This window comes from Vigna unguiculata, chromosome 9 (genome assembly GCF_037176805.1).
Source record: "Vigna unguiculata cultivar grain cowpea cultivar isolate G323 ecotype 2 chromosome 9, ASM3717680v1, whole genome shotgun sequence".
Taxonomy (NCBI): domain Eukaryota; kingdom Viridiplantae; phylum Streptophyta; class Magnoliopsida; order Fabales; family Fabaceae; genus Vigna; species Vigna unguiculata.
The window spans coordinates 19,969,314-20,041,402 of NC_140800.1; the positions used below are offsets into that span (position 1 = coordinate 19,969,314).

The 72,089-nt window shown below is 35.1% G+C and overlaps 1 protein-coding gene, 1 long non-coding RNA gene and 1 other non-coding gene across 6 annotated transcripts; all 3 read right to left on the minus strand.

The window, feature by feature from the left end:
- Window positions 1-11,453: 11,453 nt before the first annotated feature.
- Window positions 11,454-22,549, minus strand: LOC146883671 (uncharacterized). Its single transcript, XR_014984364.1, has 2 exons — window positions 20,682-22,549; window positions 11,454-11,699 (listed from the first exon to the last, which is right to left on the minus strand). It is a non-coding gene; the product is annotated as an uncharacterized LOC146883671 (long non-coding RNA).
- Window positions 22,550-26,061: 3,512 nt separating this feature from the next.
- Window positions 26,062-29,448, minus strand: LOC114164037 (coiled coil protein). 4 transcript variants are annotated; one of them, XM_028048499.2, is made up of 8 exons: window positions 29,160-29,448; window positions 28,942-29,068; window positions 28,535-28,835; window positions 28,340-28,413; window positions 27,961-28,006; window positions 27,319-27,716; window positions 26,873-26,976; window positions 26,062-26,561 (listed from the first exon to the last, which is right to left on the minus strand). In XM_028048499.2, exons 1-8 carry the CDS (start codon window positions 29,444-29,446, stop codon window positions 26,492-26,494), a joined length of 1,407 nt encoding a protein of 468 aa, XP_027904300.1. In that variant the 5' UTR covers window positions 29,447-29,448; the 3' UTR covers window positions 26,062-26,491. The 4 variants fall into 4 exon arrangements, with proteins under 4 accessions (XP_027904300.1, XP_027904301.1, XP_027904299.1 ...); XM_028048498.2 differs by lacking the exon at window positions 26,062-26,561 and adding an exon at window positions 26,568-26,757; XM_028048501.2 differs by lacking the exon at window positions 26,062-26,561 and adding an exon at window positions 26,568-26,757 and having other exon boundaries at window positions 28,942-29,072.
- Window positions 29,449-53,312: 23,864 nt separating this feature from the next.
- Window positions 53,313-53,393, minus strand: TRNAL-AAG (transfer RNA leucine (anticodon AAG)). Its single transcript has one exon. It is a non-coding gene; the product is annotated as a tRNA-Leu (tRNA).
- Window positions 53,394-72,089: the final 18,696 nt, after the last annotated feature.

The following is a 72,089-nucleotide window of genomic DNA, read 5'->3' on the forward strand; positions in this document are numbered from 1 at the left end:
CTCATCATGCTTCTAGTGATTGGGCCTTGATATGGGCTTGGGCTTGTTGATGCACTTGAGCTTGGGCTTGTTGGGGTTACATCATAAGTGAAATCAACACGTTGAAAAACAGAATCAGTCGACTAAAACAACATCAGAGCATCATAGATTAAAAACAGAATTTGGTTAAGTGAAATCAGCTGACTGATTTTGAAAATCAATCGATTGAACATCATGAAATTGAACTTCATTTTTCTAGATTTAGTTTTAATGAAATCAACATACTGAATTATGAAAACAGTAGATTAAAAATCATAACAGATCAATTTTTCATCATCTAGTGGCAGTTTAAGTGAAATAAACATGTTCAAATACAGAAACAACAGGTTGACAGATCATGAATTGTGCAAATAGAGGCAGATTTAAGTGAAATCAACACGTTGAAATGCAAAATCAACAGGTTGACTATGACAGTTTTTAACTCTTGCATACAATAACAGATTTTTATGAAACCAATGCATGAGTACATAAGATTAACATGCTACAAACACATCAGACCACATTCTTGATGTCTAAAATGCCTAGTTCAGTTCTTAGCTTGTTAAACCTATCTCTAGCTAATGGTTTTGTAAACAAATCCGCCAATTGATTTTCAGTTTTAACAAATTTGATTTCACAATCTCCCTTTTGAACATGATCACGAATGAAATGATGCCTAATCTCTATATGCTTGGTTTTAGAATGTTGTATTGGATTCTTGGTTAAGTTTATTGCACTAGTGTTATCACAATACAAAGGTACCTTGCTTAGCCTTACACTATAGTCTAAAAGTTGATGTTTCAACCATATGATTTGTGCACAGCCATGTCCAGCAGCAATATATTCAGCTTCAGCTGTGGAAAGTGCCACACAAGCTTGCTTTGTGCTATTCCATGAGATTAGACTTTATCCAAGCAAATGATAATTACCACTTGTGCTTTTCCTATCCAATTTGCACCCTGCATAGTCTGAATCTTAAAAGCCACTAAGAGATATGTTAGAATCACATGGATACCATAAACCAACATTGGTTGTTCCTTTGAGGTACTTTAGAATCCTTTTTGTAGCCTTAAAGTGTGATTCCTTTGGATTTGCTTGAAATCTAGCACATAAGCATACTCCAAACTGAATATCTGGCCTACTTGCTGTAAGATAGAGCAAAGACCCAATCAACCCTCTATATTTGGTTGAATCCACTAGTTGGCCAGCCTCATCTGCATCCATAAGACAATTTGTTGCAATTGGAGTGGCAGCTTCCTTGCAATCCTCCATTTTGAACTTTTTCAACAAGTCAAAAAAGTATTTTGATTGATTTAAAAATGTTCCATGCTTGAGTTGCTTGACTTGCAGCCCTAGAAAGTAGGCAAGCTCACCTATCATGGACATCTCAAATTCTTCCTGCGTAGCTGTAACAAACTCTTCACACAATGTGTTATTATTTGAACCAAAGATGATATCATCAACATACACTTGAACAAGTATAACATCATTATTATGTTTTCTAATGAAGAGTGTTTTGTCCACTACACCTCTAGCATAACCTTTTGATAAGAGAAAATTGCTTAGCCTTTCATACCATTGCCTTGGTGCTTGTTTCAAACCATATAAGGCCTTTTTCAATTTGAAAACATGGTTAGGATAGAGATGATCCTCAAATCCAGGAGGTTGTGATACATACACTTCTTCATTTAGGAAACCATTCAAGAATGCACTTTTCACATCCATTTGATGCAATTTAAAGTTACACATGCAAGCATATGCTAAGAGTAATCTCACAGCTTCTAGCCTAGCTACAGGTGCATAAGTTTCATCAAAATCAATGCCTTCCTCTTGATTATAACCTTTAGCAACTAGTCTAGCTTTGTTTCTTACTATATTACCATCTTCATCCATTTTGTTTCTAAAAACCCATTTGGTTCCAATTATATTCATATCATTAGTTTTAGGCACTAGAAACCAAACATCATTTCTTGTGAATTGATTAAGTTCATCTTGTATAGCCATAATCCAATTACTATCATTCAAAGCATCATTCACATTCTTAGGTTCAATTTGAGATATAAATGCAACATGTTCACAAAATACAATCCTACGTCTAGTAGATACTCCCTGTTTGATGAAGGCGTGACCAGCTCATTAGAAGCTCCCTCAAGAAGGATCACTATAAGCATGTCTAGAGGGGAGTCTTCTATTCCATCACCTTTATCTTTGTTTTGCATTACTTTAGTTTGAATTCCCTAAGTTGGTTTCTAGTTGACTTATTTTGGTTGACTTGTTGACTTTGATCCCAAGTTGACCTTTGACCAACATTAGATTAACTTAAACCAACATGCTAATCCTTGTTTGTCTTGTTTTGTAGGTAATTAGGAGAAAGTAGAGCATGGCTAGGTGGCACTTGGTGATTGGAGCACTTGGATGAAGTGGAAGAAAGAGGAAAGCAAAAAGCATAAAGCAAAAGCAAAAGTAGACATGTACCTTGTCTCCTTTTGCCTTTGTGGTTTATTGATGAAGGATTATCTTGTTCCTTTTTAAGATTATTGAATATGGTGTGAGTTGATTAAGAAAGCTAAGTGAAATCCCTACTGGACATTAAGATAGCAAGCTATCTAGATGTGAAGGTTCCTTTCACAAAGCTCAAGAGAAGAAGATGATGGATGTATTCAAAACAAAAAGGAAATGGAAAGCACATAAACCATAGAAAACCAAGAACAATTAAAGGAAGAAGAAAACATAAAATGGAAAGGAAAGAAATGGTAAAAATGTGAGAAGCACGCCACTACAAGGCTAGGCTAGAAGCCATGGCAACCTTGAAGATGAGTGGATGTGTGCCGCCACTTGCTATGCAAGATAAGGCTTAAAAGTATTCACTCCCAAGGGAGTAAACTCTCACAAATGGTTGAGACATAAGAGTGTTTTTACTTCAAAATTTTCAACCCTTTTACATGTCTAGGAGCACCCCTTATATAGAAGAGTTTAGGGGCCTCTAAGCAAATAAAAGATACCTAAGGATGTCTCTACAAAAACCTAACCCTAGCTTCTAGAAACTAGGTCAAATAAGGTTACAAAAATGAGAGACAAAAGAGCTAACTATGGTGTGTACAAGGCTAATTTCGTTCTAGCACAAAAGGAGACAAAGAATGTGTCTCATATGTCTCCAAAAAGTGGTCAAAGTGTGCTAAAAACAAAGGAGACCAAAGGTACATAGGTACACTTGCTTCATGCCTTTTACTTTATGCTTTATGCCTTTACTTTACTCTCTCATCCACATCATTTATGCTCCCCAATCACCATGCGCCACCTATCATTGCTTTCTTACTCCTAATTAACTTACAAAGCAAATAAACATAGATTAGCATGTTGGCTTAAGTCAAGTCAACTATAGTGAACAAGTCAAACCTAGTCAAAGGTCAACAAGTCAACTAAAGTTGATTCAACTAAGTCAACTTAGGGAATCAAAAATAACAAACACAAATGAAAGGGATGAAGGATTAGTGAACTTCCTTTTTAAACATGCTTAGTCTTCTTAAGCATGTGCCTTCATCCTTGGTTGGGGTCAATCCTCCATCATTTATGCCTTAGAAGGTCACTTGGTCTCCTTCCTCTCGTGGCCTAGAATCCTCATGTGAATGCCTCCACCAATCATCTCCCTTCATTTGGCCAAGACTCACTCTCACATTAGGTTTAGGGTTTGCTAGTTAATCCTTTTTCATGTTTTTGTATTTGCTAAAGGACCCCTATGAACTCCTATTTAAAGGGTGCTCCTTGTCTTGTAAAAGGGTTGATCATTTTGTTCTAAACTTTGTGCATTCAACCACCAATTTTCGTGAGCTCTCCTTCCTAGAAGTGAACTCACCTTTGCCTTATCTTGCTTACAAGTGGCGACACCATCACTCATCTCTAGGGCTTGGTTGGCTTAGATCCCCCCTATGAACGGCGTGCTTCTTCCATTCTTCATCTTCTATGCTTTCCATTTTTATTGTTTCTTCTTTCATTTTGCTCTTTAAGTGTTGATATTGCCGTGTGTGTTTAAGCTTGAATCCAACTCTCTTCTTCCTTTCATGAGCTTCAGAAATGAACCTTCACATCTAGATAACATGTTATCTTAATCTCTAGTAGGAATTTTCAAAAAGCTTTCTTAAACATCTTCACCATATTCATAACTCTAAAAGGAAACAAGATAATCCTTCATCACTGTTTGATATCACCTATGATGTTGTCCTTTGATAACCTCTAAGCTAGATCCAATCCTTGGGCAATTTTTTGTCTGCAGCTTTTTCAGTCGACTGTTTTTCCTTTTCAGCCGACTGATTTCCTGCAGCAGTGGACTTTTCTGTAGCAAAAATCTGCTCCTGCAGTAGATCTTCTTCATCTGCATTCTTTGGCACTTGATCTTGCAATTTTAGGTTAGTTTCATCAAATACAACATGCATAGACTCTTCAACAGTCATCAATCTCTTATTATAGACTCTATATGCATGACTTTGTGTAGCATAGCCTAGAAAAACACCTTCATCCGCTTTTGCATCAAATTTGCCAAGACTTTCTTTGCCATTATTTAAGATGAAGCACTTACATCCAAATACTTTTAGGTGACTTAAAACAGGCCTTCTCCCTTTGAAAAGCTCATAAGGGGTTTTCTTCAAAATTGGCCTAATCAACACTCTATTTAAGACATAGCAAGTAGTGTTGACTGCATCAGCCCAAAAGTACTTAGGTAGTGAGTTTTCATTTAACATAGTTCTAGCTAGTTCCTCAAGTGATCTATTTTTCCTCTCAACAACACCATTTTGTTGTGATGTTCTTGGTGCAGAAAAATTATGGTTGATACCATGCTTTTTACAAAAGTGTTCAAACTTTTCATTTTGAAATTCCCTACCATGATCACTTCGAATAGACACTATCTTGGAACTCTTTTCATTTTCAAGCATCTTGGCAAGTCTTTTGAAAGCATGAAAATTGTAATTTTTGGCAGCTAAGAACAAAGTCCATGTGTACCTAGAGAAATCATCAACAATGACTAATGCATAAAGATTGCCACCAAGGCTCATGGTTTGAGATGGACCAAATAGATCCATGTGAAGCATCTCTAAAGGTCTTTCAGTTGAAACAACATTTTTGGATTTAAAAGAGACCTTAGTTTGTTTTCCTTTTTTACATGCTTCACACACTATATCCTTCTCAAACTTGAGTTTTGGTAGTCCTTCAACCAACTGTTTTCTATTCAGCCGATTGAAATGCTGCATGTGTATGTGACAAAGTCTTCTATGCCATAACCAAGTATCATCCTCTTTTGTAACCAAACAATGAATGCTAAATGATGCATGATGCAATTCAAGTAGATATATATTATTGACTCTCTTGCCTATAAAAACAATACTACCATGTGCATCATATATCAAACAACTATTTGGTTTAAACATGACTTTAAAGCCTTTATCACATAGTTGACTTATACTTATCAAATTGTGTTTGAGTCCTTCAACCAGCAGCACATTCTTGATATTGAAAGAGGATCCATTGCCTATGACTCCATTTCCAAGGATTCTTCCTTTGTTGTTCTCTCCATAGGTTACAAACCCTTCCTCCTTCAACTCCAACTTTGCAAATTAGGTTTTATCTCCTGTCATATGTCTTGAACATCCACTATCAAGGTACCACAAATCTTTCTTATCACCTTTCATGACCTGCAAAACAGATTTGGATTATTTGGTACCCTTTGATAGGTTGGGTCCATCATGGTTATGCCTTTCTAGATCCTTTTGGGATCCATTTCATAATCCCTTTAGGAACATCATATTTTCTAGCATGACAGTTCTTAATAACATGACCTTTTTGCATACAATAGTTGCATGAAATGAATGGCATGTCACTTGGCATGCTTTTAGAAAAGAAACTAGAGAACTTCTTGGTTTTCTTTTGAAAAGAAGGATTGAAACCAAGTCCAGCTTTGCCAAATACACAATTTTGTGAACCAAGAACAGCCTCTAAGTTTGCTTCTCCTCTTGTGAACCTTGCACAGGTCTTTATAAGGTATTTCACTTGATTTTTCAAAACTGTGCAGTTTTCACAGGATTTTTCAGCTGACTGATTTCTAAAACAGTCGGTTGAATTACTGTAAATCATTTTCAAATGTTCAAAATCAGTTTTTAAATCAGCTGTTTCTTTTTCCAGTTGACTAACTTTGTTTTCCAGCCAATTGTTTAAGCCTTTCAACCGATTGTTTAATGCAGAAATCTCGTTTGTTTCATTATGCAACTCTTCAAAATCATGCGACAATTGATTATAGTCATTTAAGTCTAGAGAACTTACTTGGCTTGAGGAAGATGACTCACAGCCATCCATGAGACACAAGTTGGCTTCTTCACTCTCATCTTGTGAGGAGCTACTTGTTGTTGAATCATCATTGTCCTCCCATGCAATGTATGCACGTTTCTACTTTGGCTTCTTTTCCTTTTTCCTATCAACACTCTTCTCCTTTTCTTTGTTAGCATTTGGACATTCAATTTTGATATGTCCTTGTTTTCCACAGTTATAACATGTAAAATTAGAAGAGTTTGATTCATTGTGTTTGGAAGTATACCTCTTGGGATTACCTTTGATACCTTTCCTTTTGAGATACTTACCAAACCTCTTGACAAGGAGATTCAAGTTCTCACTTTCACTTGATTCAGCCACCTCATCCTCAAGTTCCTCATTTTTCTTGGTGTTAGTCTTCAAGGTTATGTTCTTCACCTTTTTCTCACTTGACTCAAGCTCATTAAGCCTTTGCATCTCAATCTCATGCTCCCTAAGCTTACCAAACAATGCAGTTGTAGCAAAGTGGATAGATCTCTTGTTTCTGAGATAGCTGTGACCTTTGGTTGCCAAGATCTATCAAGACACTTTAGCACCTTGATGTTTAACTCTTCCTTGTCAAATTCCTTACCCAAGCCTATGAGATGGTTGACTATGTGAGTGAATCTCTTTTGCACATCCGCTATGGATTCTCCTTGTTTCATCTTGAATAGCTCATATTCTTGAATCAAGACATGCTTTCTTGCTCTCTTAACATCATTGGTTCCTTCATGAGTCACTTCAAGAACCTCCCACATTTCCTTGGCACTCTTGCATTGTGAAACAGGAAAAAACTCATCCATGTTGAGAGATGAAGTGAGGATATTCTTTGTACTGCAATCATATTGGGCTCTCCTCCTTTCTTCCTCATTCCATTGAGTCCATGGCTTATTAACCTGCACATCACCAACAATATGCTTAGGAGTATATGGTCCATTTATGATTGCATCCCATATCCCTTGATCTATTGACTCAATAAAGATTTTCATCCTAATTTTCCAAAATTGGTAATTAATGCCACTAAACATAGGGGGTCTATGAATTGAGGCACCTTCACCAAAGGGTAACTTGTTTTCACCCATTTCAAGTAGTTCAAAAGAGATTTAGGACCTTACTTGATCAAATTTCGAGTACCTTGCTCTAGATACCAATTGTTAGTTTTGAAATGGTTGAAAAGCCAAGAAGGGGGGGTTGAATTGGCTAGTTAAAACTTTAGGCTATTTTTGCAAGCTAAAAACCTCCTTTAATTGAATCAAATAGATCACCAAGTTAGGATGCAAACAGTACTGAACTGTACACTTTCAGTCGATCAAAAATAGAGTTAACAGATTGATTTTACTAAACAGATTCTGTTCTGGTATAATCAATCGATTGAAACTGAAAAACAGTCGACTGAAATACTGGGAAAAATGCAGAAATGTGAATTTGAATTTTAAACCAGAAACAATGCTCAAGAATGATCAAGATCAGTTCCAAATGATTATACAAACATGCTCACTACTTCAGATGCTATGAAAACATGCAAGAACAGGAAAAAGATGATTAAAGCACAAGTTCTTGAAACTTTAAAATGAAAATGCAAGAGAGAAAGGTTAGAGAAGGAGGACACCACGAATTTTTATACTGGTTCACTCAAACTTGAGCTACATCCAGTTTGTCAAGGCAACTTGAGCTTGACTTTGCACTATTTGAAAAGTTTTACAAAGAATCCACCCTTACACTTCCAAAATATGTAAAAACACCACAAAAGACTCTTGAATCACACAAGAATCACACCAACACAGCAAGAACCCTCTTGCAGACCTGGAAAACCACCAGGCACACACACAAAGCTTGAGAAAGATCAAACCTTAGTGGTAGCACAGCCTTGCCTACCACAAACCACTTTCTCCAAGCTTCAAACCAAGCCAAAAGCTTCAAGAATTGATTCAAGATCAATCTTCAACAGCTGCAACGCCTGTGATCACGAAGGAGAGAGTTTCCACAAGTTTCCAAAACCAAATCGTGCTCTAAAATGATCAACAGACCTCTCTTTCGAAAATCACAGCTTTTATAGTTAAACTGTTACGAAATTCAACAGGTTGATTTTCAAATCAATCGGTTGATTTCACTTAACTTAAGTGGAATCAGTCGATTAAAAACTAAATCAACTGATTGAATTTGTTGCAGTTTAAGACTACTACAACCAACCTTTTAACCTGTTAAAAAGTCATTCAACAGATTAAAAGAGACATTTTAACCTGTTGAAAAACCATTCAACAGATTAAAAAACACACCAAAGACCAAACTACATCTAATTAATGCTTTAAGGTCTACAACATGAATTACAAACTACAAGCACATTTTCTTAATGATGTAAGTACATGGAGAGCACACATTCCAGCCTTGATCACCATGGATATCATCAAATCTCCTTTCCTTCATCAATGTAGACTTCATTCCAATGTTTATGGCTTCAAGATAGTTCAAAAGAGCTTCATTCAATCTTCATCAAATCTTCAAGAAGCAAACCACCTTGGCTTCTCATGTCAACAATCTTTGCTAGCTAAAAACCACCTTTAATTGAATCAAATAGATCACCAAGTTAGGATGCAAACAGTACTGAACTATACACTTTCAATCGATCAAAAACAAAGTTAACAGATTAATTTTACTAAACAGATTCTGTTATGGTATAATCAATCGATTGAAACTGAAAAACAATCAACTGAAATACTGGGAAAAATGCAGAAATGCAAATTTGAATTTTAAACTAGAAACAATGCTAAAGAATGATCAAGACCAATTCCAAATGATTATACAAACATGCCCAATGCTTCAGATGCTATGAAAACATGCAAGAACATGAAAAAAGATGATTAAAGCACAAGCTCTTGAAACTTTAAAATGAAAATGCAAGGGAGAAAGGTTAGAGAAGAGAGTACACCATAAATTTTTATACTGGTTCACTCAAACCTGAGCTACATCCAGTTTGTCAAGGCAACCTGAGCTTGACTTTGCACTATTTCAAAAGTTTTACAAAGAATCCACCCTTACACTTCCAAAATATACAAAAACACCACAAAAGACTCTTGAATCACACAAGAATCACACCAGCACAGCAAGAACCCTCTTGCATACTTGGAAAACCACCAGGCACACACACAAAGCTTGAGAAAGATCAAACCTTAGTGGTAGCACAACCTAGCCTACCACAAACCACTTTCTCCAAGCTTCAAACCAAACCAAAAGCTCCAAGAATTGATCCAAGATCAATCTTCAATAGCTGCAACACCTATGATCACGAAGGAGAGAGTTTCCACAAGTTTCTATAACCAAATTGTGCTCTAAAATGATCAACAGACCTCTCTTTCGAAAATCACAACTTTTATAGTCAAACTATTACGAAATTCAATAGGTTTATTTTCAAATCAATCGGTTGATTTCACTTGACTTAAGTGAAATCAGTCGATTAAAAACTAAATTAACTGATTGAATTTGTTGCAGTTTAAGACTACTGCAGCCAACCTTTTAACCTGTTGAAAAACCATTCAACAGACTAAAAGAGACATTTTAACCTGTTGAAAAACAATTCAACAAATTAAAAACACAACAAAGACCAAACTACATCTAATTAATGCTTTAAGGTCTACAACATGAATTACAAACTAAAAGTACACTTTCTTAATGATGTAACTACATGGAGAGCACACATTCCAGTCTTGATCACCATGGATATCATCAAATCTCCTTTCCTTCATCAATGTAGGCTTCATTCCAATGGTTATGGCTTCAAGATAGTTCAAAAGAGCTTCATTCAATCTTCATCAAATCTTCAAGAAACAAACCACCTTGGCTTCTCATGTCAACAATCTATCAGTGGTAAAACTTCATCCCAAGCACCCAAATGATCTAACACACACGTCCTCAAAAGATCCTCAAGTGACTGGATCATTCTCTCAGATTGGCCATCGGTCTGGGGATGATAAGTCGAACTCATAGTTAGTTTGCTACCCAAAGCACTCTGCAAAGTCTGCCAAAACCGGGAAGTGAATCGTGGATCCCTGTTTGATACAATGCTCGAGGGTACTCCATGCAGCCTCATAATTTCCTTAATGTACAACTAGGTCAACTTGGTCATAGACATCCTCAAATTCATCGTCAAGAAATGAGCACTATTGGTCAATCGGTCCACTATAACCCAGATCGTATCATGTCCTCTAAAATTTTGTGGCAAATGGGTCACAAAATCCATAAAGATGCTATCCCATTTTGATGAAGGATTATCTTGTTTCCTTTTAAGATTATTGAATATGGTGTGAGTTGATTAAGAAAGCTAAGTGAAATCCCCACTAGACATTAAGATAGCAAGTTATCTAGATGTGATGGTTCCTTTCACAAAGCTCAAGAGAAGAAGATGATGGATTGATTCAAAACAAAAAGGAAATGGAAAGCACATAAACAATAGAAAACCAAGAACAATTAAAGGAAGAAGAAAACATAAAATGGAAAGGAAAGGAATGGTAAAAATGTGAGAAGTACGCCACTACAAGGCTAGGCTAGAAGCCATGGCAACCTTGAAGATGAGTGGATGTGTGCCGCCACTTGCTATGCAAGATAAGGCTTAAAAGTATTCAATCCCTAGGGAGGAAACTCTTACAAATGGTTGAGCAACAATAGTGTTTTTACTTCCAAATGTCCAACCCTTTTACATGTCTAAGAGCACCCCTTATCACTACAACAAAAATCACTTTAGGCTACGGCATAAAACCGTAATCTAAAGCATGAAAACTGTGGTCTAATCTTTAGGCTACGATTTTTCAGGTGTGGACTAGGTTGGCGTGGCCGCAGGTAATGAGCCACAGTTTTTTATATGACCACATTTTCAAAACCTTGGATTAAAATCTTAGGAATGACCACAATTATGACTTTGTTGTTTTATTCTTTAGACCACACTAATATATGTATTGTCTTTGAGTTTAGGCCATATTTGTTAAACTGTTGTTTGATGTAAAATAATTTTTTTTATAAATTGCTTATGCAAGACAAAGATGGATATTTGTAATTCATATAATTTTATTATTTCTTTATATCCTCAAATCACAACATTAGACAACAATAACTTAAATGATCGTAGGCAAAATATATATAATTGAAACATAAACTTAAGAATTATAAGAATTCAAAGTACATGACTAAAATAATTGTTATGAAGTCATTACTAATTAAGGATCAAGTTATCAAGGTTAAAACTAAAAAGTCAAAAAACTACATATATAGAAGTATTTCCTTACTACATGATTATAACTTCATTAATCTAAAAGATTGTCTTCATTGTCTTCATCTCCATCATCTTCATGCTCTTGAAGCTACAAAAAATATTAAAATATGGTGTCAAATTCTCTCAACATGTTATATAGTTATATATAAGAATAATAAAGACGCCTCAATGCCAGGTTACTAAAACAACTAAAAATCACAATATCCTAATAAACCATGTTCTCCTATCATTGAATATCTTTTTAATATCTAAACACAAATAAACACCACTTTTTAGCTACATATATTTGGAAATCCACTAGACAATATTCAATAATATATATTTGCTCATTGAAAGGATCATGGGTTGATGCAAAAGAATATGGCCCTATTGCACTACTTTCTTTACCTAAAATGCGTGCCATCATATTATTTAGGTCTTCATCATCTAAATCTGGATTTTGTTGCTTTACTACAAATGTTACCATTGCCTTTAGACCTTGAATTTCTTGTGTCATGTGAGTCATTTTATTTTCATATTCTTTCTTGACAACATCAATTTCTTCATTTTTCTTAAATGTTGATGGTGTCATAGTCTTTCCATAACAAAGTACTCTCCCATACTTTTCTTTTCCAAACAATGATTCAAATGCTTGTTCTGCAGATTCACTTGAGTTTTGAATAGGCACAAATCAAGGTGAAATATTTTTCCTTTATTATATTACAAGACACAAGAAAGGTGGCCATGCTTTGTGATTATGGTGTTGAATAATGGAGTAAGCAACTTCAAATTTATCAAAAGAATATTAAATAGCTATTAAAACATGATAACTCATACCAGGGATTAAGAAATTTAACATCTAATCACAAAATTGGACTTACGAGTCAAGTGCATCTATTACCTTGCATAATAACATCTTTCTTTGAGTCTTTAGCTTTCATATATAAATAAATAAATAAATAATAATTATCGAATTAAGTTAGACACTCACTTAACAACTTAATGTAAAATTTAATTATTATATTTAAATACTTAATACTTAACAACTATATATAATATTCATTTATTAAAAAAGGAATGAATGACTTGAATTCAAACTAAACTTTGAACTCAATGGAATCTTAATTTCTCCATTTTAAAATGGGTATAAATAAAAAGTAAATAAATAATCAATTTCAAATTGATTATTTAATAGTTAGTAATGTCACTAATCTGAATCTCATGATTGATTCATCTTTAAACAATTAATTTAATACTAAGAGAATAAATATCTTTTTAAAAGAAGAAAATAGGTTCCTTCTTTATTCCATCTATATGCCAATCCTTTTGTTTACTCAGACCTCTCTTTTCTAACATGCACCTTAAAATTTTTTAAAGTTAGCTAACATTTCAAGGTTTCGAGAAGATCGCTTAATTTTGTGGTTGATTTTGAACTTCAGTTTTATATTGCTTCGACATATTCAAACACAAATAAATTTTAGAAGTTCAAAAGTTCAACACCAATGAAAAAATAGACATGATTTGGTAGCCTTTTAATTAAAAGGCAAATGCAAATTTCCAACTGTAAATGGAAATAAATAGTCAAATACAAAAGGTCACATCAAGATGGTATTGATGAGAATATAAATGAACACTCTGTACATACAACTCTGTAAAAGGTAGGTGATGTGCAGAAGTTTTGAATAAAATAGATAGAAAGACAAATTTTATTGATATCAATACAATATAATTTCCTAGTTGATATCATTACAATAAAATTGTATCAAAGCAAAGTAAGAAAAACTATAGTCTTATGATTGGAAAATGAACATGTTTGAGGTTATGTGAAACAAAAGCTCTAAATAAAATGATTTTCAGGATCAATGGCAGTTGTGTATGAAATGTCAAATGATATCAGTATTAAGAGTAAACCCAAGTAAAGGTTTCCAGAAAAACAAAAAGGCAGAGATAAATTTTGGAGAGTAGCGTTTAAAGAACCTTCACAATTGTGGTTGCTTCATATTTTCAATGCCTTTCATATTCAATAGCAATTGTTTTAAATAGCAAAATTTTGAACGTTTGATTGGATCATTAAAGGAGTAAACCTTTTGAGAATGAAGGTATAATCAAATTTAAAGAAAGATTTGTGGTCTCTTTCACTTCCTATTTGACATTCTCAGGGCCATCAATGTCACCCCATCTCACATTAGAAGAGAAGAACCCATTCCTACTGCACTTGGGGATGAATCAAAAGATTCTAATTGTAGAAAAAATCTACACTTTCTCTACCACATGTTCAATATCAAGCAGTAGGCAAAAAAGTAAAATAAAAACCCTAATTTCAAACTAATAATAAAAGAAGAAACAATTACAAACCCTGAATCACAACTAAAAGGATTGAACAATGACAAAGATTGAAGTGAAACAATGTTGAGAGGAAGAATCGGCAGTGAGAGGGAAAGACAAAGACGGAGAAAGATGAAGACGGAGGTGGAACCGACAGTGATCAAAGGAAGGAAGAGGAAGACGAATCAACGGTGCGAGGCCACACTGGTGACGGTGATGGTGGAAAGGAGTTGGGATTTCTTAGTGACTATAGAGGTGTGAGATGTCTCTATCGAAGGAGGGAAGAGTTTTCGTTTACTCTGCCAAAAGGGGGGAAGTTTTTTTATTAGGTCTCACACGGGAGGAGAAAAAATTTGGATACCTTTTTATTTCAAAGTTTAGATGAGGTATTTTGTTTTATTTTTAAAATAACTTGATAGATTTTAGATTTTTTAAAATTTAATTTAGGCCACGTTTTAATGTCTTAGGCCACATTTAAATAAAAATGGCATAAAATATCTACGGTTTTAAAATTGTGGTCTTTAATAGTTTTTAAACCACACTTATATAACTGCGGGGTTTTCTATGCTTAGACCACAATTTTCTACATGTGAAAAAGTTTAGTGTGGCCTAAAGCCAAAAATGTTGACTTAGTTGAACCAAGGATGGAGGCACATGCTTAAGAAGACTAAGCATATTTAGAAAGGAAGTTCACTAATCCTTCATCCCTTTCATTTGTGTTTGTTATTTTTGATTCCCAAAGTTGACTTAGTTGAATCAACTTTAGTTGAGTTGTTGACCTTTGACTAGGTTTGACTTGTTGACTAAAGTTGACTTGACTTAAGCCAACATGCTAATCTATGTTTATTTGCTTTGTAGGTTAATTAGGAGTAAGAAAGCAATGCTAGGTGGTGCATGGTGATTGGGGAGCATAAATGATGTGGAAGAGAGTAAAGCAAAGGCATAAAGCATAAAGTAAAAGGCATGATGCAAGTGTACCTATGTACCTTTGGTCTCCTTTGTTTTTAGCACACTTTGGCCACTTTTTGGAGACATATGAGACACATTCTTTGTCTCCTTTTGTGCTAGAACGAAATTAGCCTTGCACACACCATAGTTAGCTCTTTTTTCTCTCATTTTTTGTAACCTTATTTGACCTAGTCTAGAAGCTAGGGTTAGGTTTTTGTAGAGACATCCTTAGGTATCTTTTATTTTATTAGAGGCCCCTAAACTCTTCTATATAAGGGGTGCTCCTAGACATGTAAAAGGGTTGAAGATTTTGAAGTAAAAACACTATTGTGTCTCAACCATTTGTGAGAGTTTTCTCCCTAGGGAGTGAATACTTTTAAGCCTTATCTTGCATCGCAAGTAGCGGCACACATCCACTCATCTTCAAGGTTGCCATGGCTTCTAGCCTAGCCTTGTAGTGGTTTGCTTCTCACATTTTTTACCATTTCTTTCCTTTCCATTTTATGTTTCTTCTTCCTTTAATTGTTCTTGGTTTTTTATGGTTTATGTGCTTTCCATTTCCTTTTTGTTTTTGAATCAATCCATCATCTTCTTCTCTAGAGCTTTGTGAAAGGAACCTTCACATCTAAATAGCATGCTATCTTAATGTCCAGTGAGGATTTCACTTAGCTTTCTTAATCAACTCGCACCATATTCAATAATCTTAAAAAGGAACAAGATAATCCTTCATCATTTGGTATCTAGAGCTTTGGTTGTCCTTGAATATCGTGTTTTCATGTTCTAACATTGTCTTGTTTAGCTATCTTTGAATGGTCCACATAAAAACAATGCTGGCAGAAACTGTTCACGATTTTAAAAGATTAAACTGCACCTGCTCAGTGATCCAAAAATTACGTTCTTGATGTCCAAAGAAAGCTCTGTTAGTCTAGTTCTTAAAAAAAAGAACCAATGCATTTGGAGTTCTGTGGAAAGAGTTATGATTGAAATAGTGAGCAAAGGTCAGAGTTGCCGAGATCACCGCGAATCAACGTTTTGCAGGTTATGTTGGGCAGTTTTGGCTACTGTTTTTGTTACTCTTCTTACACCTAAATGTTGTTGGATAACATGTCTTTGTGTGCTTAATCATTGACCTTCATTTCCAAAATTTTAAATGCATGATAGCTACATGTTTGAGTCTTTAAATGTGCCTAACTTTTGCTTAAGTCATATGTCATATGTTAACTTGAAGTTTTCTTATTCTTGTTTTTCCAAGTATTTGAATCTTGCTTTCACTTTATGTCTTGCTTGATGTATGCTCCATGAAATTGATTTTGGCCTAAAACTTGAGGAACTAAGTGTTCAAGCCACCTAAAACTCTTTCTCACCATTTTATGAAACTAGTTGTGAAAAGAAGAAAATTTTTGCACCAAATATTGTCTAAAAAACCTAGAGCAATCTTGCTCATTGGTGAACTAAAAGTGTGTTTTTCACTAAGTGTTATGCTACTAGTTTTCATGCTTGAGAAGAGGGTGATAATGGCAAATTAGTTCCATGCTTTAATTTGGTTATGATCTTTCTTGGTGTATGCATGATTTAAGACTTGAAGATGCTTGTCAAGTACTTTCCATAGAGTCTTTAAAATGTGCTTTTCTTGTTTTAGTCTTGTTAAAAGTTTTGTCTCAAACTTTTCTTCTATAGAGTTTAGCTTTCCTTGTTTTTGTGCTTTTCTTGCTTGTCACTAGGTGTTCTTTGTTTTGTCTTACTAGTTTTCTTTTCTTGAAACTCTTGGGGTGTTGTGGCCAAATCACTTGTCTTGCATTTGAAAGGTTTTGCACAAGTTTTTAAAAGTGTTTTCTTCAATCCTTTGAGGAGCTTTAAGTGTAGCCTTGCCTTGTTACTTTGGGAGAGTGATCTAAACACTTGGGTTACATTTTGGGTTGGAATTGGTCTTGGTTTTCATGTTGTCTAACCCTTAATTCATTTATTTTGTTTTGGCTTTGAGTGTTTTTGTTGTAGGAATCATGGCAAGTTCATCAAATGCACCTACACCAAACAAAAACAATACATTGATGAGATTGCTTCGGGATTTGGAGTTGTCTAGGAAGGAGGCCTTTGAATAATTGAGAAAGGACAAGGAGCAAAGTGACCTAAGAATCCAAGAGCACATTCAAAGGCTTGAAGCTAAGGAGCAAGAAAGAGAGGCTAGGAAAAGAGGGCAATCTAGGCGCAACCCATCACAAGAGAAGCAAACTCCAAAGATTCCTAAGTTCAAAGGAGAAAATGATCCAAACATCTACATTGAGTGGGAACAAAAAGTGAACCAAATTTTTACCATTCATGTAGTTAGTGATCAAAGGCAAGTAGATTTGGTAGTCTTAGAGTTTGAGGATTATGCCATGACTTGGTGGCATCAATTATATATGGACAATATTAACCAAGAGTCACTCGCGACTTCTTGGAGGGACCTTAAAAATTTGATGCGCGCTAGATTTGTTCCTTCCTACTATAGGAGGGAGACTCTTTTGAAGCTCCAAAGGCTTCAACAAGGGTCCATGTATGTAGATGAATATTACAAGTTAATGGAGTCCATGCTTCTAAAATTAGGACTCCAATTTGAAAGTGAAGAGGAAAAGGTAGCTAGATTTGTGAGTGGGTTAAGGAGGGACATACAAGATTTAGTAGAGTTATATGAGTACTCCTCTCTTAACAAAGTTTTACATTTGGCCGTCAAAGTTGAAACTCAATTGCAAAAGAAAAAAGAGGCCAAGAGGAGTGGTTCATACAATGACTACTATTCTAGTACTTGGAAAGGTAAAGAAAGAAAACATGATAAATCACCACCCAAGAGTTCCCAAGACCCACTTCCTAGGACTAATTCTTCTAGGCCTTCTAATGAAACTCCTAATTCTTCTCAAGGTACAAGGACAAGTTCTATAAAATGTTTTAAGTGTTTGGGATATGGGCACATAGCTTCAAATTGTCCTACCAAAAGAACCATGGCCTTAAACCTTAAAAGAGAAATAGAGAGTGAACATTCTTCTCCCCCTTCCCCCAAAAGTACTTCTTCCCACACTTCTTTTTCAAGTGAAAGGATTAAACCCCTTGAAGGTGGATTGTTAATGATAAGGCACCAACAAAGACAAGTTTCCAAGGAACTTGACCCTTCTCAAAGACAAAACCTTTTTCATTCAAGGTGTCATATCAATGACAAACTATGTCCCCTCCTCATAGATAATGGAAGTTGTGTAAATGTGACTAGCACAAGGGTTGTGGACAAGCTTGGCTTGAAAACTATCCCTCATGCCAAGCCCTACAAGCTATCATGGCTTAAGGAAGAAGACATTAAAGTAACTCAACAAGTCCTCATTAACTTTTCAATTGGAAATTTTAAAGATGAGGTGTTATGTGATGTTGTGCCTATGGAAGCAACTCATATTTTGCTAGGTAGGCCATCACAATTTGATAGAAAAGTCGTTTATGATGGCCATGCTAACACCTATGCTTTCTCCTTCCAAGGCAACAAGTTCACACTCCTACCTCTCTCACCCAATCAAGCAAATAAGGACCAAAATAAAGTGAAAGATAAGAGAAAAGATAAAAAAGAAAAAGAGCAAGTTACCTTCAAAGTGTTACTTGCCTCCAAAAAAATATTTCCAAAGCAAGATGGACATCACCATTCTTCCTTCTCTTCCAAGGCTCAAAAGGAAGACCCAATGCGCAAGCATGAGAGGAAGAATGGTCTAGAAAAGAGGGATGGCCTAACCAAAGCTAGGGGTAATACCTTTAGAAAGGATGGAACAAGAGCTCATAAAAGGGAGGTGCAAATCCTCCCCCACATCAAGTCAAGCTCCATCTACAAAGGCTTAAAGAATTTGTGGTCAAATTCTCTCCAAGGAAGGGAGGATGATGAAGGATTGACCCCAACCAAGGATGGAGGCACATGCTTAAGAAGACTAAGCATGTTTAGAAAGGAAGTTCATTAATCCTTCATCCCTTTCATTTGTGTTTGTTATTTTTTATTCCCTAAATTGACTTAGTTGAATCAACTTTAGTTGACTTGTTGACCTTTGACTAGGTTTGACTTGTTGACTATAGTTGACTTGACTTAAGCCAACATGCTAATCTATGTTTATTTGCTTTGTAGGTTAATTAAGAGTAAGAAAGCAATGCTAGGTGGCGCATGGTGATTGGGGAGCATAAATGATGTGGATGAAAGAGTAAAGCAAAGGCATAAAGCATAAAGTAAAAGGCATAAAACAAGTGTACCTATGTACCTTCGGTCTCCTTTATTTTTAGCACACTTTGGCCACTTTTTGGAGACATATGAGACACATTCTTTGTCTCCTTTTGTGCTAAAACGAAATTAGCCTTGCACACACCATAGTTGGCTCTTTTGTCTCTCATTTTTGTAACCTTATTTGACCTAGTTTCTAGAAGCTAGGGTTAGGTTTTTGTAGAGACATCCTTAGGTATCTTTTATTTGCTTAGAGGCCCCTAAACTCTTCTATATAAGGGGTGGTCCTAGACATGTAAAAGGGTTAAACATTTTGAAGTAAAACACTCTTGTGTCTCAACCATTTGTGAGAGTTTCCTCCCTTGGGAGTGAATACTTTTAAGCCTTATCTTGCATAGCAAGTGGCGGCACACATCCACTCATCTTCAAGGATGTCATGGCTTCTAGCCTAGCCTTGTAGTGGCGTGCTTCTCACATTTTTATCATTTCTTTCCTTTCCATTTTATGTTTTCTTCTTCCTTTAATTGTTCTTGGTTTTCTATGGTTTATGTGCCTTCCATTTCCTTTTTGTTTTGAATCAATCCATCATCTTCTCCTATTGAACTCTTGGAAAGGAACCTTCACATCTAGATAGCTTGCTATCTTAATGTCCAGTGGGGATTTCCTTGAGTTTTCCTTAAACAACTCTTCACCATATTCAATAATCTTAAAAGGAAACAAGATAATCCTTCATCACTAAATACTCTACAATCACCATTTTATGAACACATGATAAGTAGTGTATGCTCAAGCTTTGTTGATATATTGATAATTGGAGATAGGATGGAGGGAAACATAAGAAGTGAAAAAATTGCACTCAGCCTGAATGTGGTAGCAAATTTGAATGAGCATATTCCAGGATGTGAGAAGAAGAACAAATAGCTAATATGCATCTCATTGTCTGTCCTCAAAAGTTGCAATGTGATGAATCCAATCAGGCCATTGGGAAAGGAAATTACAACCGGGACAAGAAAGTGATGAATTTCACTCCTATCCCTATGACTTATAGAGAGATATTACCAAATCTCCTCTGTAAAAACCTTATAGAGGTTTGTCCTACCAAGCCTGTACGACCTCCATACCCGAAGAATTATGACATAAATGCTAGATGTGATTATCACAGACGAGCGTCAGGACATTCAACAGAAGCATGTGAAGCTCTAAAGCGCAAGGTGCAATCCTTGATTGATTCAAGATGACTAACATTTGAAGGAGGACAACCCAATGTTGAAGAAAATCCTCTACTGGGGCACAAAAATTCCCTTACATGAAGACCTTCAGAGGTTTGTAAACATTGGCAATTTCATGTTTTTCATATTGTGATAGTGGTGTGATTTCTCTATCGTATTGTTATGACAATTATGTTTAGTTGCACTGTTCTCCTTCATGGATTTCAAGCATATGATATATCTTATCTCTCATCATGAACAAGTCCAAAAGGGTGTCACGAAAAAAAAAATAAAAGAAAGCAAGATGGTCACGTTTTAGTCATTTGTTTTCTTGCAAGTTGTCAAGTTCGTGATTTTCAAAACAAAATGATGAAAACAAAAAGAGGAGAATCACTACCATCACCATTAGGCTTCCATCTCCATCCTTCTCTCCATTCATTCAGAACCTTCATCGTACTCACACTCCCGTAAGAGAAACATTCATACACACCTCTGGGTACAAAAATCATCATCACCATCATGTATTATTCAACCATTAGTTAACCTTTGTTTCTCATCTTTATCATTCACCTGCATAAAAAAAAAATAGAGAACTGGAACCCCATTCCAGTGCCAAACATTCAAGTCTCATATTCCCCAATCAGCCACACCCAATCATAGTAGAGAGATGAACAAAGGAGTAGAAACCTTCGTCGACGACGATTCAAAGCTTTGAACGGAAGACGCACACTAATGGCAGTGGCCCTGGGGTTCGCGCGAGAGCAGTGCATGTCGTGCCTGAGAGGAGGGAGAGTGAAGGTCGCATGTCCCTAGGCTTTCGTCGTCAAGGTCCGTGGTGGATGTCGCTACCGCCAACGACGTCTTTGGATGGTTGCGGCGAGGTGACGATCTCTCAGGGTTAGCGTTGTGAAGCAAATTGAGGTGAATGGTGATAGGGTCTTGGTGTCAAGTAGGGATGACAATGTGGGCCGGGCCGGCCCATTTAGACTTGCCCGCATCAGGCCCGCCCCACATAGAATTCACGGGTTGAATTATATGGCCCGCCCCGCACAGTTATTGGCCCACAAGCCCGCGGGCTGGCGCGCACATGTTGAGACAATTTAAATTAAAAATAAAACAGATCCCTGCTTCAGCAAAATAACGTCAGTCACAATTTTGAACCCCCCATTTCAAAGGAAAACCCTGCTTGGTCCAACCAAATCCAACAAAACCCCATCCACAATTTCACTTGCATAATCACTGTCACAGCCAAATACATGAAATTAAAATTGAACAGAGTAATATGGACAGCGGAAACAAAACGTGAGAGAATGGCCCAACTGATTTGTCTTCGTCGACAGTATTCAGGGTTCGAGATGGCTAGCCATGATTCCGAGAGACGGGAAGGGAGGGATGTGACGGTGTTCGGCTGCGGCGGCGTTCTTTGAGCCCAGATGCGAGGGGATGGGTGGATGTGAGGGAAAGAAAGAGATGAGTCGAGGAAGGTAGTGGCGATGTAGTGGCGTCGCACCGGTGCGATGAAGGTTGTGGTGGTGGTGCGATGTGAGACGCGCAAGACATGAGAAGAGAAACAGGTGGAGTGCGATGGAGGCTTCGGTGCACTGGATCAACGGCGTGCAAGCGGTGGAGCAGCGGCGTGCGTCATGGTCATGGTGAACGTGAACTAGTGTAGAGAAGTGAAGTTGTAGGCAGCGGAGAGAAGACAACTGAATCAGTGAACGTGGGTGCTAGGTTTATTTCTAGGTTACTAAGTTAGGATTTACGGGCCAACGGGCAGCCTGCACGGGTCACGGGTCACTGCGGGCCTGTGGGTTCATTTTCTTGGTCCATTCTGCATTTTTTTTGCAGGTCAGCGGGTCGGCCTGACGGATCAGATCCATATTACCGTCTCTAAGAGAAATAAAAAGAGGGCTTGCCTCTTTTGGTTTTTTAGCAGTTAGGGTTTAGGTAAATTGGGTTTCACATGTCACATCTGACCATCATTTTGCACCTTACACCTCGTAGTTGTACCTTGCACCTTCCATTATTTCATTTTAGGCTAGAATACATTTTACTTTCTGCACCCCTTTGTTTTAATCTCTGCACCGCCATTTTTTTGTGTTGGATTTGTTTGTGTGTTTTTCTGTGCTTATTTATTTTTAATTGCAACCCACATTTCATTGCATACACACCTCTCATTAACTACTTCCTGCACCACCTTTTTTACTATCTTGCACACCTATTGTTTTTTTCATTTTTATTTTTATTTTTCTTTTTCTTTTTCTTTTTTGGTTTCATTCTATGTTTTGGACTATTATTTTAAACTTTAAAAACACTTTTCACACTTCCACCTCATTTCCTTTTAATAACTCACATTCTCTCACACTAAGCTTGTGTTTTCATAAAATTTAAAAATTATAAAAAACTACAAAAAAAATGCAAAAATTATAAAATGAAAAATATTTTCTTTTTTTTTCTTTTGGTGTTTGTCCAGCCGATTTGTCATGTGACATCTATTTTCAAGTAATTCAAAAATACAAAAAAATATAATATTTTCAAAATATAAAAAATACATTTTTAAACAACGATATCCTTAAGAACTATGTGATCCTTGATTCTCCACTACGAGATACGTATGAACAAGGCTAGCCCTTGTCAGGTTCACCTCTAACAAAAATCAAATCATTTTCCATATAGTTTTCCAAATTGTTTCTCCTTAAGAACTACGTAACCCTGATTTCTCATTTTGAATGAGAATACGTAGGACCAAGGTCTTTCCTTATCGAGCCCAAAAACCAAAAAAATATTTTTGTTTCTTTTATATATTTTTATCTTATTATTTTTTAGGAAAATTAACACTTTGAAAACCACATCAACTTGTGTGTTTAATTAAAAGTACCGCCCTCGGGCGAGTACGATAGGGTGCTAACACCTTCCCTACGTATAACGGACTCCCGGATCCAAAATATGGTTTTTTATAGACTCATCTTATCTTTATAGTTTTCCATAATTTTCCAGAAATAACTATGGTGGCGATTCCAAAATCTCTTTTTAAACTCGTTTTCTTATTAGCATTTTAACCTAGATAGATCCCTAAATAAGGCATCGGTTGAGCCTTTGGAACGAGTTCCTTCCTCACCCTCTTTATTTTATCTCTTTATGTCATCTATATAAGGGAATGAGGTACAAAGATATCAATATTTTTAGTATGGAGATTAGGGAATCTTTTGTCATACAAACAATAGATATGGTAGATATTGTTTACCTTATGTTGTCTTTCCCTTTCCAACTTCAGTTGTTCTATGAAGTTCATATTTTGTGCCACCTACAGACAAATGATTCACATTTGGTTGTATTTTGAACAATCATTCATTTTTTTCTCAAATGAAAGATATGGCTCAAAATAAACTTGGAAAACCTAAAGAAACTACTTAGTAACAAAAATAAAGTAAAAGGAAAATAAATGGATGAAAGAGGCACTTGTTGGTCAAATTTAGCAAAATCAATTGCCCACATATCACTATGGCGCTTTAGGTCAATAGGCCTTGTTCTCTCTTTCACGGTACATTTTAACAAATGCTGCGAAAAGTGGCAAAGCCCATTAATTCATTGTAATTAAGAAGTATACATTGTAACAAGTAACATAAACAAAGTAATTGAATGAAAAGATGACCTTAACTCAAGTTATTATGTTGTCCATGGAAGACCTTATTCAGTTGGTATCTTTATATTTTCTTCTTCAACCATCATTTGTGGTCTTTCTTCACCAATTTTTCTTCTTTCACCTTTCTCCTTAAACTGTTAAGTAAGATTTCATCAAATATAATAATAGTAAAAAATAAAAGAATGTAAAGCAAATGAATGAACCTAAAATGAACAATTAAATCAAATAAAAGTCGATCCATCATATTTTTGTTTGCGTTTTCTTTATGGATGCCTACAAAATTATAAATATGTACAAAATTAAGGTTGCGTACAATACTAATGGTTATTTTAATATAGTATTTTGTTATTTAATTTATTATTTTCTATGTTTTTTTCAACATCCTTTTATTTTATTTTGGAAATGAATTTCAATTACCAGATGAGATTAAGTATTTGACACACAAAACAGAAGAAAATTGTGAGTGTAGAGAGAAAGAGAAATATAGGGTTTTCATGGTAAAGACTAGTTTTGGTGTGTGATTTACCCTGTCATGAGGGATTGAACCTTGGAAAATTTGGATTAGTCGTGACATTTTATTTCGTGAGTTCATGGCATGTGCATGACTTTTAATATATGATTTAATGCATGAATATGGAATTGAGTCTATGAATCTTTTAATATGTATTGTTTGTTGATAAGTATATGTGAATTAATTTGAGTGTTAGTTGATGTATTACATTGTAGATTATGACTTCTAAATGGTAAATATTCAAAAGTTATTATTAGCTTACTCTTTCTTATTTTTTGGTTGGTTGTTGTGTTTTCTCTTGTGGTATGAGCCCTCTCAGTGTCATGGCAAGAGCATACGAGGCTGCAAGTGGCAATAATACTAGGTAGTTGAAGTTGGGTTGATGCGAAAGCCAAGATATAGTAAATATTATATATTGTGTAATGCTAGTCTCTTTTTTTATTAACATATTTAGGCTAACTTCTTATAAAGACTTGAACCTGTAGGATTGTAATTGGTTTTCATGTTATAATGAGTTTCTAAATACAATACAAAAATTAAAAGAAAACCACTTTTTATTAAAATTATTTCGTATACTATGTATATCATTAGTTAAAATTCATTATTAATAAAATTAAATTAAAAATAATAATATATAAAATAAATTATAAAAAGACTTTATTAATAATATAATAAATAAAACTTAAACATTTTGAATCAAATAAATTAATATAGAAAAACACAAAAAAAAAAAAATCAATCCATACGCACATACTTCTCGAACTAGTTGAAAAAAAAATAAAAAAATATATGAATTTGGGAAAAAAAGAGAACATAACAAATTTCATATTCTTATTTTTTTAAGACAAAATTTAAGATTATGTAAATTTAAATAATCAAATGATTCTTATAAATTCTTACATTCTTAAAATTTGCATTTCTCTTAAAATTCTTATTCTAGTCATTATATTTTATTATAAAAATGACAATTTCTTCATAAAAACGAATTGTCTTCTAGAAATTCTTCATACAGTAACGCAATCAAGTTTTCAAACGTGAATAATACCCACTTTAAATAAAAATAGAATCAACAAACAAAGCAGGTGCACATGCAGTCATGGTGCACCAGGCATAGGTAATTTATTATGGTCAGATACAGCATCCTCAGAAATACCACATAAGGTCTGATAGTGTGCTAACAAACTAAATCATGTCCTTTTATCTGAACTACAAACAATGAATATTAGTGATGCGCCAGTAAAATGTATGTGGAAACGGTTATGAACCTTAGCAAACTTTTTTACGAATCTTAATATGTATGTATGATTACACTGTTCAGCCCTGAAAGTTGTAACTACAAGCTTAAAAAAAAAATTCACGCTCAAATATTTCGGAACTCCTCTCCTGAATTATTTAGGTCTATATACTACTGACTCGTAGCAGTACCATACACTCTGAGTAAACAAATAAGTAAAGATTTTAGTCGCGATTCTACTATTTAATGAAAAGTTTATCATACTTTGTCTTGGTGTAAATATTGGACAGGAGTTAGAAGCACAAAAATAATTGAAATGTAAGATTAAATTTAGAAGTTAAGATCCAGGACATTACAGTGGTATTCTTGTATAGCTGGCAACTATAATCTTTGGATAAGTTTGTTCCATTCAATGTAAAAGAGCATGCTTAAAGGCAGTGCCGATCTGAATATTAATATTCAATAGTAACCATCCCTACCTTCAAAAGCAAGCTGGTAGGCGATCCTAGGCACCCAATAACTGCACAAAAATGGGCAGACCAACTATAACAAGAATTGTTATCACAAGGCATTTAAATCGAAATGTCGTAAAATGGGTTTTCCCAATCATCACAATCATTCATGCAGACTAACCCTTCGTTTTCAGCTTAATGCATGTACATATTTCAGTAATCTATTGTTATGCTTCAATACTGTACAATGACTGAGGTACTTTTTTCCAAGGATTCACATAAACGTGCCACATTTCACCGTGTAAATTTTTTCCAGTCTTCTCCCCTCCAATGCAATAGATGTTGTTATGCATATTTACCATACGGATTACACTCCCCGAGCATCTTTGCGACAAGAAATTTCATCTGCTTCCATTATCACCCCCACTATCCATCCGCTGCAAAGAACACACAAAAGGAGCATATCCAATATTTACATATGATAACTGAAATATCAATATCATAGTACATGGAAGAAGGAAAATCCAAAATTAACAACTCAACTTAGTGCTATAAATTCACACATCGATTTGCCAGATTGTTTTTAATTTCGCCCAAAGCAGGGCAAGCACATTATCCAGTGTTGCCTTGAACCTACCCAAGAGATGAGAATAATGATTTCTGTGGACTCTTTATTTTTTATTTCAGCGTTAAAATGTTTGAATATCCTGGATTTACAACTGATTAAATAAAAATATCATTCACTTGCCAATTTGCTTTGCATTTCATCCATGGCAGGAGGGTCATGACACCATGTACTATTTGCCATGAAGCCACCTTAGATGGGCCATAAACTCGGAAAGAGATCAACTCCTAAACATTTAACATTGAACAAACATTCATCAACCAGACAAACACAAACTAATCTAAGTTAAAAGTGCATAAGGAACAATAATTATTTGGAGTTAAACAGCCGTACGCCATACCAGACTAACTGTTACCTAACTTAACCCACCAACTTCTAATGGATATTTCTCGAAGACTTAAGACAGATATTATGATTTGATTCTGGTCACCATGTAGGCTGGTCAAGGCATTTTACCAGAAAAATCATTTACAACAATTGTGTTATCCATTAATGACCCCATCCGAAGCAAACGAAATTAAACCAGTGATCTTTAGAAAATAGAATTGACACCATAGAGTATAACTCACCATTCTTTTGCTTACGTAAGGCTGTATCTTGATTGCCATTTCAGACTCTGTTTCAACATTTAACTTCTGTAACTGTTTCTCCCTCTCAAACTCTTTTCTGGATTCTCTTCTGCTACCAGATTGCCATACTCTACCAAAATTAGGAAGCCAGTTGGCATCACACCCATTCCTTTTTGTCTCTCCCCTTTTTTCCTTCTCCATTTCAATCTTTCTCTTTTCAACCCAAGCTGCTCCCACCCGATTTGGATTCAACATTTTGGACTTCCCCAATTTGTTTGAATTAGAATGCATCTGAACTGCCTCAGTTGTGTGAATCCATGGTGGAGGTGCTTCAGAATAAACCTTTTTATCAGCACTTTCAGTAGGCACAGAAGAAATCTGAGTGATCAATTGTACACCTGAAAACGTAAAAGGATCATAGTAGAAAATGCATCATCATTCTACTTGACCACCTCAATCAACCTCTGTATGAGTAGTAAAATCTTAAAACTCTTTCTCATTCATGTTAGTCTTAAATATTTTGTACATACACGAAATCAGCAGCGCAGCTAACTGTACATATTCAGTAGGCACATACTTTTCATCTTTACAGTACTATAATGATGGAAGCAAAACAATATGTTCATAATTACAAATAGATACCCTCATGAATGCTTTCACCACTGACCATTCTACCATTGTCACGCCCCTGGTACATTGATACAAAATGCAATATTTTTCATCAATACCGACTTACGAATAAGGTTAGACAAGTACAACACTATCGAAGAATATGAAAAGTGTCAAAAGATAAATTAGAAATTAAAAGAAGGACAAATACGCAGTGTGCTAGGCCAACCATAATCCTGATCATCAAGACACGAAAACTAGAAGACTTAAAACTAGGCAAAAACCCAAACAAGTTCATCTTGCTCGCTAACCAACGAAGTTACCACCGAATGACTTTTGATAGTCTGAAACTCGAATAGTTAGATTTCTGATGACTTATTTGAAACAATTAAAGCTTAAAGACCAAACAAACCTGTTTATGACCGGAGTAACCATTACTCGACCATTGTATACCATCATGAGGGAGGGAATGGCTTCTCCTTTCAACTGAGACACAATAAAAGCACACCGAAAATATCAAACTAAAACCAAAAAGAATCGAATCTCACTAGATGCTAGTTGTAAAGAGTAAAAAAAAAAAAAATCAGTGGACAGGGTAACCATATACCCAAAAGATCTGGCAAAGCAAGAGGTTTTGCATCAAGGTACGCTTCCGGCGAGGTAGCAACATTAGCCATTCCAGAGAGTCCTGAACTAGATATCTGATACTCATTTGTATAGCTTTGTAAAGGCAAAACAGGATTTGAAGGATACGAATTCACAGAATGGGAATAAACATTTTTCTCAAAACTATCACTATTTCCACTGGTGAGTTGATTATGGATATGATCATCACTTGAAGGACCAACCACCGTTCTGCGACTTCCCTCACTCGCTTCATCCTTTCGCGCCTCGCACTTCCTCTCCCACTGAAGTCGCAAAAGGGAAATAAATATCAAGAAATCAACAATTATTTCTCAATTTCCCAAACATGCAAGCAAAGACAAAATAGAACAGACACAATTCGTGGATTACCTTAGTCACATCATCATCGGAAAACATAAACGCGTCCAATTGATCCGCGGCAGCGCCGTATTTCCAGAAGAAATGCCTCAAATTCTTCATGTGTTGGACACTAGCGAGGTGGCGAATCGCATTGGCGCTATCTCAAGAACAGATGGCATCCATTGAAAATATTCAGAGCTTGGTAATAGTGATTTGATTTGAATAAATAAAGTGGATAGATAATGTACCAGGCAAAGGAACTGGAGTGTTCGTGGACGTCTTGGTCGCAGAAGACACACCAGAAGCGATTGCGAGAAGCGAGTTGGGGATCGAGAGGGGTAGGGGCGTTGAGGAAGAAACGAACATCGGAGAGTTTTTTACGGAAGCGGGATAGGAAGGTAGAAAGGGATTTCTTGTGGTTAGGGAAGTACTTGTGGCGGAGACCTTGGTCGTGGTTTATGTTGCACGCTTTGCAGAACTCGAACTCGCTTTTCTGCTTCTGCTTCCCCATCTTCTTCTTTCCCTCTCTCTCCATTGCTCTATAGCACACATTTATATATATATATTTTACATTTTTTTCAGTTATATAATAATTATTAAACAATAAATAATACTTTTGTTAAACTTCACTAACATTCAGACGTTATTTATTCGGTAAACAATTTGTGAGTAATTAAAATTATTTATATAAATATATAATTCTTGGATAAATTTGATGGAATAAAAATTAGACTTTGTGAGAAGTCGTAATGGTTGTTAATGTCATAAAGTTGAACATTATTAGTGATAACACTTTTATAATTTTGTATGTGATTTTCAATAACTGCATTTGTATTGAATTGAATTGGTCATTTTATAAATCAAATTAGATATGTATTTGTGAAGAACAAACAAACACTTACCATAACTTGTTTCACATATTCCATTTATATTGTCAAAGTTTTTGGCTTTATTATCGACATCTGCAAATTATTTTTCCTAACTTGTGACAATAAATAAAACAACTTATTTAGATAGCAAATTTTGTTTAAGAAAAATAATTACTTACTCAAATCCAACTCAATTAATGGTTTTCTCTGTAGAATCTTTTTCTTAAATCTGCCAAAAAAATATAAAACCTATATTTTTATGGATATTGAGGTTCACTTTTTAGGTGTATTGAAAGTGAAATAACATTGTATACATATATAAAACTTGATATGTTGCTATATTGACCATCATTGTGTGTATATTGTAAAATAAACATCTACTTAAAAGATAGGATAAATGTTGCATAATAGCATATTTAAAGAATACCAATTCATCATTGGCATTGTGTCATTTCAATAACACCATGAGAACCATTAGTATAACTTATAATAAAACATTTCAGATATATTTTAATAATTATTTATGGTATGTATAATCAATGTTCAATACTACAACCTGCATCTCAAGAAGCTCATCATTGTCACTCTGTAATTTTAAGAAGTTTATGAGCATTATTACTACAAATACGTTTGATTTTAATTAATTTAAGTAAATAACGTAACAATTTAAATAATGTACTCTACAGAAATTATATGACATGAACAAAATAAAACCACTTCAAATATCCATTATAATATAGTACATAGATTAGAAGTTGGAATTCAAAAGTACACATATTAAAAGAAATTTAAATTATATAGGACTTTTACTAGATATTAGAAGAAGATTGGTTAGAGAAGAAGATTTGTAATAGAAGAGGATTGGTAAGAGAGAAGAAGATTAGGCAGATAGAAGAAGATCAATAATGAATAAGTACTAAATTGATAAACATATTAGGAGTATATATAATATAAATACAGGACGATAAAGATAGGTATTCCAACCGTCAAAATTGTTTCTCATGATGGTTCAAATTTAATGCATGTCATTGGAAACTAAATAATTTCATTATATAAACAAAAAATTGATATAAAAAATAAATATTACAGCATATATAAATAAATAAATAGTTATTCCAAAAGTTAGTCCTCTACTAAATCATGATGATTCGAATTAATTGCGTGTACTTGCCAAGAAAATAATTAAATTCAATACTATATATAAAATAATTTCATATTATAAAATAATTATATAGGATAATATATATTGATAATATTGAAAAATAAAACTTTGAAGAGTCAATAATATTAATGAACTATGTTAATTAGAAAAATGAATGAAGTTTTATAAAATGTAAACCATTTCGCACATAACTATTAAATCAACAAATTAGACCTTTTTTTCTATTTTTCAATGAGTTCATTGAACCATTTCGCATAAAATCTTCATGGATGTCCCTACCTCCATTAGTTAATGAATCTCACACAAAGAAAATTGATCCAACAGGTAAATAAGATAGACAAAATGAGTTAGATATTACATATGATAGAAGAAGACAAAATCGGACAGAAGAACAAAAGCATTGAACTTTTTTTGCCTTCTTAAATCAATTAAGGAATCTCAACAAAAAAGATTGGTTCAACATAAGAATGTAAGAATAAGAATAATAAAAACAAAATTGAGAAAAAAAGAACAAAAATGAATCTCAACGAAAAAGATAAGTTCTTACCTTTCTGGTGTTTTAAACCGTATTCATTAAATTTGAGAGCAAAATGTTAGGAACAAGGCAATAAAGGAAAGAATAAAGGAGAGAAAAATAGACACAGAGAATTTAACGTGGTTCGGCGTACAATGTGTATGCCTACGTACACGACTACACTAGGAAGTATTTGTATTTCTGGTGTATCTTAAAGCTTTACATAGAGTCTCTTATATAGTAAAATAGAGAACCACATCTCACTATTCTAAGCGATGTGGGACTAAATCAAGCACCACAATTCTAACAATTCTCCCACTTGGGGTTTGATTTACATTACCACCTAGTGTAGTGCCTTCATCATCAATTTTCTCGAAGGCCAGTCGAGGCAATGCAAAGCCTCAACTTAGTTGTTATGACAGTCTTGGTCAACATATCAGCTGGATTCTCTGCACCTGGAATCTTCAACAAAATCAAATCTCCATCATTTATCAAGTTTCTGATAAAATGGTACTTCAATTCAATGTGTTTGCATCTGGAGTGAAGAATTGGATTTTTAGCAAGACAAATGACACTTTGACTGTCACTGAACAATGAAGGTTCATCTTGCCCTTTTCCTAATTCTTTTAGAAGATTCTTCAACCATATCATCTCTTTTGCTGTTTCTGAGATAGCTATATATTCAACTTCAGTGATTGAAAGGGAGACTCTTCCTTGAAGTTTGGACTTCCAACTGATAGCTGTGCCACCCAACGTAAAAATATAACCTGTTGTGCTCTTTCTACCATCCAAATCACCTCCCAAATCTGCATCAGAAAACCCCTGTAAAGTGAGATTACTTCTTTTAAAGGACAAATGCATCTTTGAAGTGCCCTTCAAATATCTCAATATCCACTTCACGCCTTCCCAATGCTCCTTTCCGGGATTGGATAGAAACCTGCTCACAACTCCCACTGCATGTGCTATATCAGGTCTGGTGCAAACCATAACATACATCAAGCTCCCTACTGCAGATGCATATGACACTTTAGACATGTGATTTTCTTCTTCCTCTGTCTGAGAAGATTGCCTTTTTGAGAACTTTAAGTGAGTTCCCAAAGGTGTATTCCTGGTTTTAGCATTTCCAACATTGAACCTGCTAAGCAATTTTTCTATATATTTTTCCTGAGATAAGTTTAGAATACCTTTAGATCTATCCCTAGAAATTCTCATACAAAGAATTTGCTTGGCTGGACCAAGATCTTTCATTTCAAAATTTTCTGACAATTGTTTCTTCAACCTGTCAATTTCTGTCATATTAGCAGCAGCAATCAACATGTCATCAACATACAAGGCAAGAATGATATAACTATCAACATATTTCTTCACGTAACAACAATGATCTTCTTCACATCTGTGAAATCCTGAGTTTCTCATAAACTCATTAAACTTCTTATACCATTGTCGCGGTGCTTGTTTCAACCCATACAAACTTTTATGAAGCTTGCATACAAGATTCTCTTTGCCTTATACTTCAAAACCTTTTGGTTGTGCCATAAAGATTTCTTCCTCAAGATCTCCATGTAGGAATGCAGTTTTCACATCTAACTGCTCCAGATGAAGATTTTCTGCAACTACTATACTCAAGATAACTCTGATGGTAGTCATCTTGACAACAGGAGAGAAAATTTCTGTGAAGTCAATTCCTTCTCTCTGTTGGAACCCTTTCACTACGAGTCTGGCCTTATATCGTTTGCTGCCATCTGGTTCTTCTTTTAACCGATAGACCCACCTGTTTTGCAAAACCTTCTTTCCTTCTGGAAGCTTGGTTAAAGACCATGTCTTATTCTTCTGAAGAGACTTTATCTCATCTTCCATTGCTAGCTCCTACTTAATAGATTCACCTCCCTGCATAGCCTCAGCAAAATGCTCTGGCTCACCAGCATCAGTCAACAACAAGTAATGCAATGAAGGGGAGTACCTTTGTGGTGCTACAATTGTTCTGCTAGACCTTCTAGTCGGTAATTCAGGAGTTACTGACTCTTCTATCTGTTCAGGTTCTGACCCAAACTCTGACTCGGGCTCTGACTCAGGCTCTACTTCTGTATTCTGCCTTCTGTTGGCTACATCACTTTCTGAAACTTCTTCTAATGATACCTACTCTGGCTTTTTATTTGCATTTTTGCAGTCCTGTCCTTATAGAACATGTTTTCATTAAAAGTAACATTTCTACTTCTAATAATTTTCTTGTTTTGGTCATCCCAAAACCTGTAGTCATACATGTCAGATCCATAGCCAATGAAATAACATCGCTTTGCCTTAGGGTCCAATTTATCTCTACTATTACAGTTCAACAAAATATATGAAGCACAACCAAAAACTTTCAGATGTGAAAGGTTTACCTCATTTCCAGACCATACTTCTTCAGATAACTGATAGCCTAAAGGAACTGATGGTCCTCTGTTTATGAGATAGGCTGTTGTGCTTATTGCATCTGCCCAAAATACATTGGGTAATCCTGACTGGATTCTCATACATCTTGCCATTTCATTCAAGGTTCCGTTCATTCTTTCTGCCACACCGTTTTGTTCTGATGTTCCTGGAACCGTCTTGATCATTCTGATCCCATTCTCTGAACAAAACTCCTTGAATTGATTACTGTCATATTCTCCACCATTATCAGACTTCAAACATTTAATCTTTAAACCTGTTTGAGTCTCAACCTCCTGTTTCCACCTTTTAAACACAGAAAACACATCAGATTTATTTTTAAGAAAATAAACCCATACCTTTCTTGTAGAGTCATCAATGAAGGTTACGTAATACTGTGAACCTCCAAGAGATTTCACTGGAGCTGGCCCCCAAACATCTGTATGCACTAGTGCTAGTCTTTCAACTTTAGACGACTTACTTGTTTTGGAGAAGCTAACCTTTTTCTGCTTTCCAAAGATACAATGTTCGCAAGGTCCAACGTCAACATGCTTCAAGTTAGGTATTTTACCTTTTGAGACCATGAGCTTCATTCCTTTCTCACTCATATGCCCAAGTCTCTGATGCCACAAAGAGGAATTGTTGCCAACTTCTGCAACTGATATCATATCCTCATCTGCAATCATGTAAAGAGATCATCGCTTCTTTCCACGAGCAACAACAAGATTACCTTTCATTACTTTCCAGTGTCCATCTCCAAAGGTGGTGTAATGACCTTCATCATCCAACTGCCCTATAGATATTAAGTTTCTCTTTAAGGCAGGAATATGTCTGACATTATTCAAAGTCCACACACTTCCATTAGAGGTTCTGATATTGATATCACCTCTTCCTATAATATCAAGAGATTTCCCATCTGCAAGGTAGACCTTCCCAAACTTTCCTGGAACATAGTTAGATAATAGTTCTAAGGAAGGTGTAGTATGAAATGACGCACCTGAGTCCATAATCCATGAGTCAATAGAACTATCTAGACTACATAATAGTGCATCTTCAATTTCATCAGTTGCTGCATTTGCTGATTGATCATCATCTTGCCTCTTGTTGTTGTTCTTCCTTGGAGCCCTACATTGATTTGTAAAGTGACCCCTTTTCTGACAATTCCAACAAGTGATATCATTCCGGAATTTTGGTTTTGATTTCTCTCTAGACTTTGATCTGCCCCGGCCTTGATTACGACCTTTCTGGCTACTTCTTCCTCTAGTTTCAGTACTCAATGCTGAACCAGAATTAGAACTGGAAGATTCCCCAGAACTTTTCCTGCGAACATCTTCGCTTAAGATCAAGTCACGGATGTTAGCAAGCTTCAACTTACTATTACTTGCAGAATTACTAACTGCAGTAACAGTTGCACTCCAACTTTCCGCAAGAGATGATAATAAAATTAATGCTTTCACCTCATCATCAAATGTTATCTGCACTGATGTCAACTGCGCAATAATTGTATTGAATTCACTAATATGATTAGTAATCGAGTTACCTTCACCCATTTTTAAGTTGACTAGCCTGCAAATCAAATACACTTTATTGGCTGCAGATGGCTTCTCATACATATTTGACAATGCCTTCATCAAATCTACGGTTGTGTTCTCGTTCATGATGTTGAACGCAACATTCTTGGCTAATGTCAACCGGATCACACCGAGTGTCTGCCGATCTAACAAATCCCATTCTGCCTGCTCCATGTCGGTTGGCTTCTGCCCTGTTAAGGGTAGATACAACTTCTTCTGATACAAGTAGTCCTCTATCTGCATCTTCCAGAACCCGAAGTCACTGCCATCAAACTTCTCAATCCTCACCTTCCCTTCTTCCAATGCCATTGCTCTTGCTGCTTTGACGAAAGCTCCTGCTGCTTTTGACCAAAGCTCCTACTGCGGCTTTTGACCAAAGCTCATGCGGCTTTTGACCAAAGCTCCTGCTGTGGCTTTTGACCAAAGCTCCTGCTGCGGCTTTTGACCAAAGCTCCTGCTGCGACTATTGACCAAAGCTCCTGCTGCCTTTGACCAAAGCTCCTACTACCTTTGACCAAAGCTCCTACTGCCGCTTTTGACCAGAGCTCCCACTACTTCTCTAAACTGAGATCCCCAAGAAGAAAAAATAGAAACCAAATCTTTTCTGATGTGGAAGATCAGACAATGCTGCAACCACAGAGCATACTAAGAAAAATGGCTCTTGATACCAATTGTTAGGAACAAGGCAATAAAGGAAAGAATAAAGGAGAGAAAAATAGACACAGAGAATTTAACGTGGTTCGGCGTACAATGTGTATGCCTACGTCCACGACTACACTAGGAAGTATTTGTATTTCTAGTGTATCTTAAAGCTTTACGCATAGTCTCTTATATAGTAAAATAGAGAACCACATCTCACTATTCTAAGCGATGTGGGACTAAATCAAGCACCATAATTCTAACACAAAATGCCATCCAACATTAAAAAGTGGTGAAATATGGTAGAAGTAAACAAAATCGAGAAAAAAAATCCAACAGAGAAATACAACAAAGAAAAGTATATCTACAGAGCAAATCATCGATCCAACCAAGAAATACAACAAAGAAAAGTATATCTGAAAGAAAAACATCAATCCAATAGAGAAATACAACAAAGAAAAGTAGATCTGAGAGCAAATCATCGATCCAACAAAGAAAAGTAGATATGTGATGAGTGCGTATTTTTTCCCTCATTCAGTGTTTAATTCTGGGTATTTAATTGAATTTGTGTGCTTAAAGAGTGATTTAATTGATAGTTCTAATAATTAGGCTATTTGAGCTTATGTGATAAAAATGTCTTAAAAAGTGATTTTTAGCTGCATAAATTATTTTTGGATATTTTAATGTTTGTTGATGTAGCTAAAGCTAAGATTAAGCTCATTTAAGGTGGAAAAATAAATTGATTGAAGTTACAAACCACCTTTAAATAAGGTTAAATCAGCAAGTTCTTGAAAAATCACTTTTGCACCCCATACATTTCTTATACACTTTCCTCTTTCCTGATGGGCCACCAAAAATATGTTCTACACCCCTAGTTTTTACTAAGTCTCACCCCTCTTTCCACTCATTAATAAAAGGCACTCAGATTATGCCATGTGGCAATCCCTAAATTTCAAATATGTCCAACTATATGATGACACGTGTCATGATCCTCCTCCCACTAAATTGACCAATCAAAGTTTGCCACGTCATCACCTCCTTCCCAAAGAGAAACCCTAATTTTTCTCCTCTCCCACCATCACCATGTCGGTAGCTGCCACCACCATGGAAGTCGCCATTAACCAAACCATCATGATAACAGTGATGGATGCGCGAAGCCACAGTCTTGTCGGAATTCACGATGCAAGGCCATGAAACCTAATTTTGTTCGGTGGAAATCCACCAAACAGGCAGCGGAAGACGATTACGGTGTTCGGAATCTCACCGGCGAGGTCACTCTAGAGTTTACTCTCGGTAAAGGTGAGCTAAGATAAAAGGGGATTAAAATCTCTCTCATTCATCAAAGCTCCTTTACATGAGGTTGGCCTGCCTTTAGGTGAAGGCAGCCAAAGAAAAAAGAAAGGAGAAGAAAAACAATCGGTGAAGGAAAGGAAAACGTGACTCTCTCACGAGCCCTAACTGAACAGAATCCCTATCAAAGGGCAGGTGAGGCAAATGAACCCTAATTCTAAGGATGCGTAGAGAGAGGCAATCTGAAGCATTCCTAGCGGCACTCCAAGATAAAACAAGAAACAAGGCTAATTCGTGTTGTGTGTTGGTTACAATGAGCTGTTGTGCATGAGAACCCTAGCAGCTAAGGGTTATCTCTCGTGAACACTGTTTTGGCTGGCAGGTGGAAATGGAAAGAACCCTGATGCACACGAAGTGGGCTGGCTTCAAACATCAATTTACGAAGCCCAAAACATGTGATATAAAGGCATGCGTGATGTTCCCGTAGACAAATATGGGTGCACGCGTGGAGAAGATTTAGCCCTGGCTGATGCACTTTGCAGGCCCAAGTTTTGAAGCACATTGTTGCAGATTTGATTGGTGTGCTGCCATGGGCTGCTCAAGGCCCAATCAGGAGGGGTGAGGAAAACTGGTGTGGGTGCGGGAGTCATGGAGAAGAATTGGCCCGTAAAAAGGCAAGGTCACAACACTTGAAAACTTTGATCTGCATTTAGTAAAAACCAATTTTAGAGAAAACATTTATTTAATTAAAAATAAAAGAAATAAAAAGAAAGGGCCTAGACGTTGGCCAATGCTATGAAAAGCCTCTTAGGGTGATATTCATCAAACAGCCTTGCTGAGAAGAGAACATGAGTAGATTAGAGATTTCGTTCATCCATGCGTGCAAAGTCATCACGCAGCTGCAACCTTACGTACCAGCAATCACCATTGCAGCAACAACCATGGAAACTACACCATCACGCAGGATGCAGAACTCCAACGCTATTCCATTCCCGCTTCTGCTTCGTTCATCATGTTCAGATTTGCAAACTGTGCGAGCAATAAGCACTGGTGTCGCAACCAGTCACGACTATCACCAACAAACTTGTATCTGCACCATGCGAGCTTCCACCACATTGCCTGCATCAGTTCAAACCCGTGATAGCTAATTCACCATTGATGGAGACCTTAATCACACACATGTAGCAATGACGAGCGCAAACCATCCTTCACGCACCTGCAACACTCGCCAGATCCACGATGTTGCAGAACTCATGCTTCAATAAATAATAGAAACTCACGCGAAGCTAAATCATGATTTCACCACAGATCCGCACCTCCATTGCACCTGCGTCTGAAGTCCGACCATCATCACGTGAAAGTGCGATCTCTGTGAACTAGCAACCAAGCTCATTGACATTCAAATGGCAGTCGTCATTGCACCTGTGACATAATCCATGAAGGAGGTGGAAACCCTAATTTTGGGAGATATAAGGGAATGACACGTGTCAACTTCTCAATGGACAGTCAAAGAGTCAAAACTGGTCAAACAGTCAACTTTGGGCAAAGACTGGTCAAAGTTGGTCAAATAAGAGGGATTGAATTGGAAATATTGATATTTTTGGATGTCTCTACAAATTTGGACTATCAAATTTCAAAAGGACTGATTTGAAAAATTAATACAAATATTAGTGGGTGATAATTTATCATAAATCTTTAAGTAATTTATTTATTTAATTATGTTAGATATCGATATTATTAACCAACTATATTTGTCAAATAGTCTATTAATTTCGTTTCCTTTCTCTCTCTCTCCATTCTTCTATTAATTTTATTTTATTTTGTATTCCATGAAAGGCTAAACTTCTTGGGTTGATTATATTGTAATTTCATTATGGATTCTAAGCTTAGAATGAAATAATTTCTTTGTTCATTTTATGATTGTTGAGATTTTAATTCATCTATGCCTTTTATCTTTGAATCACGTAAAAAGTAATGATTTTAAATTTATATGAATGTTAATCACATGAGTTGAAGGGTTTTTAAATCTAATTGAGTCTTTACTTTGATTTTATATAAAAACTTTCATGTGATTAATTAATCGAGACTTTACTTTGATTAATTAAGCTTTTTATTTGGTGAAGAGATAAAAGAATAGACATGATTAAGCATAGTAAAATTTGATTGAGATTGTACTTTGATTGAATTTACTGTGGATAATCTAAAAGTTCTCACTTTTAATTGAGACTATACTTTGGTTAAAAGTGAGAACGCCAACAAATTAATTGAAACTTTACATTCATTAATTTGCAAATCTACAACAATAATTAATTGAGCAATAATCTTTAGATAACCGATGATGAATATATTTTGAAAAAGTAGTGGAATCAATCTATTTTCTTTACTATTGTTTTTATCTTTTCTATTTCTTTCTTACTTATCTTAATCCTCCTATATTTTTAATATTTTATTTGACTAACTCTTTTGTATAGATTTTATAAGAACTTATTTGTTAAAAATCAATTTCGTGTTTGTTGGGAGACGACTTTTGGTTACTTTGCCCTTTCTATTTTGTTGACTACTATCCTAGCAATACTGACGTTGCTATAGTTTAGTAGATATGAAAGAAAAACATTCATCCAACAGATAAATAGAACAAAGAAAAGTATATGTAAGAGCAAATCATCGATCCAACAAAGAAAAGTATATCTGAAAGAAAAACATTCATCCAACACAAAAATAAAACAAAAAAAAAGTAGATTTGAGAACAAAAAAAAACAATCCAACAGAGAAATACAACAAAGAACATTAGTTAAATATGGTAGAAAAAGAAAACAATGCATAAAAAGTTGTTACTTTTTTTGTGTTCTTGACGGTGCTTATGAATCTGAAAGCAAAACATCAATCCAAAGAAAAGTAGATCTGAGACCAAAACATCAATTGAACAGATAAATACGACAAAGCAAAAAAGTTCAATATGGTGGTCGAAGAACGAAAAAACATGGAAAAGTTGTTACCTTTTGGTGTTCTCCACGGTGCTGATGAATCTCAGAGCAAAACATCACTCCAAAACAAAAATAAAAAAATACAAAGTAGATATGAGAGCAAAACATCCATCCAATAGAGAAATAAAACAAAGAAGATTAGTTAAATATGGTGGTAGAAGAACGAAAAATCGTAGAAAACTTGTTACCTTTTTTGTGTTCTTCACGATGCTCATGATTCTAAGAGCAAAACATCACTCCAAAATAGAAATAAAACAAATACAAAGTAGATCTGAGAGCAAAACATTCATCCAACAAAGAAATACAACAAAGAACATTAGTAAAATATTGTAGAAGAAGGAAGAAATGCAAAAAAGTTGTTATATTTGTGGTGTTTTTGACGTTGCTCATGAATTTGAGAGCAAAACATCAATCCAACACAAAAATAAAACAAAAAAATAGTAGATCTGAGAGCAAAAATGATATCCAACTGAAAAGTTGTCTTAGAGATGGAGGACAGAGAGTGATGGAGTCAAAGAGAAGAAGAAGGCTGAGATGAAGAGTAAAATGAGAGGAAATGAGGCTGAGAGGAAGAGAGAGAGGTCAGAGCTGCTTTTGTTTCAGCTGCAAATCAATCACCAAATGACACGTTTGTGGTTTCCCATTGTAGTACACAAAATTTGAATGCTTTTGTTGACAAAATAATAAAATATTCAAATGTTTCTGATTATTAGGTTCTTAATTGTATATTATATGCACTAGCAGTAAGCACAAAATGATCGAACGCTTGTTATTCTTATTCATCTTTATCCTCATTTTCACACCAAAATTTGACGCGTATTAAAATTTTATCTAATTCCCATAATTAATTTTTATAAAATAATATAAAATTACGATAAAAAAATATAATATTATCAAATATTCAGTATTAAAAGAATAGTTATTTTTTAATATTAAATATTTAGAAAAAAATTATAATTGTATACATCTAAAATTAAAATACAATATAAAATTTTATAAGAAGCAAAATATTTAATAAATTTACAAACATTAATGAAACCAAATTGATAAAATTTAAAAATATTTCTAAAAAAAATATAAAAGGAAAAAATATTGAAATTAAAAAGTATTTTAAATGTTTGTTTATTTCAATTTTCTAAATTATATTGAAATATATTTTTTTTATATACTAATAAAAGTTATAATGAATCACTTTATCAAAATTACACGAAGAAAAAAGATTAAATGAATAATAATAGATAATGGAATTTTAACATAGATAATAGAATTTTAACATAGATCTTTCATCATTTGAACGAAAATATATGTTGGATGGTGATAAAAAGGATTCATAACAATTACATTAAATTATTATCTTCTAGTAAATAAAATTTATTTATACAATTATGGTGATAAAATTTCCCGTATGATAATGAGTTAAAACATAAAAATAGTTATATAAAAATATAAAAGTAGTATTCTATATGAGAAAAATAAACAACAAATAAAAATATTAAAAAAAATGTGTGTCTAGAAAATAATTTGAGAGACAATTGAATGAAAACGCACATAGGAAAATAAATGTTTAATTAAGGGTATGGTAAAATAAAAAATACTTTAGAGATATAAAAAGAAATTTCAAATATCAACTTAGTCGATGGTTGAAAGCTAATGAATATTGTTTTAGCGAAACAAAAGAGTTCTTCAAATGAAACCAAAATTAATAATAATAGAATAAAGAAAATAAATGTTTATATTACCTAGTAAATGAAAGGTTTATGGTGTTTTTGGAGGAAAATTACATGTTTGGATAAGAAAATTAAAAGGAAATTGAAATTGAGAAACTTTAAGAACGTATTTCAAATAACTAAAATAGTAAAATTTGAAATTCACTCAAAAGAAGAAAATTAAAATTCTCCAAGTTGTTAAATTGCTTATTGGTTGGGATCTAAAATGTTCACAGATCCAAATAGGCTAGTCATGTTGGACAAAAGGTCGAGACGAGTCGATTTAGGTTGAAGGTTGAGACGAGTCGACTTAGATCGAAGGTCTATTCGAGCAAGTTTGGGTCCAAGGCCAAGTCGGGCTAGTATGGGATGAAGGTTGAGACAGAACGAAGGTCGAGTGAGGCCAAAATAGGTCAGAGGTTAATCTGGGTCAAGAAAGATCGGAGGTCAAGTTGAGCTGACCCAAGCTGAAGGTCGAGCAAGGTCAATCTAAGATGAAAGTTGAGCCAAACATGTCTAGGTTGAAGCCCGGGTCAGCCTTGACTAAAGGTTGACCTAGGCCGGTACAAGACAAAAGTAAAGTCTGGTCAGCTTGGGCCGAAGGTCGAGCCGGGTCAGGTCAAGGTGAAGATCGAGTCGAGCTGACTTGGTCCAAAGGTCGAGTCAGGCCAACTTAGGCTAAAGGTTGAGCCAGGGGCCTAAGGTCGAGCCAAGACAAAGATCAAGCTAGCTCAACCCAGCCCGAAAGTCCAGCCAAGTCGGCTTAGGACGAAGGTCGAACCGGGCCAGGCAGAAGGTTGATTGTAACATCTCATCCGAATATTATGAATTTAATTAATAAAATATGATATTAATATTAAAACCTCATTTATTAAGCTCCATTTTCTAAAACACGAGAAATATAAAAACTTTATTTCATAACAAAAGCCAGCTTAGAACCAATTATTATAAAATTCAATATATTATCAAAAATCGTCTCATAATAAAACCAATTTCTATAATTCAATTGATTATAATAGAAACCTTAAAATTCATAAAATAAACTCTTTGTAGAAATGTTCCCATGATAGCCCACACTATGGTTCTATGCCTCACAAAATCCACCTGCAACATCATATGCTCTCGTGTACCGCGTAAACGATCATCGCCAAAACACAAGCAGATAGGGTGAGCTAACAATTTAAACCATACACATAATATGAAACAATTATAGCAACACGAAACACACCAAAGAAATTTTCATCCTTTGATTCCATAACACATGGCCACTATCATGTTACATGTGTTCTACGTCTTCTAATTAATACCTCAAGATGTCTTGCTGCCACACCTACCAACCACAACTGGCAGAACACGTGCGGGAAACCATGCTACGGACCACACTCCGTAACACCAGGTGGAGTTTCCAATACGAATATCATTCATAATGTCCCAAGACTACTAAACCCGTTGGTCTCATACCAAGAAGGGCAATCTATCTGGATCCGTCGTACGAGCCACAACTCGCACACTCAAACCGACAACACTCGCCAACCCAAGCCACAACTCAAGAGTTCCTCGTGTTCATCCGCCATCTTGAGCCACAACTCAAGGAATGCCACGTGCTTAACCCCTATTCCGAGCCACAACTTAAGGGATATGTTCTAAGCCACAACTTAAGGAACACCAGCAAACCAATCTTTTAAGGTATCATTGAAGCATTGTAGACCATGTGTGATGAAGGATCATCTCGGATTTAGGGTGAAAAATGTCTCGAATGAATTTGGGTACGAACCCTAAAACGAAAAGGGGGAAATGGAGGACGTCGATTGGGGATTTTTGCGGAATGGGAGGAAATCACGCCACTTGGAGGAGGTTCCAAGATAAGTGAGGAAGATCCGCCACTTTGAATCGGAGATTCAAAGATAAGGATCGGTGGTTCTGAGGAGAACCTCAAGACTTAAGTGAAAACTCAAATTTTCATATAACTCAAATCTGAATACAAATGTGTCTCACAGGGCCTTATATACTATGGACCGAAACACCAAAACGCCCAACACAACTAAAGGTCTGATAAAGCCCAAACAAAAATATTACAAAAAATTATAAAAGAGTTCATATTCTACAATCTGAAGCTAATCCAAGATCTCTTTAAAGGCCTTAGGCATGATTCCATCAATTGCTCTGAAATCCCTGTGACGCATTATCATTCCCCTTTAACTATTTCATCTCAACCATGCATGTCAGGGGTGTATGGAGAAACTCCTTTTCGTGTTTCTCTCTTTGTTGTTGTTGTTCTTCTTCCTTTTCTCGTCGTTCTTTTTTCTTTTTCTCTCTTAGCTCGTTCTCTTTTATTTCTATTAGCACTTTCTTCCTTTGTTCCCTCTCCAAATTTTCCACTTGTCTTGCTTTTTCCAACATCTCAAATCGTTGGAGTCTCATTTGTACTCTCGCCTCTCTTGCTCTAACTCTTTCTTTGATCTCTTCATTTTGTTGTTCTATTTCTCTCATCTCTAGCTCTTTTCTCTCTTTTAACTCTCTCTCTTGTCTTGCCTTTTCCCACATTTCCTTTAGTGTTCTTTCCGCATTTTCTCTCTCCCTTTGTGCTTGTTATCCTTGTTTCACTTCAAGTTTTTTCTAACACTCCTCTTCACCTCTTTCAAGTATACAATAATCTTGGAGTTCTTGAAGATTCATGTATTGGGCATTCCAGTAAGTGGTAAGCAAAAACAAATGTAGATAAAGTTATCAAATGGGCCTCTCCACTCCTTACGTCTTCACACCCAATTCCACTCGTGTTTCACTCTCAAAGTGTATTCACTCGCTCTCAAGTTCCTATTCAGTTCTTCAAAGAACCTCCAATCAACCCATCAAGAATTCAACATCAAAGTGAAAGATGTAACGGATCTAAGCTCAACTCAGGAGGCCGAAGAAAGAAAACTCTAAGACAAAACCAAGAAAATTTGAAGACAAAGTAAAGAGCACCAAAATCAAGAAATGGCTAAACCAAAGGAAGTAAATATGTGACAAAACTAGACTATGACAATGAGAAAAACACTTTTAAAGACAAGAGTAATTTAAACAGTGTATTTAGAATTACTACTAGAGATGTGAAACAAAGTACTCAAGCTAAATTGTGATGATTAATTCAAAGTCCCACAAGCAATACTTTCAACAATTTAGCTCAAGGTACATTGTCCCACAACACAATAATCCAAAGAAAATCAAACTCAAAAAGAAAAATGATAGACAATGGACTCAAGCAATGCTAGGAATTCAAGAAAAGAGACTTATACTCACAAGAATATTGACCTAGAAATAAGCACAATACACCATCTATATCAATTGTGACAGTATCCAAAACAGCACCGATTAGCACCTACAATTGTAGTCCAAACAGTAGTAGTGATAAACATGAATGAAAACAGCAACAAAATATGACCATAACAACACACCGAAACAGACATGACTGTTGCTCCTAAACTGGCCCAACCACTACCACCAAACTAATTTAGTTTTTAATTGCTTCAAGAAAGGTCAATTTTCCTACACCAAAGTTCACCAAGCACGTTGTTGTCAAACACTGCGATTTATAACTGGCATCGCTAAAGCGAGTACAACATGGCTTAAGCGAGGGAGTCATGCTGTCCTATTTTCCTGCACCACAATTTCAATTCCCCACCACGCTCTTTGATCCAACCTACACCAGAAACAACTAAGAGGCATGGGCCAAGATTGCCTGCAGCACTAAATTGCCTAGAAAGGCTTCCACCGAAAGGAACAACCAGCTACAACACCACGGCCAATTCTGCACCAAATGGAAAGGAAAAATTGCTTCATTCCTAGCAATAATTTCGTCCAGCTAAGTGTAAGTCGTGTGCATCACTCCAACATCCACCTTGCTCCCCTTCAAAACACACTTTCTACACTAAAGGCACCGAGTGAGGTAGTTGCAGCAGTTTGAATCTGCCAATGCTAACAATTTCCAAATCCATCGCTTGAAGCAACACCTAGTGTACAACTTTGCAAGTTGAACACGCACCTTCGAGACAAGCGAGCTGCCTAACACCTCTTACTGCCACCAATGAAAAGAAAAGTTGTTGTAACGTGGGGTTGCTGCACCCAATTCCAATACGCATTGCTGATGCAATTCATGTAGAAACAAACTAAGTGAATCAATTAAGTGGACCATTCAGCTTTGGAATAGGGCTGGAAATACTCTTCAAAGTTGATGTTGTTTTTTGCATGGCTTAAGCGAGGGAGACATGAATGTAGTTGCAGCCAATTAAAGGTGTTGATGCTTTCGAATAAACTCCACCAAATCCAACACTTGTTTCTGGCCTAAACTCCACCGCTTCAAGCACAAGTCCTCCACCTACAATTACACTTGCGTCACACCTCTCTAACGTGATATTATTGGACCCTTTGCTACCAAAAGGAATTGGAACTCCCTGCTACCACCGCTTAGATTAGGTGTAGCTCTTTACCACAACGGTCGTCTATTAAGCACCCAAAAGAAGAAAGCTAGCAGCTGTTTAGAGCATCTTTCAATTAATTGCACAAAATTGCACCGAAAACTACAGACATGGACCAGGATGGTTGCTTGAAGAATTAGTCTTGGTGTTGTAGCTGTGAAAAGATTAATTGATTGGCGTCAGTCACTGTAGACTAAAGGATGATTCAATTGTTGCTACACGTGTGGCCAAAGTACTTGGGGCAGCCAACTTCGAAGGATATAATTGAGATAACTGCAAAAGTCTGAACCGAATGAGGCTCTAGCAATATCAATATCATGCTGCCGCTTCCACACCAAAAGACAAGTACCTTCAATTTCAATTTTCCACCAATGATCTACACTCAACTAAGCCAAATGAATCAATTTCTCTATGCAGCAAACTGAACAATTCAAACTTGCACTTTATCTTGGGCACTACTAAGCAAAAAGAGAGTATTAGATTTGCACCGAGAAGCCAAACACAACGTGGTAATCCAAATTCACTGCACCACATCAAAATTTTCTTTGGAAACCAGAATGCCTCTCTCCACTTGGCCAACCTCTTGAGCTAACACCTCAACCTTAGCCAATCTTTAGTGCGCTTGTCACAAGTAACTTCAATTTCACAATTTATCTTCACTGAATCAATTTCACAAACACTTGGTATGCATCGCTAACTCTACTTAATTCAAATGCAGCCAAAACAATCCCAACCTCGAAACCGGTATGTGCAAACAGAAGGATTCGAACTAGAGAATCCAATTTTCAGAAAATGGTTGAATGGGTGTAAGCAGAAAACGAAGAACAATGGTTTTCCAAACCACTCGTACGTAAATGACCACGCCATCATCTCTTCACTTCAGCTCATGCCATATGAAAAAAAAAACAATGATTGCGATTTAGCAATGTTGCTTCATAGATAGCACAAAAAGAAAGTGCACAAAGGATGAACGAGAACAACTACGGTAGAACCCAAAACGCGAAGAAATTGAGAACGACAATCCGAAACGAATTCAAAAGAGAAACAACCGAGCTCTGATTACCATATGATGAAGGACCGTCTCGGATTTAGGGTGAAAAATGTCTCAAATGAATTTGGGTCCGAACCCTAAAACGAAAAGGGGGAAATGGAGGACGTCGATTGAGGATTTTTGCGGAATAGGAGGAAATCACGCCACTTGGAGGAGGTTCCAAGATAAGTGAGGAAGATTCAAAAATAAGGATCGGTGGTTCTAAGGAAAACCTTGAGACTTGAGAGAAAACTCAAATTTTCATATAACTCAAATTTGAATACAAATGTGTCTCACATGGGCTTATATACTATAGGCCGAAACACCAAAACGCCCAACACAACTAAAGGTCTGATAAAGCCCAAACAAAAACATTAAAAAAAATTATAAAAGAGTTCCTATTCTACGATCTGAAGCTAATCCAAGATCTCTTTGAAGGTCTTGGGCATGATTCCATCAATTGCTCTGAAATCCTTGTGACGATCCCGAACTACGCCTCCATCAACACGCATCCACACTACACAAGCAATTACTTTGACCATGGACCCAAGATATATGATGCTTCCACGAACCTATCTGCTCGTGGTCCTACCTCTACAAACTTCTCCGCTCGTAGTCCAACTCTACAAACCTTCCCACCCGTAGTCTAACACACAAGATCCACCAACTACGAACCTCTCCGCTCGCAACATCTCTCAAGTGTGAGCACGGAACATATGAACCTCCCAGCTCGTATCTCCACCCGAGAGTATCAGGATATGAACCTCCTAGCTCATATCATCACGTGTTCACCACCAGCCATGAACCTCCCCGCTTGTGACCCAAGCATCTTTTGGTCCAAGTCCCACAGTACAGCATACAAAACGCAAGCCACACGAACACATTACACTCTGCGCTCTCGCTGGCATTGTGTAAGCGCCGCTAGGCTACGTTCCAGCGCAGACCACCTAGTAGAGCCTTCTCGTCGCCAGGCGCCAAACACAAGCATGGACTTCCCTAGTACTCCTATCGCCTAGCGGTCATACCTGTGCCGCCAATCGCTATACCAGTAACATGCCAGCTATTGGTTTAGCACTCTACCACGGGGTTTCAGCACTCCCCAACAGTTCAAGCATACATACAAGTTATAAATTTAATTGTATATAAATTACCTATACTTGCATGGATGTAATTTCAGCCAACATAACACTTCACTTCCTCAACAATCATATCACTAATCCAATTATAGTCCTTATAAATGAATTACAATGCACACATCCATTTACCAGTATTTCAGACTTAACATATTCATTTTTACCATACACTTAATCTTTTCCAACATGCAAGTTACTACCACTATATTTCTGCATGCATCACTAATACACATAACCGTAGTAACTAAAACAGTCACATCATCACATTCCAATCAAATAAACCTTTACTTTTTTCATGCAATTGATAGCAATCATCACACCTGCGCATATATAATTAGAGGTCTTACTTATACACACTCCCTTCATATCGCATTTGTCATTTTCCTAGTGTACGCATATCATCACCTGATGACCCCAAATCACGCCAATTCACAGAATCAACTCAGAACATCCATTGTCCTGATGTGTCGCCTGGCGGCAGTTCACGCACCGCCAAGCAGTGCATATAGAATCTGGGTTCTTGCCTAGATTTCTTCACCTGCGCGAACCTCAACCCCACAATTCCTCCCATTTTTTTTCAGATTAGTAACACATTTATATAATTACATGCCATTAGGAGAGTTCATGTTGGTTCCAATACCATTAATATCATGAAAACAACACATAAATTATCAAATCTCATATCATGTTCATTCATCCCCCAATCCCAAAATGAACCCTAATTTCCCAATCATAAAAGATTCATAGAATTATAGCGAAGACATTACTGGCAAACATTTTCAACCTATGAATAACGTATGCTCAAATCAAATATAAAGCAACAACCTTCTAACAACTTAAGTACATAATTCTATGCACCAATGCAAATTAATATAGCACTTCATACCTCCTATGCAGTAATTTAATTTATATTGATACATATGCATTCACCCATAAACCAATTCTCAACATGTGACTAACCCAAAGGAACATTCAAATTCATAGAGACTTACAACACAACCCAATCATGCTTCCAACTCATGCCACATTAGTAGTTACTTGAAATTATCAAGAGTTTATTCATGCCTTATCTCTTGTTGATGTGAGACTTCAATAAAATACAAAATCAAAACTTAAAGAGAAAAAAAAAGCAATGGAAATGAGTAAAAATAATTAGAGGAAAATATCAAACTTAATGTCTTGACCCACAAACTTATTATCTTGGAAAATAAAAATGATATCATAATCCTTTTATGGATTTATTCATAATCGTTTGATGTCAAATCTCATTTGTATAATTATTGAATTGTTTCATTAATGATAGATATTAAGTTAAAGTGTTTAGATATTAGAGTGCATATAAGCATGAAAAAAAATAATAATGTAAAATAATGTTTCTAGATACAAAATATTAGTGGATATTTATAATCTTATTTATAATATAAGTTATATATAGTTATTTATAATGTTACTTCATATTCCTTAATTATAATATAATTTCTTTAAATTTGTTTATTTTACCGTCATTTTCATTTGTTATAAGATACTAATAACTATGAGATGTTGAATATACAAAATATTAGTGGAGATGTTTAATTTATAGTTTGCTTTTCTCTCAAGAGATTAATGTTACTTCATATTCCTTATTTACAATTAGGGATATGTTACTTCATATTCCTTATTTACAATTAGGGATGGCAACGGGGCGGGGCGAGCACGAGTTTCGCTATCCCATACTTATTTCCGCAAAAAAAATTCATCCTCATCTCCAAATCCAACGGGTATCAAACTTTTGTCTCATCCCCATTTCCACCAGATAACAAGTATAATCTCGTACACATACACATACCCATTTTCTTACTACTTCAATATTATTTTTTATAAAATAATAAAAAATTATGGTAAAGGAAACATAATATTATTAAATATTCAATATTAGAAGGATGATTGTTTCTTCGATATCAACTACTTTAAAATAAATTATAATTGTTTACAAGTTAGATTATAATACCAAATGAAATTTCATGAGAACCAAAACAATTATTAAATTTACAAATATTAATGAAACATAGTTGATAAAATTTAAAAATATTTTTTAAAAAATATAAAAGGAAAACAAATATTCAAATTAAAATATATTTTAAATATTTGTTTACTTCAATCTTTTAAATTCTAATAAATCTCTTTTTTATACACTAATAAAAGTTATAATATATCATTTGATCTAAATGATACATAGATTAAATAATAATCATAATAAAAGTTTAAAATAAATTATAATTGTTTACATTTTAGATTATAATACCAAATAAAATTTCATGAGGACCAACACATTTATTAAATTTGCAAATATTAATGAAACCTAGTTGACAAAAATTTAAAAATATTTTTTAAAAAATATAAAAATAAAACAAATATTAAAATTAAAATATATTTTATAGGAAATACTTGTGAATTTTATAATTTTCTAGCAAATAATTACTCACGAACGAATTATCTGCCCATTAAAATTTTTAGAAAAAATAAAAGAAAAAAGTCTTTTCTTACAAATTTTTTTAATAAATTTACAAAAAAAATTATCATATGATAATTTTTAGTACTATGATATTTTAAATATTAGAAAACTTTGCAAGACATTATATGGGAGGTCATAATTATGATATTAAAAATGAGACATTTTCTATTATATTCAAAATAGTGACGTTACCTTATTTTTTTCACTCAAATGATATCAAATGTACTAGTAATTTTGTCATTAAATTTCAATAATATAATTAAAAAACCTCTAGATATCATAGAAGTAAGTTACTAAAAAAACCTCTTATGAAATATTTTCTTGGAATAAAAACTTGAGTAATAATGTGGTAAACTAATTAATTACTTTAAGATAAAATATATTTATATTGATTAAGTGAATTTTATGAATAATACTCATATTATTATATTGACATTAAAAAAAATCTTGATTAAGGATAAATTTTACTAATAAAAAATAATTATTCATTATACTAATCAATTTATAAACTAAAAATTAATGGTAACTAAAATAGTTTCAAAAATTATAATTGATTACCAAATTGATAACTAAGATAGTGACTATTATAAATTGATTTATAGATTAATCAATGATATTAACTGCATAGATTTTGACTACCAAACAAATTGGTCTTTAAGTTATCTCTAATTAAAAAATTAATTTTTAAATTCATCTCTAAACTTTTTTTATCATAAAATTCGCCATTATTCGAGATAATCAAATAACAATATCGGACTTATGTAATTTTATTTTTAATGTAATAAGAATAACTGAGTTACTAATTTTCTTAGTTCTCTTTTCTGGCATGAAACTGTGGCAAACATTGTATTCATTAGTGGTCATAATTATGATATTAAAATTGTTACATTACCTTATAAAAGTGTGTCAAACATTGTATTCATTAGTGGTCAAACACAACTTATAAAACTTTAAATATTTATTATATCTAGAATACGGTTTGTGATCTTTTAATTTTAAAGAACTAAAATAAGCATTCTAAAATAAAATAAAAATAGAAACAATTACTTTCAAACTAAAGGAGACTAGATTGAAATTTGATCAAATTTTAGAAAATGAAAAATATATTTAAAAATATTGAAAATAATTTTTTTATCATAAAATATATTGACAGTGAATACTGTTCCCTAATTTCAAAGATTAAAAGATATAATTAATTTAAAACACAACAAAATGTTCTAAATTCAAGTAACAAAAAACAGGTTAAAACCTCAATTTATATATGATGAATATAATATTTTAAAATTTTTATTAATTACATTATTGATATTATTTACAGAGTTGATTATTAAGAAGTTACAAATACATACATACTTTAAGAAATTAAAATTATTATTTTATTATTAATATTTAGTCAGTATATTATTATAATATTACTATGTATAAGTAAAAAAAAATTGTAAAAAAAATTAAACATTAATTAATTATTTTATTTTATTTTTTTATCTTTTTTAAGGAATAACCGATTCAAAAAGTTGTATAAATGCAAATTTAAGTATGGGAACTTCATTATGCATTCCATAATTTCTTTCTGTACCTTCATAAATATGAAAATTCTTATTCAAAAAATGACTTCTGAACAAAACTTTCAAATTATACATTTTAAAAATAAAAAAAATGACTTTCAAATTTTATAATTTGAAATTTTTTTATTTCAAGTTTATATAACTTTGTAGTCATTTTTGTTTTCTGAATTATATAATATGAAAGTAATTTTTCATATAAAAAACAGTTTTTAGGTTATAAAAATTATAAACCACTTCTAAATTACACAAGGTCATTGTAGAGGACCCTAAAAGCTTTTATTATAACGGTGATGTATGATATGTTGACCTTCTCTAAATGAAGAAAGTACGAGGGATAAAAAATGTAAGACATGAAGAAGTAGAAGGAGATGATGATGATCCGGCTGCAACAACATAGAAGGAAATGTTAGAGAATAACAAAATTTCGCCCTTTGAATTTAGTGTTCTGGACTTCAGGCCCAAATCAAGCAAAAGGCTTGGACTTGGGATGTTCCTTTTATGAAAAAGAGTTAAAACATTATAAATGGCAAAAGCATGTAAAAGCTAAAATGTATAATAATTAAAAAAAAGGAAAAAATTTATGTTGAGAGTGGGATTTGAACCCACGCCCTTTCGGACCAGAACCTTAATCTGGCGCCTTAGACCAACTCGGCCATCTCAACTGATGTTTAATTTAATTTATAGTTTGTGTAATATTCTATAATATACATATTTTCTTTCCAAAAGAATTCTGAATAAACAAATATCTACATTTCATGGTTGGAAAAAGAACAACTATATTTATACTAAAAGGCACGTACCGAATTAATTTTTGAACCAAAACTATAATTTTAGTGGTTTTTCACGTTCAGCACAAAATGTTTTAAAATAATGTCTTAGCCTTTTGGAGTCAAAACTAAGTTTATTATACTGTATGAGAAAATTCATGTTATTTTAATGAACTTATTTGACATGGGGTCAATAGTTGTTAACAAATTTTTATATAGGTGAGCAAAATAATTGCAACCGACCAAATTTTCAATATTCGAAAAATTTATTACATCAAGGATTGTTTTGGATTAGATAATGGGTTAGATTAAATGAATAAAGTAAATTAAAATGAATAGTAGCATTTGTCGGACACGAAAAATAGATTATGATTTTATAAGAATCCGACTAATCCAAAATAATATTTAATGTTTATTTTGCATGTATAAAAAGAAAATATAAAGGTCGACAACAAAATTCTTAATATAAATTGCGTATACATCCTTGGATTGCAAACTAGAATATTTTTGATTATTTTTTTTTTCTCTCTTTTTTGTTTTGTTTATTATACATAGTATGTTAGTATACACCCATTAACCCATAATCCAAATTTTGTTGAATCTGATTAATCCGAGAAATCAAATGATCAATAAAATGATAGTTTTTAATTGTACTAGATTTGTTAGATTGGGTCTAAATCCGACCTAATCCGACAATTGCTCAAGCTTAATATTCGTACGAAAGGACACATAAGTTTTATTATAATAATTTAATATTCAAAACTAAAAATAAATTTATGGTATTTAAAAAATTGATTGACTTTTTATAATATATTTTTATTTATAATAATAATAATAATAACGATTAAAATAATGAATAATAAAAAATAACTAAAAAAGTGTATATATATTAATCTAAATTATCGTTAAATATTATTTTTTATAATAATTTGCTATCATGTAATGTGTTGAGTTTGAATAAGATTCAATAATAAATTACACGTGAAATAACAATTATACATCAATTATAATAAATAATTTAATATTTTCCAAACAATTTCAATAGTTAAAAACAACATACAAAATCATAAAAATTATTGTAATAAGTGGTAACTTCTTAGTTTCGCTTGAACTTACATTGTATGTTTGAGATTAAAAGGAATTATAGATAACTTGTGAAGATTTATGAAGTTCATTAACTTGCAGGTTACAAAAAGGTCCCTCATTCAGAAGTTCACACTTGACAACTTAGTGAATTTATAACTCCCCATCGTTGAAGAACGAGTCTTAACAAGGTCTGAACTCGAGACGTTAGGTTTGTTGCAATGCTTTGATACGTTTATTATTAATTTAGTTAAGTTCTAGGTAAACCATGAAGAATTTAATGGAAATAAGGAATTGAATGCACTCCATCCTCACTTGTTGGATTGCAAACTAAAATATCTTCGATTATTTTTTCTTCTCTCTCCTTCGTTTTGTTCATTATACATAACCTCTGCTAGTATCAACCCATTAACCTGTAATCCGAAAAAAAAATTGAATCCGATTAATCCAAGAAATCAAATGGTCAGGTAATTGTAAAATGATAGTTTTGAATTGTACTAGATTTGTTAGATTGGGTCTGAATCTGACCATTGCTCAGGCTTAATCTTAATACAGAAGGACACATAAGTTTTATTATAACATAATTTAATATTCAAAACTAAAAATAAATTTATGATATTTAAAAAATTAATTGACTTTTTATATTATATTTTTAATTATAGCTAGTCTTAGACAAGTCTGTATGCATGGGTCGTGATGTTTTTGTTTTTTGAATTAGTTAATTTATAGTTTTTATTAATTAGAAAAAAAACATTAGTATCTTAGTGTCAAAAAAATGCATTGATATATATTTTACAATAACAATATAGTTTTTTGTAACAAATTAATTAAAAACAAATAATATTATTTTAATATTGATTTCTTTATGTTAAAAGTAATGTGTTATAGAACGTACAACATAATGAATTATACTAATAATAATCATATATGTTATTTGGCTACTATGCAACAAGATATGACAAAATTGATACAACACGACGTTGATGTTAAATTTTTTAAATAGAAGCAAATGTAGATATAAATAGTTTAAAACACTAAGAAATATCAAAAAGGCATTGGTCATATGAAATCGAGTAAAAATGAAATGCGTATACATGGTTATTGTTAAACTAAAATGTATGCATATTGTTGTAATGCTCTAATACCATTATGATCACTTTAGTTAAGTTCTAGGTAAACCACGAAGAATTTAATGAAAATAAGGAGTTGAATTGCACTCCGAATTTATTATAGAAAGACAATGTATGAATACAACATGCATAAATGTAATACCTTCAGCACCTCAAGTGCTTATTACAATATAAGGAAACCATCCATCAGTTATAACTAACTAACTACCCAAAAACCCCTGAAACATGAAACATTTATAACAATCCCCCCATAACTAAATCCTTGTATCCAAGGATTGAAGGATGGGAACCATTTCTTCAAATTAGAGTAATACTCCCAACTCGCCTCCTCCAATAAACGATGCTTCCACCTAACCAACACTTTTGTAAGCGGTAAACCTCTTTGGAGAACTGTCATCTATCCATTATTGCTTATTGTTCTTTTGTTGAGAACACATCTTCTAACTTATAAGGAAATTTTGTCAACACCATTGCACTTCCCACATGCTTTTTCCGTTGGGATACAACAAGGAGATTTAATTTATAAGCCACAACTCTAATACGATTTATAACTTGGAAAGGACGAAAGGCTATATATATTTTCCCATAGGAGTGCAACTTCACATAAACCCCAATCACCCTCCTTGTATTGCTTATCACTTCGTTTTTGATCAACCATTTGCTTTACCCTTTCTTGGAATCGTTTTAAATAAAAGTTAATTACCTTTAACACGTCTCGTTTTTTGCTAAACTTTGACCCACCAACTCCAATTTTAAATAGGGGCTGGTTGTCCATACACTATCTCAAATGGAGTAGCTTGGAAAGTTGTATGATAGGTGGTGTTGTACCACTACTCAGTGTAACATTCCTACTGGAAATTACTTGGTTAAAATAAATCAATATATAAATAATAATAAAGAAGTTCAATGTTGCACTTCACTACTCCCAAAACGTGGGAAAAATTTATTACAATAATAAAAGTACCAAAACTTTAAGGAAATTAAATAGAACTTTTATTACAATTTTCCAAAATCTGACAAGACTATGAAAACCCTACAAATTTCCCTAAATAATGATCCCCATAACAGCCCTCTCTCCGTCTCAGGGGTTAGAAGCATCACCTGTATCATCAACTGCTCCTGTGTAAAGAATTACACGATCATCGCCAAACACAAACAGAAAGGGTGAGCTCAACAAAATATGAGAAACATAACAGTTAAATAATACAATTACACATAATTATATTCTCATAGTTAAATCCTAATCACATACTTAATACCCCCAAGGCTTTTAACCTCTAATTTTACAACAAAGTTAGTCATGGACTCAAGATTCATGATGCTCACACGAACCTGCCCGCTCGTGGTTCTGCCTCTACGAACCTCCCTGCTCGTAGTCCTACTCTACGGACCTACCCGTCTGTAGTCCAACACATGTGATCCACTAGCTACGTACCTCCCCGCACGCAGTATCTCTTAATTGTGAGCACGGAACATACGAACCTACCTCGCTCGTATCCCCACAGGAGAGTATTTAAGTATGAACCTCCCCGCTCATACTATCACATGTCAACCACCATCCATGAACCTCCCCGCTCATGGCACAACATCTCCCGACCCACGTTTTCATCAATGTGTACAAACAACACACACAAACTGCGCTAAACTCGCTTGGGCTAGAAGCCTTAGCTTAAACGACCAGGCCTGTCTCGCTAAGGCTAAGCATTCTCGCCTGAGCGAGCATGCTACAATGGCTCATATATGAAGTCTCGCTTAGGCGAGCCTGTCTCGCTTGGGCGAGCCCTCCCTTCGCCTAACTTCAACACCCTCGCCTAGGCAACGAGTTAAGCAATGCATAAAACCAAACTCGAGTTCTCGCTTAGACGAGAACCTCTCGCCTAAGCGAGATGCACCAAATCAAGTCTCACAACTCTCGATTTCTCGCTGAGGCGAGATGCACTCGCCTGAGCAAGATAACCTATCGCTCAAAACTCTGAGCCTTCGCCTGAGCGAGCTGTTCGTACACAAATAAACTCACGTTTATGTTTTTCTAGCCTAGGCGAGCCAGGCTCGCCTGGACGAGAAAACCAGACATTTTCACTGTTACGCACACAGAACACAACTCCAAACCTCAATACAATACCAAAACACAATTTGTTCATTACCAAATCACCCAATGATATATTATTTACGAGTCATTCTCCAGAACATGTTATAAACCACCAATTAGACCCTCAAACATAAAACGAGACCATACCCAATCATGCATTGCAAAAACCTTATCTTATTCATACACCATTTAAGGGGTTAATCATACAGTGTACAAAAAGACCACAAAATCCCAATCCCCAACACATAGAGCACGAAATTTCAGGGGCACACAAGCATCAAATTATGCAATTCATTCGTGAAAACTAACAATCAAAACATAGAGCTCCCCTAACCTGTGAATCTTTGCTTCAAAAGGTTGCCTAACCTTGGCTTTGTGATACCTAAGAACTCTCCCTTTGTGCTCCCTCAACCACCACAGCTTTACTCTCAATCCCAATTCACTTTCCCACTCAAAATTCGTGCTATCTTCTCACTCTAGGTTTCAGACTTCTAAAACCCTTCAAATTGCCTAATTTCCCCCCTTTTATATGGCTCCTAATTGTGGTAAAAAAAATAAAACAAAAAATGATCCTATTTAATGTTTATTACTACCTTTCATAGGCCATTATGGGTTGTTTCTCCCAACTCCCTTGGCTGACCATTGTCTCTAAGCTTTCCCATCCTTTCACATTCAAACCACAAGTACTTTAACAAAAACAAAGAGATTAATTTGTTCTCAACAAGGGTTGAACCTACAACCACCAATTACCAAGTCAAATGCACAACCAATTCAATCAATTCACATTTGTGATAATTCCTAAAATTTTAGGATTATATTATCACTTCTAGCATTCAAATATATTACCCAAATAATGCATAAATTAAAGTAACACACAAAGGCATACATAGGACTCGAACCCAAGTCCTCTCACACATATAAAGTACTCTCAACCACTTGAGCTAATACTTTTCCACGTCACAACACCAACATTAAATGCCATAAAGGCTTCACTACCCGCATTTACTAAATAATTATTTATTTAATTGTTCAATTTTCCTGGGTCTTACACTCAGCTAGTGAAAACCACTTCGACCACATGTGGGGGAAATCTAAGCACACGCATCTCACATACGTTTCCAAACACCAATCATGATTTCAGTTTAGCCATCCATCAATAGAAAAATGTATCCTGAGGTGCTCTTTTGTTCAACTAAATCACCATAATCGGAGTTCCCGATTAGTTCTAATTATGAGTTTTGTTCTCCAAACGGAAATAACACTCCAAAGTCAGTTGTCCGTTGAATGTACCGCATTATCCTCTTGGCGACTAACATATGACATATCTTTAGATTCCTCATGAATCTACTTGTTAATCCAACTCCAAATGATAGGTCTGGTCTATTGTTTCAAAGATATCGTAGGGAACCAATGATTTGCTTGAACACCTTTTCATCCACAACTTCACAATTTTTATTGGATTACTCACTCCATTATACGATACCATGTTGAATTTCTTCAATATTTCTCCAACATATTTATTTTGGTGTATCACCAAACCTGCAAAGGTGCGTGTAAATTCCATACCTAGTAAGTAGCTTAACTCTCCCAAATCTATCATTTCAAACTCAGCTGCCATGGTCTTCTTAAACTTTACAATCTCCTTATAATTAGATCTGATTACCAGTAAGTCATCAACGTATAAACATATGATGAGCAAGTTTCCTCCTATGCCCTTCTTTCACATATACCCCATGCTCAACTGTGCACTTTATGAAGTTGAGTTAAAGTAAGAAAGAGTCAATCCTTCTATTCCAAGCTATTGGGGCTTGTTTTAGTCCATACAAGGCTTTATTTAGCTTGTAGACGAGTTCCTCCTTTCCTTTCACAATGAAGCCAAGTGGCTGTTGCGAATAAACTTCTTCTTCTAATGGTCCATGGAGAAACGCTGATTTCACATCCAATTGTGATATGGACCAGTTCTTTGCATAAGCAATTGCTACTACTAGTCTTATGGTTTCCAATCGAGCCACATGTGCAAACACCTCTAGGAAATCAAGACCTTGCTTTTGGAGGAACCCTTTTGCCACAAGTCTGGCCTTGTGCCTTGAAATTGAACAATCAGGATTCAGCTTGCGCTTGAATATCCACTTTACCCTAATTTCACGTTTTCTTGCTGAAAGTTCAACTAGATTCCACATTACATTCTTCTCAATGGATCTAAGCTCCTCTATCATTGGCTCTTTCCAAACTTGTTGCTTTAAGGACTCATTTTCATCAATAGGATCTGCTACAACCATTAATGCCATATGAACCAAATCTCCTTAATTACCAACCTGAATATCCGAGTGCATCTCAAATTTAGAGAATCTGCTTGGTACAACTCCCTCCCTTTGTGGCCTTTGAGTCACAACATTTTGTGGTGCATCAGCATTCTCTATACTCATCTCGAATTCATAAGAATGGAACTATCAACAATTCTTCAATTTAGATTGGTCTGCATATGTTTCCAGTCCCAACTCTCATGCTCTAAAACTTGAACATCTCTACTCAATAACACCTTCTCTTTGATTGGATCAAAGAACTTGTATGCTCTCGTAGCATGATAGCCAACGAACACCATTGGTTCACTTTTATCTTGGAGTTTTGTTCTTTTCTGATCAGGTACATGCTGAAAGGCTAATGATTAGGGATGTCAAAAAAATTCGTACCTGCGGGTATCTACGGATAAAACTCGCAATGGGTAGAAAATGGATATTAAAAATGGATACCCGCTATCCACGGATACGAGTATTTTTGATACCCGCTTGTTAACGGGGCGGGTACGGGTATTATAGTATCCGCACCCATGGATACCCGTACCCACTAAACTTACACCCCTTGACATTCTTCTTTTTTCTTTCTTTGAAATTAAGCATGTACATCAAACCTTATATAGACAATGACGTTTATGGTATGCTTGTTGTCAAATGATGAAATCAAAACAAGAATACTTAACACGCGGCAATTGAGGTTTATTATTTGTTTATTTTGTTTATTTTTCAGGAATCAATCGGAGAAAGTGGGTTTGTTGATCAAAGCACTAATTAAAGAATTTCCATTGTCTTGAATGTCATTCTATACTTACTTTTACAATTATTTGGACTTGTATTAACTTGAGTTTATTTGAACTTTATTTAAAATTTATGACAATGATGTATTTTATTTTATTTATGATTAAATATTTGTTTTTTAAATAATTTTGCAAATACCTGCGGGTACCCGTGGATATCTGCAGATATGAAAAAAATAGGTGGGTACCCACATAATGGATACCCGACAAATATGGATACAGTACGAGACAAATATTTATCCAGCGGGTAGGGTATGGGGGAGCTACTACTCGTACCCTACCCGTCCCGTTGACATCCCTACTAATGATCCAAATACCTTGAAGTGACCAATTGTTGGTTTCTCTCCTGACCAGATTTCAAGAGGCACCTTTCCTACAAGCTTCTTTGTGGGATATCTATTCAAGATGTAAACTGATGCAGATACTGTTTCAACCTATAATTTATGTGGTAAGCCTTTCTCTTTTATCATACTCATAGCCATGTTCAAGATGGTTCTATTCCTCCTTTTTACCAAATCATTATGTTGAGGGATGTATGACGTTGTCTCATGCATGATGCCCTATTTATGATAGTATTCTTCAAATTCATTGGAAGTATATTCCCCTCCTCCATTTGTTCTCAACACTTTCAACAACTTACCACTCTCCCTTTCTACATGTGCTTTGAACTTGAGGAATGTCTCAAATGCATCACTCTTCTGTTTTACAATATGCAACCATATCATTCTACTAAATTCATCAACAAAGGTAATAAAATACCTATTTCCAACAATTGAAGGGACTTCAAATGGACCACATATGTTAGATGAAACAACTTCTAAACATTCGCTTGATCTTATATTCAGATGTGAATGAAATGGATTTCTGGGTTGTTTTCCAACCAAACAAATTTCACACACTTTTCCAGGCAATGCAGTAGGGGGAATTCCAGATACCATGTGTTTAGAGCCTAGTTGTTGTAAGCTCTTGAAATTTATATCTTGAATGTCACAACCAGCTTTCCTCATTATTTTCCACTATTGCTAAACATCTCACATCTACAGCTTCCAAGTTGACTTGAAAGGTTTTGTTCTTGGACAATTTGCTTCTCAAGATCAACTTCTTGTTAGCATCAAACACTTCAATATGATCATAGTGACCCACCACAACGGTAAAACCCTTTTGCACCAATTGGCCGATGTTGAGTAAGTTGCACTTCATCTCAAGTACAAACAAAACACTAATGATTACTGCCTTCGAACCATTCTGCCTCACTATCACAACATCTCCAATCTCTTCCACTTTCAATGTGCTATTCTTTGCAAACTTCACTTTACTCTTCTTCTCACCATTAAAGTTTGTTAGCCACTCTCTATGACAGGTCATGTGGTTTGAACACCCTAAATCAAGATACCATGATTCAAACTAAGAGTTCTCTACAAATGTTGTTACCATCAATGTCACCACTTCAAAATCGAATTCTTCTTGCACCATGTGTACTTCTTTATCTCGATGTTTCTTCTACTTGCCTTTATTAGCATAATACTCGTTGGCATAATGTCCCATCTTGTGGAAGTTGAATCATTCTACCTTTCTTTTGTCATACCCTTTCTTCTCATGATTCTTCCAAGATCCACCCTTTTTGTCAGAATCTTCAGGCTTATCAGAGTCGTGCTCATCTTTGTGATTCTTCCACGCATTCTATGCTTGTTTCCCTTTCAACTTGCCTTGCTTCTTTCTTTCATCATTCTTGAGATGATGTGCCTTCAAAGATTGCTTAGAATTCTTGATCGGGCTTCTGTCCACTAACCTCATTTCATGCGCTTCAAGGGAGCTTTGCAATTTTCTTCAACTTTCATTGCTGCTAAATCATACGATTCCTTTATTGCCACTGCAATATAATCGAATTTCCCTGGTAAGGAGCGCATGATTTTCTCTACAATCATCAGCTATGTGATGGTTTCTCCGCAACCCTTCATTTGGTTTGTAATTGTGAGTACTTTGGTGAAATACTCACAAATTCGATCACTCTCCTCCATTTTTAGTAATTCATACTACTTCCTCAACGTCTGAAGCCTCACTTTCTTAATCTTTTCACCACCTGCGTGACACTGGATCAACATACCCCATGCTTCTTTGGTTGTTTTGGCATGTTGAATCTTCTCAAAGTGCACATCATTGACGCATTGGTGGAGTAGAAACAAGGCCTTATTGTCTTTCTTCTTGGTTGTTGCTTTCTGGGCATGTGTGGTTCCTAGTTTAGCAACGCTCCCGTTTTCTACAATGTCACTCACTTCTTGATATCTAAACAACACCTTCATTTGTGTGTTCCAACAGTTCCAATTCTTTTAATGGGTAGGCTCATTGACGAAACATGAATACCACTCCCGGTCATCTTTCATGCTTCTTGATTCAAGAACTTCCACAATATTCTTGTTCTTTCTCAGATTTTGTCCTCTCTTCTTTTAACGCATCAATTCTCACAAGCACCTTTGCTGCAAGAATACTTCTTTCTGTCTCAACCAATCTACTCCTTCCACGCACCGAGAAGCCTCTAAGATGCTAACACTTACGTGTCAACAAAATGCACCTTATGATGTGATTATAGAAACACTCTGACCCTGGTCTTAGAAAAAAAACTTGACTTCTGGATACCACTTCTGTTGGAACCTTTTAGAAAAAGTTTAAAAGTGAGTTTAAGCACAAAAGTGATATGCATATATTATTGAATAGCAAGAGGACAAGTGTATATAAAAGAATACAAGTGTTCTGTTTTAACAGCAACACATTATCTAACAGAACAACAACACGTAAAAAAGTCTTGACTTAAAACAACAAAACTAACAAGTTAAAGCATGAACTGGACAAATTTACTTAACCTGTCCACCACCACAAAAATCACTTGTTTCCCTTTTGAATTGGGCAATCCTTCAATGAAATTTGTGGCAATGTGCTGCCATATCTAATCAGGGATGGGTAAGGGTTGTAGCAATCCTGGAGATGCCAAATGATTGTACATACATTGTTTGCATTTAGTGCATTCTTGGAGAAACTTTTAACATCCTTTGAATTCTATCCAATAAACCCTAACTTTAATTTTGAAAGTAGCACCCACCCTCGAATGTCCTACAATGGGTGAATTGTGCACCCAATGCAACAACTTTGTTCATAGTCTTGAGTTATTACCCATCACCAATTTTCCCTTTCCTTCGTAATTCCTCCCGTTGCCACCCATAGTGTTTGTGGGAAGTTGGATCATTTTACAAATCTTGAATTAACTTTTCAATATTCACATCATTTGTCTAGGATACTTGAATTCTCTCCAACCACCCAACTCATGCTTGATGTGTCACGAGATTAATATATCATGCCTAGACAAAGCATCGACAACCACATTTTCATGTCCCTTGATATACTCTACCTTAAAATCAAACTGCATGAACTTGGCCAACAACTTTTTCTACAATTCTTTCGTCAACCTTTGATCAAGTAAGTATTTCAGGGTGCAATGATCAGTCTTCATATTGAAGTGTTTATTGAGCAAATAATGATGCCACTATTGGACAATAAAGAATAACTATTAATTCATTGGCATATGTTGATATTCTTTGTTGTTTGATATTAAGTGTTCACTTATATAGGCAATAAGATATTGATTTTGCATGAGCATACCTTCTAGTCCTTCCCCTGACGTGTCCACCTCAACCATCAATTCTTTGTTCAAATCGAGAAGTGCAAAAACAAGGGTACGTCATTAGGATCCACTCTAACTTTATTGTAGCTAACTCTAAGATCTATTTTAGTAAAAATAACTGACCCATGGAGCTTATCTAACAAATCCTCTACCAACGGAATAAGAAACTTGATTTTGAGAGTATTCCTATTGAATTCTCTATAATTCACACAAAGTTGCCAAGAAGCATCCTTTTTACCCACCATTACAATTGGGCTTGCAAAGCGACTGTAACTTTTCTAAATGACTCCAACCTTCAAATATTCTTCAACCAACTTGTTAATCACATCCTTTTGGCTCCTCAAATACTTATATGGTCTCTTGTTAACAAAGTTAGTCCCTTGCACCAATTGAGATCTATGATCATGGTTGCCTAAGAAAGGAGGTAGTTAGGTTGGTTCTTGATAATATCTTCATACTTACTGATGGAGGAGTTGATCAATAGGATTAGGGACCACAACTTGAGGGGCATGAGTCGTAAGGGATTGAAGCAAACCCCCTTCATCCTGACCAAATTGTATTAGAGAAATATGGACACCATTGCTCAATGCCTTACTCATATGTTGGTTCTTGACTATCTTCATGTTTTATCTTAACATATGCTTATTTCCTTGAAACTTGAATTCCATCACTAATTTATCAAAATTACAAACAATATATCCTAATGTCACCAACCCCTCAATACCCAAAACTAGCTCACAACAACCTAAAGGAATTAGAAAAATGTCAAAGGTAAATGTGGTTTGTTGAATTTTCCACTTAAACTCTTTAACCATTGCAGCTACCTCCAATCTTGAACCATGCGCCACCACCACTTGTATCGAGGATTGAGGTGTTATAGGACACCCCAAATGAAGTGCCACATTAACGTCCAATAAATTGTGAGTGGACCCACTATCAACAAGATGTGTAACGATTTCTTTTGTAGATAACCAGTGACCCTCGTCATTCTAAAATTAGAAACACCCATTAAAGCATTAACTAATACTTGAGGTGTTTCTTGATCATTCTTACTTCAAGAACCTTCATCTCCTTCACGTGGACCATCCTCTAATTTCACTTCCTTGTCTGTCAAGCTCTGATATTGAGAATAAGGTCGATGAGTGCATATTTTTGTCTTCATTTAATCTCTAATAATGGAATTTTACTTGATTTTCATGCTTAAAGGATTAATTTCATTAGAATTTCTGATAATTAGGTTATTTGAGCCTGTGTGATAAAAATGCCTTAAAAATTGATTTTTAGTTGCATAAATTATTCTTGGATATTCTAATATTTGTTGATGAGGCTGAAGTTAAATTTGACTTTTTAAAATTGGGAAATTAAATTGTTCAAAGTTACAAATTAAGGCCAAGATTAATAAATTCTGGAAGTACGTGTACAAAGAGCTAAATGCACCCCTAGTTTCTATTTTACACACTAATTTTTCTAGTAGACCACCCAAAAACCTATTATGCATCCTTATTTTCTACTAAGTTTCACCTCTCCTACAACTCACAAATTCTAACCAACCATATGATACCACATCGTAGAAACCCTAAACATATATCTAGGCCAATCAAATTGTGCCACACCACTAATATTCTTCCACTCAAACCCTAGGCAAATTGCAAAGACAATTCTCGTGAAAGTGCGAAACAGTCACCAACAAAACCTTGATGCCGACGATGATCCAAAACACCATTACAGCGTCGTGAACCACCATTGTAGCCCTCGCCAAAGATGAAGCTTCCTTGTGCACACAAAGACACGCTAACAGATCTTTGATCCCTAAAACATGATGAAGCCACCACATATCAACCTCCACATGAAGTGAACCATGAGTGCAAATCTGGACATGAAACTTGCACCACCACGAGCTCTAGCGCCTAAAACGTAGCAAACCACACACTATGAGAACGAGACAAACATCGCGTCATTGAACCCATTTGCGGCATTGCTTCCCTCACGTTCACCACGCAACGGAAAACCTTAAGGGAGAAGAGGGATTTGCCACATTGCAATCCTTTATTGGACAATTAAAAAGTCAAATAGGTCAAAGTTTGGTCAAATGGTCAAACAAGAAGGGGTTAAAGTTCAATTATTGATATATTTGGATTTATTTGCAAATTTAGACTACAAGATTGCAAAGGGCTGATTTGAAAAGTTAATGCAAATATTAGTTGGTGATATTTTATCATGTATCTTTAAATAATTTATTTATTTAATTATATAAAAAATTATCAACCAACTATATTTGTCAAATAGTTTTAAAACTAGATATATCTCTCCAAATATTTTTAGATATTCATAACAACTATATAGATAAATGATATTTATGATTGATTTAAAGATATTTGAGAGATTTTAGCAACAAAAAAGCCCAATTCAAATCCTATATAAAGAGACCAAGGGGAAGAAATAGTTATAGAGTGTTAAGCTTCAAGCGTTGGTTCCACTGTAATCTTATTATGGATTTTGAGGTTAGAATGCAATAATTGGTTTTTTTATTTGATTATTATTGTGATTTATATTTTTCTATGCCTTTTATATCTGAATCAAGTAAAAGTAATGATTTTTACATTGTAGCAAGTTAGCACGATGTTAAATCTAAATAACATATTAATCATATGAGTTCAAGGGTTTTGTAATTTTAATTGAGGATGTACTTTGATTAAATTTAGAAACTTTCATGTGGCTGAATGAGTTTTTGCCAATGATTGAAAATGTACTTTGATTAGATGTGAAAACCTTAACTAGAATTTATCAAGAATGTACTTTGGTTAATTACATTTTTGCTTGATATTAGAGGGAAAAGAATAGACATGATTAGGCATTGTAACATTTAATTGAGAATGTACTTTGGTTAAAGTTACTATGCTTAATCCACAAAGTTCTTACTTTTAAATGAGAATGTACTTTGATTAATAGTGAGAACGTCAACAAATTAATTGAGAATTTACATTGATCAATTCGAAAATCTACAACAATAATTAATTGAGCAATAATCTTTAGTTAACCTATGATGGATCTATTTTGAAAACAACAGTGTAATCAATTTATTTTCTTTATCATTATTTTTTATATCTTTTTATCTCTATCTTCTTCTATTTTTTTTTCAGATATTATTTAACTAACCCATTTTGTAAAGTTTTTATAAGAACTAATTTGTCAAAAATCAATTCCGTGTTTGTTAGGAGACGACTTAGGATTGACTTTATCCGTACTAATTTTTTGGCTACTTTCTTAATGTCAACACTCAATTTCGTCCGGGTGAATAAATTTATTTTCAAAATAAAAATAAATAAATAAATAATAAAATAATAAAATGTGAAACAAAATTTTCTTCAAAGATTTTCCAAACTTTAATTTTAGGAAAAAAAAAAGAGAATAAAAAGAGAGATCGAAAAAAGAGAAAAAAGAAAAAAAAAGGAAGAGCCTATTTTGTTATCACACTTCTCTTCCTGAGCCCAACAACTCAACATATCTTCTACCACCTTTGTTCTGATAGAGAAAATAGTGATATGATTCTAATAATTAAAAGTAATATCTCTCCATATAATTAGAATTAATATTACTGATCTTGATTAATTTTGTGCTCTGATTTGCTTTGATTTGATCCCCATAATGTGCTGCTATCATGACCAATTCTTTCCTTATATTGTTCATTACGATTAAGGCCATGATTGCATTGAGATTGCAATATGTGAATATAAATACGTAGTCTCTCATATGAAAAAGGACCGGAAAAAAATTCTCTACACTTCTCTAATTCTTTCCCATCACCACTCCCACACACACACCTCCTTTCTTATCTCTCTTTAAAAAAAACATATTGAAGGAAGGAGGTAAAAAAAAAGAAGAAAACACTCTCTACACTCTCTCTTCCTCTCATTACCACCCACATAGACACCTCTCATCTTTATCTCTATTGGAAAAACAAATACAAAAATATAAGAAACGGAAGCAAAAAAAAAAAAAGAAAAGAGAAAAGGTGAAGAGATATTGAAAATTTTGTAAGGTACGTCACTCTCAATTCTTTCATCTTTTGATTTAGTTTTTTTCAATTTTCATTCTTTTTTTTAATCATAAAAAATATTTTTTCCCCTTTCTTTATTGTCTGCCCCTTTCTTTATTGTCTGCCGGACCGCTCGCATCGCATGACATCCAATTTAGACTTTTGTTTTTTCTAAAAATATATACAGATGTTCAACTACTAATACACAACAAGGTTAGTCATGGACTTAGGATTCCTGATGCTCACACGAACATGCTCGCTCATGGTCCTACCTCTACGAACCTTCCCACTCGTAGTCCTACTCTACGGACCTACCCGCCCGTAGTCCAACACATGTGATTCACAAGCTGCGTACCTCCCCGCACGCAGCATCTCTCAACTGTGAGCACGGAACATACGAACCTACCTCGCTCGTATCGCCACAGGAGAGTAATCGAGTATGAACCTCCCCGCTCATACCATCACATGTTATCCACCATCCATGAACCTACCCGCTCATGGCACAGCATCTCCTGATCCATGTTTCATCAAAGTATACCAACAATACACATAGATTGCACTAAACTTGCTTGGGCTAGAAGCCTTAGCTTAAGCGACCAGGCTTGTCTCGCTCAACCTAAGATTCCTCGCCTGAGCTAGCGTGCAAACAGGTTTCTCGTGCGAAGGCTCGCTTAGGCGAGCTCATCTCGCCTGGGCGAGATCCCACTTCGTTCAACACAACAACACTCGCCTAGGCGGCGAAACACTAGAACACACAAGCATCAAACCTGAGTTCTCGCTTGGGCGAGTACCTCTCGCCTGAGCGAGGTACTTTGTCGCTCAAAACCTGTGCTCCTCGCCTGAGCGAGAACCTCGAGCCCAACTTCATGTTTTCACGAATCCTCGCCTAGGCGAGCAGCTCTCGCCTGGGCGAGATGTGCAGATGCAACCCCAAATCTCCTCTCTGCTATTCTCGCCTAGGCGAGCCTAGTTAGCTCGGGCGAGAATAGAGGACATATTCGCTGTCACACACGCAGAGAACCAAACCAATTTCCAAAATTTACACTCCATCATGCTAAGTAATTCATCACAGTTTGCAAGGTCAAAATCACGAATTATACAACAATTTGATCCCCAATCAAGCGAAAATGAATCAAATCCCTGATCAGTATTACACAACCCCAACATTTACATACACTCACATAAGGGCTTAATTACATTACACAAACACCATCCAATACCCCAACTTACAGCACAATGATCAACAATTTCACATGGCACATTTACACAAATCAGTACACATTATAGAATACACCAAATTTCTACACAAACGAATAAACACATGGAAAAGAGCTCCCCTAACCTGGAAATCCTTGCTTCTAATGGTTGCTCAGCGTTGGCTTTGTGGTACCCAAAACCTCTTCTTTTCTCTCCCAAATTAAAATTGCAGTTTTACTCACAATTCTCAACTCACCTTTTTCTCCCAAGCTCGTGCCCTTTCTGCTAGGGTTTTCAATGCCCTTTAACATGCAACCCACAATGATATTTAGCAAAAATAAAAGGATTAATTTCGTTTTAAACAGAATTTAAACACACACCCCTGAAATTCCAAGATTAAAGCATAACCAATTCAACCAAGTCATGTTCGTGTTAATTCCTCAAATTCTATAATTATGTTATCTCTAACATAATCCTACATATTAAAATTAATATAACTCAAAGAACACACAATTAGCATACATAGGACTCGAACCCAAGTCCTCTCACACGATTAAAGTACTCTCAACCATTTGAGCTAGTACTTTTCCATGTTACAACAATTAGCATTAAATGCCATAAAGGCTTCTACTACCCACATTTATTAAATAATTATTACTTTAATTACTTAAATTTCTCGGGTCTTACATTCCCCCCACTTTTAAAGATTTTCGCCCTTGAAAATTGCACTTACTAGGAAACAAGTGTGGGTAAGACTGCCTCATGCTATCCTCCATCTCCTAAGTCATCTCTTGAGTCATTGCGTGCTAGAGGACCTTCACTGTCTTTATTTCCTTTCCTCACAGCTTTTCACTTGCGAGTCAAGGATCCGTACCGGCCCAGCGTTCACCGTCAAGTCTTCCCTGATCTGAATATCATCTGACTCTAGTACATGGGATGGATCTGCTATGTATTTCCGCCATTGAGACACGTGAAACACATTATGCAAATTCTCCAAGTGCGGTGGCAGGGAAATTTCATAGGCTACAACACCAATCCTTCTTAGTATCTGATAGGGCTCAACAAACCTCGGAGTTAACTTTCTCGATTTGATAGCCCTTCCTATTCCCGTTGTCGGTGTTACTCGGAGGAACCATGATTCCCAGCTTCAAATTCCAAGGGCCTCCTCCTCTTGTCCGCATAGGACTTTTGCCTGCTCTGAGTTGCCTTCATTCTCTCCTAAATAGCTTTGACCTTCTCAGTAGTCTGTTGTAAAAACTTTGGACCCAACACTAATGATTCGCCATCTTGATTCCAACACAGTGGTGTCCTGCATCGTCACCCATACAAGGCCTCATATGGCGCCATACCAATACTGGAGTGATAACTGTTGTTGTATGTAAATTCCACCAAAGGAAGCATATCACCCCAACTGCCCATGTGATCCAGAACACAAACTCACAGCAGGTCTTCCAAGGACTGGATCGTCCTCTCAGACTGTCCATCCGTGTGAGGATGATAAGCAGAACTCATTCGTAACTGAGTCCCTAGAGCTGCCTCCAACGACTGCCAAAAACGAGAAGTAAATCTCGAATCTCTGTGAGATACAATACTAGTTGGCACCCCATGCATTGTGACTACCTCTCTAACATATAACTCAGCCAGCTTGTCCATTGACATCTTCTGATTAATTGCCAAGAAATGGGCACACTTAGTCAATTTGTCTACAATCACCCAGATTAAATCATTTCCCTTAGTTGTTCTCGGCAAATGCGTCATGAAATCCATTACAATACTATCCCATTTCCACTGCGGGATGTCTAACGGTTCTAATGTACCCCCTGGTCGCTGGTGTTCGATCTTAGCCTTCTGACACACCAAACACGATGCCACAAAGTTAGCGACATCAGTTTTCATTCCATTCCACCAGAAGGATTGTTTCAAGTCCTAATACATCTTAGTCATACCTAGGTGTATGCTAAGACGGCTTTTGTGTCCCTCCACCATAATTTGCTTCCTCAACCTCCAATTTCCCGGTACACAAACTCTATCTCGGAAACGCAGGATGCCATCAGACCCCATTTTGTAGTCCTTCCCTTTCTCAGTACCCAACCAACTCACAAACTGTTGTAATTCAGCATCACTCTTCTGTCCCTCACGGATCAACCCCATGAGGTCACTAGTCAAGGTTAGTACACTGCATCGAATAGAATCTTCTCTCAACTGCATACCCAGATTCATATCCCTGAATTTCTCAATCAACTCCAGCTCTTTCACCATCATCGCTGACATGTGAATCCTTTTCCAACTTAA

Bases quoted from the DNA above. Each gene is read 5' to 3' on its own strand.
- LOC114164037 (XM_028048498.2), bottom strand. From the start codon at position 29,446: ATGGAGAGAGAGGGAAAGAAGAAGATGGGGAAGCAGAAGCAGAAAAGC. The intron at 29,069-29,159 runs GTACATTATCTA...TTCTTGAGATAG, and splicing joins CACTCCAGTTCCTTTGCCTG to CGCCAATGCGATTCGCCACC. The intron at 28,007-28,339 runs GTTTGTTTGGTC...TCAATGTACCAG, and splicing joins GTTACTCCGGTCATAAACAG to GGGCGTGACAATGGTAGAAT.